Here is a 72089-nt window from a genome sequence, read left to right on the forward strand (position 1 = left end):
AAGTACCTAAAAACTGAAGATGACAAGTGCAGTCTTTAGAGACATTCCCCTTTTCTTACCATGAACTATTATTTACTTAATTTATACCCTGCCCTTCCTCCCGCAGGAGCCCAGGGAGACAATTAAGGGACTGGCTGCCTACTCCAACACATATGCTTCCCCTAAAAAGGAGTCTTCTTGCTTCAGAAAGTTTTTTACCCATATGCAAAATCTGATGGGGTGGTGAGTAGGGCTGTAAGCTCAGCAAGAGCACGTTTTAAATGCAGAAGGGCCCAGGTTCAGTTTCCAGTATCTCTCAATACAGCTAAGAACCTATTTGAAACACTGGAAAACTACCATCAACTACTTGTTGGGTCTGAAGCCTTGAGTCTGCAGATGTTGTTGGACTACAAGTCCCATCATCCATACCCATTAGCAAGTTGGCTGGGGATGATGAGAGTTGTAGTCCTACAACATCTGGCGGGCTCCTGCTAGGAGGAAGGGCGGGATATAAATCAAATAATAAATAAACAAACATCTGGGGACCCAAGGTTGAAGAACACTGCTGTAGACAAGAGTTAGATGGACAAATGGCAGCTTCCTAGGAACTATGATTAAATTAAGATTTCCAATATGTTTGCAGCCCTACCTATAAAGAAACTTGTACACTTTCAAAAGGCACTGGTAAAAAACAAATAAACCACCTTATTGGAGATCAGTGTTAAAATATTTTTGCCCATCTAAAACTATACCCCTTCACACAAACCCTTCCCAAGCCTCATTCAGGATACATACTATAGATTAATGACTCCACTGTTAGGTATGAGAGGTCAACTAAAATATTTTGAGGGGTAATTAAACACAACATGAGATTTCTGGTGTCTTTTCAATGTATGATTATGGCTGGGAGTGAAAATTCTAGTTTGTGTCAGACCATTTGGTTTTGGTAGGCGAATAACAGGTATAAAGGGCTTTTTATTTAACAGCAAATGCAGAATACAGAAAATAGTATATAAAGCTACCTTTATTTAGACTTTTACAGAACAGGCCAATGGATACACTTACAGGAAGTTTAAAAACAGCAAGTCACCTTTTTACACCAACTATATTGCCATCAACTTGCTTTAGATGTTACAGAAATGCCAAGTTTTGAGATCAGCTTCCCCATTCAACAGGATGGTACCAGTCTTAATCTGATAAGCAGGTGTTCTAGATGGCGGCAGAGGCAGTTGCTTGGTTGCTCGGCAGGGAGCTCCGCGTTTCAGCTTTTAAAATCTTAAATGCCATCATTCCACCTACTAATTGCCATCTATCTGCCTGTTTACCTGTCTGCATGTCATCACGGACTGGTTGTTGCTGCCTACCTGCATAACTGGGGACCTTGGCACCGCTGTTGTTATTGACACCGCTGCGGGACGTGCTGCCTGGGCCGGCTTCGTTTTTGCTGTTGATGCCGCTTGTGTGCGTTGTTGCTGCTGTTGGTCTGTGCCACTGCCTGCCCGTTGTCGCTGCCATGGCTTGCTGCCTGGGGGGCCTTGCTTCGCCGGCGTTGCGGTCGTGCCGCCCTCGGGACGCCGTCGTTGCGGCCAGATCCGCCACATTGCAGCTCGTCATCGCCGTTGCTACCCACCCGTGTGCGGGCATTGTGGTCGCCGCTTCTGTCGCTACGGATTGTGCTGCTGCCCGGGACGCCGTTGCTGGTGTTGTCGCCGCCGTCGTTGTTGGCTCGCCCGGTTGTGTTGCCACCCAGGACATCGTTGTTTATGTTTCGCTGCCGCTGCCGTTCCCACCGCTGCTTTTCCGTTGTGGCCTATCACACCCGGGCCTCTAGTGCCACTGCTTGCCACTGCGACCTCTCCCGCCGGGCTTGGTGTTGCCATCTGCCGGTCGTTCCTTGGTCCGGCTGGGCGCGGCTGGATGGCCTCCACCTTTGTGACTGTGATTGTTACTGCTGCTGCCCTGCCATTGTTGGGTCGCCTCGGGTCCGTTTTGTCGCTGCTGGACTACCATCGCAGCGGCTCTTGCTGTTGCTGCCCGCTATTATTGTGGAGCGGGGCTTGGCGCTGGTGTGGAAGGATATTGTGCTGGGTTGGCTGGAGTGTGTATGGATGCATGGATGTGTGGATGTGCGACTGAGATGTAATTTTTAATTACATTGATTTTAACTGTATTTTATTTTTGTTTTATTTCTGTTATTTATTTATTTATCACTTGGGGGTGGGTTTATGGTTTATTATTGTTTAGGCTGGGTGGCCTGTTGATTGGCGGGCAGGGATAGAGTATGTGCAAGTCAGGAGGGGATGTGACAGGGGAGGTGAGGGGCCAAGTCATTGAAAGACTGGGCGGCAGGCGCTGGAAAGGTGCTGTAGGCAGACCACGCCAGCATAGGGGAATAGGGGGTAGATGCATTATACCCATCCCCTGTTCCGGGTCTGCCCAAAACCAGATGATAACTGGGGGATGCAAGGTTCCTACCGACCTTCGTCTGCTGTTGTGCAATGCCAGGTCTGTGGCACAAAAAACTTCGCTCATCCATGATATGATCTTGGATGAGTGTGCAGACCTGGCATGTATTACGGAGACTTGGCTGGATGAAGCCTCTGCACCCATTCTCGAGGCCATGTGTCCGCCAGGTTTCCGTTGCGCACAGCAGCCGAGGGTGGGTAGGCGGGGAGGGGGTGTGGCAGTTATTTACCGGGAGTCCTTGGTTTTTGCCAGACCTCCTCTCCATAGGACCAAGTTTGTTGACTGCATGTACTGGAGGTTGGGCCCGAAGGGCAGTTTAGGGATTCTGCTGGTGTACCGCCCACCCCGCTGCACAGCAGACTCCCTGGCTGAGGTGCTGGAGGTGGTCTCGGCTGTACGGGTGTTGTCCCCAGAATTGTTAGTGCTGGGTGACTTCAACGTGCATGCCGGGACCACTCTCACTGGAGCCCCTCGGGATTTCTTGGAAACCATGGCTTCCTGGAAACTGCACCTCAGTAATACTGGGCCCACCCATGTAGCCGGTCATGCTCTTGACCTTGTGTTTGTCCTGGGAGAGGAGGAAAGTGCTCTGAAGTTGGGAGTGGTTCTTTCCACTCCTGTGTCATGGTCAGATCACCATCTGGTAAACATGGATCTCTCGATGCCACACCCTCTCCGCAGGGGTGATGGACCTATTAGAATGGTCCGCCCCAGGCGCCTGATGGATCCTGATGGATTCCTGACTGCGCTAGGGGAACTGGAACCTGCTGAAGGTTGCCCGGTTGAAACCCTGGTGATGGAGTGGAATGGAAAGATCACCGGGGCGTTAGACCGGGTGGCTCCGAAACGTCCTCTCCCCCTGAATAGAACTCAGTTAGCACCGTGGTATACGCCACGGTTGCATACTCTGAGACAGGAGGTGAGACGACTAGAATGCCGGTGGCGGAAATCCCGCTCCGAAGGTGTCCGGACACAAGTTAGAGCAGCAGTAACTGCCTACCAAGTGGCAATAAAGACAGAAAAGAAGGCTTTCTTTACTGCCTCTATTGCGTCTGCAGAGTGCTGTCCCAGGAGGTTATTTCAAGTGGTCCGAAGCCTGGTCGGTCCAGTTGCTCAGGAACCCTTGGAACAGTCAAAAGCCTCCTGTGACACTTTGGCTAAGCACTTTGCTGATAAAATCGAACACATACGGAGTTCGATCCCGTGCGCCGTGGATACAGTGAATGAACCAGAGTTGACCAGTTGCACGCCGGTATGCTGGGATCATTTTTGGCCTCTCTCTTCTGAGGATGTGGACAAGGTGCTCTCAACTGTAAGGCCTACCACCTGTCTAACTGACCGTTGCCCATCGTGGCTCATCATGAGATGCAGAGAGAAGTTGGGTGAGGGGATCAAGGCGGTGGTAAACACATCCTTGAAAGAGGGTGTGATGCCATCAGCCCTCAAGGAGGCAATTGTAAAGCCCATCCTGAAGAAGCCCTCCTTGGATCCCCAAGTTTTTAATAACTTTCGCCCAATTTTGAATTTACCATTCTTGGGCAAGGTCATTGAGCGAGTGGTGGCCAATCAGTTGTCGACACACTTGGATGAAACGGATTACTTAGATCCATACCAATCGGGCTTCAGGACTGGTCACGGAACTGAAACAGCCTTGGTCGCTCTGGTAGATGATATGAGGAGGGCATTAGATAGGGGAGAATTCACCTTCCTTGTCCTCCTCGATCTCTCAGCGGCTTTTGATACTGTCGACCACAGTATCCTCTTATATCGCCTAGAGGGATTGGGAATAGGAGGCACCGTATTACGGTGGTTCCGTTCCTTTCTCTCTGATAGGTACCAACAGGTGGCATTGGGGGAGGAGGTTTCAGACCCTTGGCCTCTCAATTGTGGTGTGCCACAGGGTTCTATCCTCTGTCCCATGCTATTTAACATCTATATGAAGCCGCTGGGGGCGATCATCAGGAGATTTGGGCTGCAGTGTCACCAATATGTGGATGACACTCAGCTCTATCTCTCATTTAAATCTTCACCACAGTTGGCTGTGGAGACCGTGTCCAAGTGCCTGGAGTCCGTGAGTGGATGGATGGGAAGAAATAGGCTGAAACTGAACCCTGACAAGACCGAGGTACTGCTCGTGGGGGACAAGAGAAGGTTGGGAACTGTTGACCTGAAGTTCAATGGGGTGAGTTTACCCCTAAAGGACCAGGTCTGCAGCCTCGGGGTTGTACTTGATTCCAAGCTGTCCATGGAGGCTCAGATTTCAGCTGTGAGCCGGGCAGCTTGGTATCAACTACACCTTGTACGTAGGCTGCAACCCTACCTTCCTGTTCATCAGCTCCCACTGGTAGTGTATGCCCAGGTCACCTCTCAATTAGATTACTGTAATGCGCTCTACGTGGGGTTACCCTTGAAAACGGTCCGGAAACTACAACTTATACAAAATGTGGCGGCTCGACTACTCACAAACAGTCATCGCCGGGACCACATCACGCCAGTGTTGTTCGATCTACACTGGCTTCCAGTTGTTTTCCGGGCCCAATTCAAGGTGTTGGTATTAACCTTTAAATACCTATATGGTCTCGGCCCAGTTTATCTAAAGGAGCACCTACAACGCCACCAATCATGCCGCCTAACAAGATCGGCCACACAAGGCCTTCTCTCAGTCCCGCCAACCAAAACAGCTAGATTGGCGGGTACTAGAGAGAGGGCCTTTTCAGTGGCGGCCCCCACCCTCTGGAACTCCCTCCCACAAGATCTTCGGCACATCTCTTCACTGAATATGTTCCGCAAGGCCTTAAAGACCTGGCTCTTTCAACAGGCTTTTGGGATTTCTGGGGAGGCTTAATATTTTTTGTTTACATGCCTCCTATTATGTATTGTTTGTTTTATAATTTATACTATTACACTGTATTTTTTGTATTGTATTTTGCTATATTTATTGTATGTACGTCGCCTAGAGTGGCCATTGGCCAGATAGGCGACACATAAATTAAATTTATTATTATTATTATTATTAACAGATATTCAACACAACATCTTAATCCCAGATTATTATATTATACTGCATTTTTATTGGCATTTGAAGTTTTAGTCTGTGGCCAACAATAATCTAGTTTAGAAGTTACCTATAGCCTTCCTCCTACACACTGCAAAGCACAGAAATGAATGGAAATGCAGGTTCCCCTGCTCCAAGAAGGACGGCCGGCGGCTTCACCCCTCCTGCTGTGGGCGCCGCTGGGCGGCAGTGGCCGTGATGGGCCCCCCCAGCCAGAGACTGCTGAGCCCCATCACGGCCGCTGCCGCCCAGAGGCGCCCACAGCAGGAGGGGTGAAGCCACCAGCCGTCCTTTCAGGAGCAGGAGAACCGGCTCCGGGGCTAAGAAGGAGCCGGCCCGGCCTGCCCTCCACGGCTCCTGCTGAGACTGACAGGCCACGTGGGCCCCGTCTCGGCAGCAGTTGCTAGGAGATGGGGCCTACGCAGCCTCAGCAGGAGCCGTGGAGGGCAGGCCGGGCCGGCTCCTTCTTAGCCCCGGGAGCCGGTTCCCCTGCTCCAAAAAGGACAGCCGGTGACATCCCGGAAGGATTGCTCCGCCTGTGGCTGCTTCTGAGATGAGCTCTGTCTCAGAGGAAGCTTTTTTCAGTTTAAAATCAGTCAAAAGGGAACTTTGACTGGTATAAATGTTCTCCCAGGCAAGGGTGAACCGAAGATTATCCACAGAAACTTCATTGGGCTGTTGGTGGCTGGAATTGATCAGGAATTCCCTGGGATAAGAAGGCATACCTAGCAGCCGAGGACGGAGTTAGGACTTCCAGCAAGCTGGGCTGAAAAAAAGCGAGACTTTTTTTCTTTTAAACGATCCACAACGGGCGAGCTTTATTCTGTCTAATCTTATCATTTGGCTTAAATTACTACAGTAAAAGAGATTTGTTTAAGAATCAGCAATCAAGATACCTGGGTGAGTTACATTTCTCTCTTTTATACAAGGAATTAAGGAGGAGGAAAGAAAATTTAAAAAGCTTATCTTATTTTTTATGGCAAAAAGCTGGCCTGAATTTGGAAACTATAAAGATTAAAACGGATGAGGGGCAACTTACCCGAAGAGAAAATCTGATTTAGATGATTATTTGATTGATATATGTCTGGGACTACTTTTTCTCGGACTACTTTCTTTAGACGAATCTGCTGTTCGTGTATGTTACTAATTGTTCGGCGCTGTGAACCAAATTTGTTTTGCATTCTTGGACGTGCGGGAGATAAGAACTGTGCTGGCCAGATGATGTCAACAGGCCTGGAATATTAACTCCCTTATTGCTGGAAAAAGAAGCAAATTACTCTTTGCTTGGGAATTGTGGCTATATTGGAAATTTGAAAGGTTTTTTCTTCGGCTTTAACAATGACAATCAAAGAAGTGGCAGAGACCCTGGATGTACCCCTGGAAGGGTTTTCCCCTCTGGATATGTTTCAGAAGATAATGGATGAGATTAAGATAATGAAACAAGAACTGGGACAGAGTAGACAAGAGATGGCAACTGAATTTGGTAAAGTGAAACAGGAGCTGAAAGAAATAAAGGATTATATGAGAAAAGAAGCAGATGGACAAGCAATAGAATACGAAAAAGAAATTAAAGGGAAGGAGCAAATTCTAGAAATTGGATCAGATATATCAAATGTGGAATTGGAAAAAGATTTGGACTTTATGGCAAAAATTAAAGGGAGGATGCAAGTCCTGGAGATTGGAACAGATATATCAAGTGTAGAACTGGAAAAATATTTGGAGTCTGTGGATCCTGGAGATAAAGATTACTGTTTGGAATTCGGCGTTGTCCCTGGAGAAATTGATGAAGATATCAGAGATAAAGCTATCAATGTTTCGATGGAATTTCTGGACTGGAATGATTTGATGGAACTTGAAATAGAGAAAATTTATAGAATTAATTCCAGATATGTGACAATGGAAAAACTCTCAAGAGATGTGCTAGTGCATTTCGTAAAAAAGAGGAACAGAGATATGACTTTACAACAATATTTCAGCAACACATTCAGAATTGATGGCAAGGAAATATTTGTGATGAAGGAAATTCCCATCAGACTCTTACTATATGACTATGATTATGACAGCAAGATTATTATGGGTGCAAGGATGGAAGTTGGAAGATGGAATTAACACTGATAATGGAAAAATGGCTATTGAAATTACTGGACCTAGCAGACTTGATGAGATGGATTAATTTGATATGTTTATTTGGAGAAAAATCAATGGATATATTTCTCAAGGAGTGGAAACCTCTCTTTGACTTTTTGCGGAAAGAATAAAGTGATGTTAATGAGATTTGATGATTAATTAAGATAACTACTGGAGGAAAGTGATTTTGTAATATATTAAGAGACAGGTTTGTTATATTGTTATATATCATAGACCTATAACTGATCTGCAACAAATCGGAAGTCAACATTTTATTTTATTGTTTAATTTGTTTCTTTTTTGTTTTGTTTTGTGTTTGAAAATTTGAATAAAATTAAGGAAAAAAAAAACTAAAAGGACGGCCGGCGGCTTCACCCCTCCTGCTGTGGGCGTTGCTGGGCGGCAGCAGCCACGATGGGCCCCCCCAGCCAGAGACTGCTGAGCCCCATTGTGGCCGCTGCCGCCCAGCAGCGCCCACGGCAGGAGGGGTGAAGCCGCCGGCCGTCATTTCCAGAGCAGAGGGGCTAAGAAGGAGCCGGCCCGGCCTGCCCTCCATTGCTCCTGCTGAGACTGACAGGCCACGTGGGCCCCATCTCGGCAGCAGTTGCTAGGAGATGGCATGCACCTGCCAGCCTCAGCAGGAGTGGAGGCCGGCCAGGGCCGGCTCCTTCTTAGGCCCGGAGCCGGTTCCCCTGCTCCAGAAAGGGTGGCCGGCGTCTTCACCCCTCCTGCTGTGGGTGCCACTGGGTGGCAGCAGCTGCAATGGGGCTCAGGCTGGGGGCCCATCGCAGCCGCTGCCAGCCAGCTGCGGCGCCCACAGCAGGAGGGTGAAGACGCCAGATGCCCTTTCTGGAGCAGGGGAACTAGCTCCGGGGCCAGGCGCCTAAGAAGGAGCCGGCCCAGCCTCGCTGCCACCGCCTCTTCACGGCTCAGGGGCTGCCAGGCCAGCCGGCTTGGATGCCATCTTCTAGCAACAGCTCCGTCCCAAGTTCTGACTCCCGTGGGGGCTGCTGCTGGGGGGGGTCCCAGGGGCGGCAGCTGGACGGAGCCCATGTCAGGACATGGCAGCAGACGTGGGCCAGGAGGCTGCCCTCGCAATGCTCAGCCAGGCGGCTGTGGGCGGGGGCTCCACGTCCAGCACCCTTCACCTGTAGTAGTTGTGTGTGGGCGCTGGCTGGTGGGCGATGTGGCTGCTGCTGCTCTGCAGCTGCCTGTGTACCGCTTGCTAGCGGGCAGGGGCTGCTGCTGGGGGGGTCCCTGGGGCGGCGGCTGCTCAAGTCGGAAGTCCTCCTTGTGCAGTCCCTGCGGCGGCGGCCTGCCTGAGCCTGCCTGACAAAGGGCAGGAATGCCGGGAAGGCGGCCCTCCACAGCCCAACATATGCATGCGTCAATCACGCATGCGTGGCTGAGAGGGCCAATGAAAAACCGGAGATCCACCTTTTTAAATAAAGTATTGCCGGAGGCCGGAGACGGCCCCCTTTTGCCGGAGACTCCAGCAGAAAGCCAGAGACCTGGCAACCCTACTCTCAAGAGCCAGAAAGAGAGAGCTTGATGCCCACATTTGGCCCCCAGGCCTGAGGTTTCCCACCCCTGCAGTAAAACCAAAGACTACGGCCGCATGAATTCTGGGGAGAAGAACCTGCTGAGCTGACCAGGATGCATTTAGAGCAAGGCCACCCTCAAGCATCCACAGAGGCCCATATACCAGCAGAGGGCCCATTGCCAGTACATAGAGTCTTCTGCCCCTATTGCCAAGCACAGGGAACATGTGGAGGAGGGGGTCAAAAGTGCAGGAAACCCCACTCCTCCTGTGCAGGTTAACATAGGCCAAGGTTGGCCAAGAAGTGAATAGATTTCATGGTGGGTGGCCCAGGAAGAAACTGGTGCAAGGACCAAGCCATCTTGGTCCTTTTTTAATTTAAGATTTGTGCTCATGATAGTATTGGGCTGTTATATGTGATCCTGCTTCCAATACTGTTTGTGTATGCAAATGTTTGGGGCAGATATACTGCTCTGTTTCCCATCAGGGCATGACCCATAACTCCCTTCTGAAATCCTGGAATATTTTACATCACAAGAATTCTAGTTTATTTGTTTATTTTTTGTCCTGCTTTTGTTGTACTATAGTGCAAGAGTGCCCCTCCAGACATCCGTAATATGATAACATTTGGGAAGCATCACAGAAGAACAAATAAAGTTAAATGATGTGTGGACAATACAGTAGAAATCTATCACAAATGCACTATTATTGCATCACTGACATGTTGTAGAATACAACCTCAACAAGAAAGAAAGAAAGAAAGAAAGAAAGAAAGAAAGAAAGAAAGAAAGAAAGAAAGAAAGAAAGAAAGAAAGAAAGCACCAGTCTGAAGAGGTCCAAGTATGGATTGCCATTCCAGAGAGCTGAAGGAAACACGAAAATCTCTTTCTGCCTGCAAAAGGGGAATCTTTATGTTGGAATCACATGTGAGAAGTTCCATGGAAGAATTATGTTTAAATTTGACATGTTTATCTTAGACTTCTCTTCAGTTATTAAAATGTACAGGATATTGAATCCTAGGAAGAATATTACAGTAATACCAAAGTTCTCCCAAAGTCAACAAAAGCAAGGAAATTCATAAAACCCACACTCTATGCTTTCCTAGGTTTTCCTGCGGATCTTCTGATACTTCATGCTCTGAATATCTTATAGTTCCCTGACCTAAATAAGTAAATTGAAAGTGTGTTGTCCCATATTTCATTTTTAGGATGATGCTGTTAGTAAAATGTTTGTGTGTCTATGTGTATGGAGGGGTGAGCTTTATTACAAGGAAATTACATAAAAACCATTTTCTTCCCCCCAAACTGTTTGGTGTTGTTTTATAACTGGAAGCTAAATTGTATTGTCTGAAAACATTATGATACTCCCCAGCTTCAGAGACTTGGAAAAGGTTAGAAGCAATCATCTTCAGTGTGGTAGGGGAACCTGTGGCCCTCCAGTTGCTGGTGGTCTCTAACTCCCATACATCTCAATCAGCCTGGGTAACAGCCAAGGATGATGGGAGTTGTAGTCCAACAATCTGTGGCCCTCCAGATGTTGTTGGACTACATCTCCCATCATCCCCAGCCAGCAGGGCCAATGGTCAGGGGTGGTGGGAGCTAAAGTCTAGCAACATCTAGAGGCTCATAGCTTCCCCTTCACTTCTCTGTATATTTTATAGTGTTGAACTAGACAGTCAGAAACAATGGCTACATACCATACTGTGAGCTTGTAGCTCACTGATATAGATTCCCTCTATCCCAAAAAATGGCTTGAGGAACACACTGAGACACTGGAAAAAAGTAAAATATGCCAGTTTTATGATTTATTGTTTGTTTTCCAGTATGCCATATCAGTCCTGTCATTTTCCAACAAATTTAAAAAATATGCTTCTGTATGAGAAAAAAGAATACTTTTCAAGGTGAAATTATATGGATATATTATAATATAAATATAATATACATTGTCCCATAACATAAAGAAAACCTACAGATTTACAATATTAAATATTACATGACATCCACAGTGGAAGAAAATAAAATGGTTTTTCCCTTTTAAAAATAAAATAATGACAAGCTAACAATGGCCACAGAAGTCACTAGTGTATTCCAAAAATTTCATGCTGTCATCATAAAAACCTGACTCTAACAGAATCTGTCTGGAGCTGGACATAGCCTGAGTGACCTTAAATGTACTTTCTGATCCCTGGTGATTGCAAGAAGAAAAATAATGTTTTTTTTTTAAAGCAGAAAAATATGTAATCTGCTTAAGTGACAGAAGCATACTCTCTGGAGGATGTCTTTCATTCAGACTTTCATAACTGTCAGAGGCAATAGTTCTCTGAACTTGACTTTTGTTTGTGTTTCAGAGGAAACAGTGAATGTAACCAGTCACCTTAACAATCAGATTAATGAAGAAACCAGACATTCTCTCTACCTCCTCCCAAATCAAAATATGTTCTTTCTGCAGTCTGTTTCCACCTCTTCATTAAGCAGCATAACTTACATGGTGGTACAGAAGGTGGAACATTTTGGAGCAGATTTTATGCCATGAAAATAAGCACATTTATTTGGGGAAATGCTCTGTCATTTTAAGTGTCACATCTCAGCCTGTGTGGTGCTTACATGTGGCAAAGAGCAAAGGCTGGCCTCAGTGGGTAGTGAGGCTTAGCACTGCTCCCGAAATGTGGCCCCTCTCACTCTTCATAGGACACGCATAAAAACCAGAGGAATTGTATGAGAAGCAGAGGTGGCCCTACCCAGTGATGGCTGGTGCCCATTGGGACTGGTGGGGCCGATGTCAGGATGCCCAAAGTAGGTGGAGTCCAAGCCAATGACAGGCGGAACCAACTGATTCTGGCTTTGTCCCCATCCTCCTCCCTGCTGAGTTCTACCAAGAAAACACTGAGATTAAGGAGCAGGAGGAAATTGGTAAGCAGTGCCACCCCTTAGGCAGGCCAGGCAGAAGACTGGCAGGTGGGGGCTGGCTGAGGGCAGACTGAGCTTGCTAGGGCAGTGCCCCACTTCCCTTAATGGTCCAGCTTCCACTGGCCCTACCACTAGGCAGAGTGGGATGACTACTTCAGAGAGCAGATGCTGGGAGGGAGCAGCAGCAGCCCCCTGGCTGTTCCCCCTTAGCTCTGGCCATTACTCTTTGTTGGAGAATAGAGATGAGTGAGCTGGTGTGGCCTCTCCTGTACCCCTAAACTAGCCTGCTGCCCTCAGGTATGCTGGACTCAGTACTTCAGTTGCCAGTACTGAAGGCCTTTGCTTTAGGCAGCTACACATGTTCCAGATGAAGGTGGGGGGACAGTGTGGTTGCCTTGTCTGAAGGTTTCCAATTCCTAGAACTAACACTGCCTGGCTTATTGCTCTTGTATCAGTGAAGCTCTATATTCTCACTGTATGGTGGCCTCACCTTCTATAGTAATACAATGGACCTGAGGTTGGGCAGTTAACATGGTTAGAAATACTAGGCTGTGACCACATGGCTATAAATAGGGATGGGTGAGAAATTTGATACAGCTCGTATTTCAAGCTAAATCTATTGAATAGGCACTTTCTGAAACAATATGAGAACCGAACACAGCCATCCATCAACATTTGCACTTACTTGAATTTTGCAATGCAGTATGCCAATTGATGTTCACAAGAATGCATAAGTGTGCATAAAAATGAATATCTGAGTGAAAATAACCTGGACAATGCATTATATTATGAGAAATTGCTTGCACAAATGTGTACATTAGTCAAACTGTCTACAAAAATGTTTATTAAGAGAAATCCTCACTAAAATGCCTGAGAATTTTCATGAGGATTAAAAAAAAATCTCAAATTGCTGCGGAAATGTGGAGAACTGAATTTAAGACTGGAAAAACGAGAAACTGGGAGAACCAAAACTGACAGTTCCATCCATCCCTAGCTATAAAGATTTTGATAAGAGGGTAAGAGAGTTAAAATTGCCTGCAGGATGGAGTAATGCCAGTGTCCCAAAGCTATTGTAGTGAGAGAGGGTTTAAAAACTTTGTTTAAAAGGGGGGAAAGTTTAGGAAACAATTGTCTAGACCCATCCTAGTCTGTGAGGTAGTATTATAAAGACAGGTTGTAAATCTGTAGTCTCTCTTCCTTCAGTGGAACATCCATTTCTTGTGACTGCTCTGCTTGTATTTATTAGTGCAAGCTTTCTTTAAAACACAAACAAAACAGTATTTCATTGCATTTTATTTCTTCCAAAATGATGTTCTTAAAGTACATCTTGCAGATAGATTATCTGTCCCTCACAGCAAAGCGTCACAATGGGAGTCTAATAATTGCTGTTTTTCTAATTTCACTAAATGAGTTATAATTATTTTATGTCTGTTTTATGATTACTGAATAGTATTAACCTAAGCTCTAATTATAATATAGCTTTCAGAGAAATGTATGGACACTGAATTGATGGACTGCCAGCTTATGTAGGAACATCACATAAAGCAGATATACAGCTAATAGTTTAAGGCGTAGCCTGTTAAAATTCAGGGGAACAACTCATTCATGAATAAGTAACAGGGTGTAAATTCATTGACTAGCTTTTTATAGCATCCCTGATAGACAGGAACATGTGCTCATGATTACTACATGTAAAAACCAATGTACAGTTAAAGACAGAAATGGCATCTGCTGATTTGATTGGAATTATTGATTAGAATTTGATAGCAACATTAGTCAGTATCAAAGTGATAATGACTAATATTATGTCTGCAAAGCTATTACAGGATGTGTCATCCATGACCGCAGGAATATTATGAATATTACCTCCAGCAAGTCTCTCAAATGTTTATTGGATATAAAGTTAACAGTTGCATGATAGGCAGAAATCAATGGGTAAAGCTTTTCTCATCTCTATGCTGGGAAAACTTCACCTGTTAATTTCTGCCTGCCATACAGCTTTTATTTATTTGTTTGCTGATTATTCATGTATACATTTTTTTATCTCACCTTTCCACCAAAAATATCCTCACAGTATCTTACAGGTTCTGCTATATCAATATCATAACCAGTCAACAGGGGCAGGAGGAAATAAATTAATCATTATAAAAAAAAAGTAAAAACACAAATAAAAACAGTCATTAGAAGCTTGGGCAAGAGGATGGACTTACCTTGGCATCTGAAAGGTAGTATCAAATCAAATCAAATCAAATTTTATTATGCGGTCATTGACCCGATATACAATTGAGTAGTCAAAAAAAAGTTAAGATAACTAAGACAAGACAAGACGGGATCAGCAATTATAAAACATTGTCCTAATATAGTCGGTCTAAGATAAAATTACCTTTTTACATAAACTCTGGGCTATGATTAAAAACTGAGCAGCTGATTCAGTGATATGTTTATCAATGTCAGACATGAGATGAATCAGGAGACACTTTGTGGATCTACCAGGAAAAGCTTCTATACTTGGAGAAATAAATCTGGCACGAGCGTCTTTATATAAATCACAGGAGAGGAGAACATGTGCAATTGTTTTGACCACCCCCTTTTTGCAGATACAAAATCGCTTTTCATATACAATTCCTTGAAAGCGGCCCTCTAATAATGCCGAGGGGAGACAATTAAATCTGGCCCTGGCAAACAGATGTCGGAAACCCAGAATGGTCAGATTTTCAAGGTAGGCTGCACGGTTAGGAAAAGGAGAGCTGAGACCAAAGTGGAGAGGGGAGCAAGTTTTGCGAGCACTGGCGATTGAATGTTGGAGGGCCATATCTTTGATGCACTGGCCAATAGTAAAGTTACCTGATTCAAGATCCATAGAGGAAAGTAGGTCCAGTGATAAGCCAAGTAGCATTACTTTCTCACTGAAATTTTTGGACAATAAGGTGGAGTAGGAGTCTTTCCAAATTACAATAGATGTAAATAGCCTAGAGACGGGCTAGCATAGGCTACTTTGGTCCAGAATCTAAAAGCTTGCAGCCAAGCAGAACATTCGATAGAATTTAGTCTGGTTTCAAGTTGGAGGCCAGCTGCCGAGGCACAGCGAGGCATTCCAAATATGGAGCACAAGAAACTCGATAGTATCGATTCTACTTTTGTGTTGAAACTAGGAGCTCATAACGGAACTCCATATATAGAAGCTGTGGGAGGATTTTGACTTTAAAGATTTGAAGGGCAGCCTGGATGTACTGGCCACCTTGGGAAAAGAAGAATCGAAGAGTGGCCTTGGAGGTGTGATAAGCAGTTTGTACTGCAGCCCGTATATGTGCAGACTATGAGAGTGACGAGCAGAACAGGACCCCTAGGTACCTGTACTGTCTGACCTGTTCAATCTTATGGTCATTTATTGTCCAAGGGGGTATTACAGAGCGCTGGGAAAAGACCATGATTTTTGACGTGGCAAAGTTAATGGTGAGAGAGTTTTTAATACAATAAGACATAAAGGCTCGCAACAGGCATTTAAGGCTGATTTTCAAGAAGGACATTAATACCGCATCGTCTGCATAAAGCAGTAGAGGGCACTCGATATCAGCCAGTTTAGGAGGATGGGAATTTTCCGCAAGACAATAACTGCTCAGATCATTGAGGTAAAGATTGAATAAAGCAGGAGCCAGGACACAACCCTGTCGTACCCCTTTTGTGGCGGAGATGGGGTTAGTCAGACAGCTATCCACATCACACCGCACACGAAGTGTTGTGTTCTGGTATAGACGGCTGATCAGGAAGAGAAGTCGCTTGTCAATCGATGACTGATGTAGTTTAGCCCACAGTAGTTCTCTCGGGATGGAGTCAAAAGCAGTCCTTGGATCCATAAAGGCAGCGTATAATCCATTCCCAATAGGACTCCTATATTTCTCCGCTAAATGACTTAGTACTAGACAATGATCAATGGTAGATCGCCCCCTTCTGCCAGCCTGCTCTCGACCCAGTATGTTATCCTCCTCTATCCAGTCACTGAGACTCACATTTAAAAGGTTGGCATAAATCTTACCCACCACTGACAAAAGGCTGATGGGTCTGTAGTTATAGGGATCCTATTTATCTCATCTGAAAGGTAGTAATGAATGTGCCTAGTCAATGTGCCTGGTGAGGGTGTTCCAGCAGAATGTCACCCCTGCCCCATCAGTCCTGTGAAGTCAAGAACATACCTAAGAAGAAGATCTCAGTTAACCAGTAGGCTCAGAAGTTGATGTTGCAAATATTATGGCCCCAGACTACTTAGAGCACTATAGACTAAACCAGAAAAGCAAACTGGAAATCAGGGAAGATCTTCCTTTATTCATGAAATATGCCCTGTCTGCCATATTCTCCATCTGCTGAAATTTTAATAGGCAGTGCCCTGTATAACATGCTATGGTAATCAAGGTTGGATTTACCAGAGCCTAGATCAGCAGTGATGAATCTGTGGCCCTCCAGATATTGTTGGACTTCCATCAGCTCAAGCCAGCATGTTCAATGGTGAAGGATTATGGGAGTTGTAATCCAGCAACATCTGGAGGGCCACAGATTCTCTGTCATTGGCATAGATAATCATGTGGCAGTTAAAGACAGAGAGGGTGCTTCCAGGTGACCTATTAACTGAGCATTCATCCTGATTTGTTTGCAAGGAGAGTAAACAAAATTGCTATTTAATTAATATTCATTCAGATTTGTTCGTGGGGAGGTTAGATAATATTGTGTCAAAGCAAGTGTTATCCCACACTTTCCAGTGAATTTTCAAGTTGCTTTCCTTATTGCAAAAAGTCCAATATTTTGGGGAAGCAAGTTTATTGCAAAAGACCTCCCAAAACAACTATAACTGCACAACCTGAAGTTGTGACTGGATCCCAGGCAAAAATTGTGACAGCCTGGAAGTGACCAGAGCTCTGTTCATACAAAAGTGACAGCTCCACAGTAATAAGAAAAGTGGATGGTGGGTCTGAAGAATGCGTATGGCAATTCCTACATTTCAAATGTGAATCTCTACACTTATTTGTACACATGGTTTAAAAATACAAGCAGGGAAGGAAGCAGCTAATGTCCAAAAAATCAAGGACCATATCAAAATACTGTAACATCTGCTCAGTACTTAAAGCACACCAGGGAGATGTAACATACAGCAAGAATTCCTCAGAAGGATTTGCAAACTGTATGCAAACAAACCCAACATAAATAGATAGCGGAGGTCCCCTTCCATGATAAACTATGCAGCTAAATGGGGGCATATTCAATTGAAGCATTTTATTGTAAAAGACAGCCTCAGTTTTAGAGTTAAAAGTGCTGTTTGAATTAGCTGCAGACTAAACAAATTAAATGTGCAAAGCACACCTGGCCCTTATCTGGTCAACTACTAAACCTTGGAGCATGAGAAACTAAATAAAACCTATCAGCCATTTCCTGGGCAATGTCGTGAACTCTTCTGTGAGTTTATTTTTCAAGACTCAGTATCTGAGCCCTAATTACTTAAAGTACTATGCGTTCATTCTAACCTAAAGGATGAAAATATAAATTGTTTACAAGCTTTAACAAGGAACAAGATGATGCAGTTTTCTTATTTTCAGGATTTGTCTTGCCCATTTTCTGTGACTGTGCCTGGACAGAGATGTCAAGCAACAATTCCTTGAAAATATATGGGGAAGCGCATTGCAAGGTAAGTTAATCATAGCAGATGCCAGAATATCTGACTGCTGTTTACTCTAAGCTGTCTGCATTCTTTTGTCTTTAGAAATTAGCAGCTACATCATGACCATTTTTCAGTTCAGTTTCGCAATAGATCCTGGTTCCTTCCTACAGGTGTCTGCTGTTATTGGACTACACAGAAAATATTTGCTTTACTAAAGGGAAGCTTAACCTTTGTTTAAATCTGAGGTGAGCTAAAGGTCATTGTAATTATTCTTGCATTATTTGTGTCACATTTGAGTTACTAGTAAGGCTATTGCACATGCATTTGCCCTTTATTAGGCTTAAAAAACAAAAGGAAAACAAACAACAATTGTCTCAGATTTTGCATACAGCAAATATTTGGTGGAAGCAATCACTCTTACAAAACAGTTTTCAAGATTCTCTAGGACCGTGATTGACTGAAAGTGAGGTAGGTCAAGGTTCCACCCTCCCAGTGGAAAGGAGGGAAATAGCCCATTCAACATGGCAGCTCCTCTCTGTCAGTACTTCATTCCACACTAGCTTTTGCTTTTAATGTCTGCAAGCCAAGATATAGAAAAAGAAAGGGTATGGAAAGAACCACAAGCATCCACAGCAACAAAATAAGAGGGAGAAATGGGCTCCAAAAAGAATATTTTAGCTTGGAGGAACCATGCAGGATGAAAATTCGGATACATGTGAATTTCAAATGATGGCTGTGTTCCAGTTCTCACATTGTTTCAGAGAGTGTGAATTTGATAGATTTGGCTTTAAATGTGAACTGAATAGAATTTATGCCTTATCCCAAGTGGTGAGTGAGGTCAGAGGCAAAAGTTGGTGGGGCAACGAATGTAAATTTTACTTTTACCTTTGTACATTAGTTTGTACACATACTCGCATACCCCTCTCTGTCCTCCATTGTGACAAGCAAAAGGCATTAGCAGAGTCCAAGAACACATTCTAGCTAGTCAAAAGACACTTTGGGTGTAAAACAGGGCTAGTGAGGGCTGCAGCCTAGCTTAGGGAGAGTTCTGAGGGCCAGATAGATACAGTAGGGCCCCGCTTCCCGGCACTTCGCTTCCTGGCGTTCCGCTAATGCGGTGGCTTTCATTCCCCGTTTTAAAGCCGATTTTGCCACTTTTGCTGCATTTTCACGTAACGCACCCCATTATATTCAATTGGGTTCCGCTTTATGGCGATTTCCACTTTACGGCGGGGGTCTGGAAGGGAACCTGCCGTATAAGCGGGGCCCTCCCGTAGAGAGGCCTGCCGGCCTGCCACTGGCCCATGGGCCTGGTGTTCTCTGGAGTAGAGAATGCTAATTTCTTTAAGACCACAAGGGGGAGGTTCATGACTGATGTGAGACTTTTAAAACATGACTTCCCTGGTTCGTCTACCAGCACCTACAAATATAAACAAGCTCTAAATGGTTAGCCTCAACTTCTGTAACTGTGGTTTATAGGTTGTAGGTAAATGCATCATTTTGAAATGTATGTTTAGTGGAGGGGAAAATAAATGGTGGGTCACTGCATTGAGTTAGAGCTCTTGTTTGTTATTCACTGCCTTACAATGAACTCTGCATGCTTACATTTATGGTGTTCCTCAAGGAATACTCAACTTGGTCCTCAGCCTCAAAGATGGTGGTAACTTCTATGGAAACCTACAGAGAAATAGTATTTGGAAAGAAGAGGAGAGAGGAAATTTGAAATCTTGCTAATATAAGTTGTAGTGATTGTAGTACTGTAGAGACATTTCCTTACAAGAAACACTGGGATGGGAGTTTAGATATAACCCCTGAAAAATGGAGTGAGGGGGTGGAGCCTGGCTGACTGGAGGAGCTTGAGGAGAAAACACAATGTTGTTGTAACTACTTTGAAATAAAACCACCTTGTTAACTGTTGGCTCTATATGTTGAACCCAAACATATTGCATGGTGTCAGAAGTGGAGGCTATAAGGCTTCTGAAGCAATGTGTACCTTTCTTCTGCCTTGGGGTAGCTGAGTGCTGTAGGAAAGAAGGACCCCACCTAGAGGCCTGCCTGGTCTAATTTTAACAGCAGAAGAACCACTAGCTTCCTCAGCACAAAGGTCATTATGGAACTTTTACAACCTCCATCAATCCTGAATATGTCTGGGAATATTGCAGAAAACAGGAGAAAATTCAAGCAAAGTTTTGAACTCTATCTGGCAGCCACAGGGGCTGAAGGGAAACTTGATATAGTAAAATCATCAATACTGTTACATGTGGTAGGTGAGGAAGCATTGAAGATTTATAACTAGAGGGAGAAAACATGAAGTTCAGTGCAGTAATAGCAAAATCTGAGTATTGTATACCCTGAAGAAATGAAACCTTTGAAAGGCATAGATTCCTTATGTGCATGCAGAAAATGGATAGAAGTATGGTAAGGCTCAACTCATATGGTGGGTTATGTTCCAGACCCCCGCCAAAAAGCAAAACTCTGCCAATAAAATGGTGCCCGATGCCCAAAAATTCTGTAAAAGCGGAAAAAGCGCTGTAAGAGTGGGGCCTTACTCTAACTGAAAGCCCCCATATTAGTGGACCACTGAAAAGTGGGCCCCTACTGTATAGAGAAATATGCTACAGAGCTGAAAATCCTTAGCAAGTCCTGTGCTTTTGGGACCCTAACAGACTGTCTGATCAGAGACAGGATTATTTGTAGCATTAGGGAGAATGCAATAAGGGAAAGGCTGTTGCATGAAGACGACCTCACACTAGAAAAAAACTCTCAAAATAGCAGCAGAGGTAGTGGGAGCCCAAGCAAAAGAACTGAGGCCAGCTGAGGGGACTGTCCATGCATTAAGCAAGCGGCAACAGGGACAGCAGAAGCCAGATCAGAGAGTGAAACAGCTACCTAACAAAGCTCCTGAGAAAGGAAACAGGGACTTCAGCCAAGCTTGCAGAAACTGTGGCAGGCAGCATGGTCAGAAACAGTGTGCTGCATTTGGGAAGGTCTGTTACAACTGTGGCAAACGCAACCACTTCGCAAAATATTGCAGGTCACAAGTACTGAAATCCCAAGTGCATGTTGTTGAGCAGTTTCAGGAGGAGCAGTTTTTTGTGGCTGTAGTGGAATCAGAGGTTGGAAGTAACTCGTTACAAATAATGAGTTATTTCTAATTTATTACTTTTTTGAGTAATGAGTGGGTAACTTCATTACATTTTGCTGGTAATAGAATGAGTAGTAACTTTATTACTTTTAAACTGTAACTGTAATGTTTCCAGAGTTACTTTTGGGTGTTACTTGGGGGAGAGCAGGGGAAGTCTTCTGGTCCTCTGGTTTGTGGATAAAAATCACATGCTTCCAATTGGGCTTCTGTGCAGCATCACTCTTCCCTCGTGCTCTGTGGGTGCTTAGGAGGAGATGAGGGAGGAAATGGAGAGTGAGACGGGGTGGAGAAAATAATTGTTTAAAAATGGACAGGAGTGGAGGGAGAAAAGAGCCAGAGGGCAAGGAGGCGGCAGAAAAATGGACATGAAGAACTGGCTGCGGGGGTGAGAGATGACAATGGGGTGTGTGTGTGTGGTGCACAAAGCTCGAGGTGGCTTCTGCCTTCCTCTCCTCTCTTACCAGCAGAAGAGACATGAACCAAAAGCCATGGCTTCAGGGTGAGCAAAGGGCAGGCAGAAGTTGCAGCAGCAAGCAGCCTGGGTCCTAAAAAGCTGCTGCTTCCAGTTTTCTTTCCTTCCCTTCCTTTTTTGTGAGGAAGATATTCCCTGGAAGCTCTTTTGTGCAATCCTCCTCCCCATGGCAAATGCAAAGAATTTCAAACAGGCACTTGTCCAGGCACTTGTTAAAAACAATTGTATAGCTGACTTACAGTACAATTAGAGTTGCCAGGTTCAGGGCCTGAGACTGATCCTGTATCTTTAGGAGAAGAGAAAGTCAGCCAAGTGCAGGTGTTCTTCCAACACTGTAATGAGAAAAACCACAAGGTGGAATTCTTGGAGGCCGGGCCTGGCAACCAAGAGGTCTTCTGTATCTTTAAAAGTTGTGCAGGGGGAAGGGAGAATTCCACTTTGTGGGTTTTCTCATTACAGTGTTGCAAAAACACCTGCACTTGGCTGACTTTCTCTTCTCCTAAAGATACAGGATCAGTCTCAGGCCAGGAACCTGGCAACTCTACCACAGAAGGAAGCATGGACCATTTTGAAAAAGGAACTTAGCAGAGCCTAAAGACTGTATATACTGTATAATTTAGGTGGAACTCAAATCACACATTTTCACCTTCTTACTTTTAATAACAGATGAGTCCTATAGGTGAATTAAATACAGCGTATATTTTTAAAGGTAGCTTAAGCCTGTGGTATGTTAATATCATTGGCTGCCTTCTAGTTTAGCAATCACATGTGAAAGAATAAGCAGTTATCCCTTATTAACCTTTTCCTCTCTCTCCCTCTCTCCCATATCAGTTGTTTTGATTTAACAACAGTCTTTGATTTATTCATATGTCACAGGGTAAATGAAAAGTTGAAGAAAATTGAAACCTGAAAGTTCAAAGTCCAATACCCTTGCAATATTAAGATTCTTGGCCTTTCTTTCTGGAATAAGAAATAATGGAAACAATAGCAGGGTTATTGTTCATATATTACAATCTCAATTCTCTTAATGTCACTGTCAAAACAGCACAATTAACAGATTCCACACACAAGGGGGGAGTATTAGCAGGCCAGGAGAGACCCAAATTGTTCAGAAGGACATTTTAAAGTTATTATTAATTTGTTTCACACAGCTGGTATAGCACAGTGGGGAGGAGAGCCTGGCTGGGAGTCCAGAGTCTGTGAGTTCAATCCCCGCTCGTGTCTCCTGGGTGTCAAGGGCTAGCTATGTTTCTGTGTGTTTGTGCTACTAAATTTGTTTAAAGCAGCACAACAGCAGCAGAGAGGAACAGAGGATGTTGAAATGCGAGTGTGCCAGCGTGTGCGTGCGTTTGCCTATGAAAGCAGGCTTTTATCCTGCATCAGGATCACTGAGACTTGAGACTTAGTAAAATAAGAAAAGCTACTTTATTTATAGAAATACATTGTAGATAGAAAGGCATACCTAGTTCTAACTAAGTTGGAGGTGCAACGCCCAGCTGTGGCAGTTGACCTCATGGCTGGGAGAGAGAGCAGAGACAAAGGGTGTCTCCTCTCTCCTGGACAGTCGGAGAAGAAAGGAGTGGAAAGGTCAGAAGGAGGAGGGGCAGGTAAGCTTCCCTAAAGACATAACAGCCTAGTAGCTGGAAGGAAGTCAGTCAGAGCATCACAGGTAAAGGTAAACAAGCCTATCCATCTGAAGGACCCTAACTCTATCTCCCTTCTGGAACATAGACAAAAGAACAAAACAGGAGTTGCTCTTGCCCCACTTCCAACAAGCTAAAAATCACCCTCACAGTGAGTGGCCCAGGGGTTACGTGCCCTGCCACCTGTGCAGCTGTGGCAAGCTGCATAGTCCAAAGGAGCCCAGTTGCCCCCCAGCTGGCAGTTGTGGACAAGGAAGGGGCTGGCTTGTGCAGCTGTGGCAAGCTGAGCAGGCCCTAGACAGCTGGGAAGGACTAGCTTCAGAGGGAGGCAAAGGTAACCCCCCTCTGAAACCCCTATTCATAGGGTAGCCATAAGTCAGGATCGACTTGAAGGCAGTCCATTCCATTTCCCATTAATTTGTTTAGAAGTAATCTGAAGGGGGGAGAATGATGACCATAGAACAATGAAGAGTGAGCATGTTCAGTGGACATGGAATGCTGACTGGCTATTGGGGAAAAATGGGAACCGGATGACATGGAGAATAGAATGGAATATCCTGGCAACTGCGCTTCACACTGCAACTTTTTGTTGCAGGTTCTACTTACTATGTCTGTTGAGGGATCTGTGCTTTTTAAGTTATTCATAAATTATCTAGAGTTAGGGGTGAGCAGTGAGGTGGCCAAGTTTGCTGATGATACTAAGTTGTTCATGGTTAAAACAAAAAGGGATTATAAAGAACTCCAAAAGGATTTCTCTAAACTGAGTGAATGGGTGGTAAAATGGCAAATGCAATTCAATTTAAACAAGTGTAAAGTTATGCATGTTGGAGCAAAAAAATCTTAATCTTGCATATATGCTTATGGGGTCTGAACTAGTGGTGATTGACCAGGAAAGAGACCTTGGGGTTGTACTAGACAGCTTAATGAAGATGTAGACCCAGTATACAGCAGCTGTGAAAAAGACAAATTCCATGCTAGGGATCATAAGGAAAGGTACTGAAAATAAAACTGATGATGATATAATGCTGTTATACAAATCTATGGCACAATCACATTTGGAATACTGTGTACAGTTCAGGTTTTTATACCTCAAAAAGGATATTGTAGAGCTGGAAAAGGTTCAGAAAAGGGCAACCAAAATGATCAAGGGGATGGAGTAACTCCCCCATGAGGAAAGATTGCAGCCTTTGGGGCTTTTTTAGTTTAGATGATGGAAGTGTATAAAATTATGCATGGCATGGAGAAAGTGGATATAGAAAATATTCCTTCCTCTCTCATACTATTAGAACTCATGCACATCCAATGAAGCTGAATGTTGGAAGGTTCAGGGCAGACAAAAGAAAGTATTACTTTGCACAGCACATATTAAAACTATGGAATTTGCTCCCAGAAGAGGCAATGATGGCCACCAACTTGGATGGCTTTAAATGAGGATTAGGCAAATTCATGGAGGATAAGGCTATCAGTGGCTACCAGCCATGATGGCTGTGCTCTGCCTCCCTGGTCGGAGGCAGTATGCTTCTGAATACCATTTGCTGGAAACCACGGGGGGGGGGGGAAGAGTGCTCTTTGCAGTCAGGTCCTGCTTGCTGGCTTCCCTTGGGCATCTAGTTGGCCACTGTGTGCTATACTAGATGGGCCACTAGTGTGATCCAGCAGGCTCTTCTTATGGTCTTATGAGAGGTGGGCTGGCTGAGAGGTCATAATTCTATGGAGAAACACTGTAAATGGTGTGGAATATTCAACAGGGGGTGTTGATGCATTATACTCAGGAATTCCATCTGTATACGTGTAGGGATTGTCATCTGAAGATAATAGTCTCTGAATCATGATTGTACAAACAAGTAACTATTAGCCTGTTTCTGTAGGACCAATATGGAGTCTATTAATGTGTGAGTTGGATTTAAAAGTCCCATGCCTTCAATTTCAAGTACGGCACACTTGATATGTTACATATATCTTGTTATGGTTTTGGTTGCCACTGCCTCCTAACAAGTCTGGGTATGTGTAACAACTTCTGCTCACATGGTTCATCTTTTTGGCATATTAGAGTGTGTAAAGAATGCTGCCATTTATACCTTCCAAGAACAGTGCACATTAAATGAAGTCCAGCCCTTTTGGAAATAACATTGCTTGAGTATTATAGAAATGTATCAGGAAGCCAAATGACATGGGTATGGGACCAGCATGGGACTGACCACATAAGAATATATGACCACTGTTGCACTGTGTGTAGTTGTGTTGCTTAATTTCATTTAAAAGCAGCACCACAGCAGCAGAGAAATGTGAGTGTGCCAGCGTGTACATGTGTTTGCCTAAGAAAGCAGGCTTTTACCCTGCAACAGCATCACTGAGACTGGAGACTTTATTTAGAGAAATACATAGTAGATAGAAAAGGCATATGTAGTTCTAACTAACTAGCTAAGTTGGAGGCATAACTCCCAGGTGTAGGAGTCAGCCCCATGCTCGGAGAGAGAGCAGAGACAAAGGGATGCTCCTCTCTCCTGGTCAGCCGGAGGACAATGGAATGGAAAGGGCGGAAGGAGGAGGGGCAGGTAAGCTTCCCTAAAGGCCTCACAGTCTAGCGACAGAAGGAAGTCAGTCAGAACATCACAGGTAAAAGGTAAACAAAGCCTATCCATCTGGAGGACCCTAGCCCTATCTTCCCTCTGGAGCTTAAACAAAATAACAAAACAGGAGTTGCTCTTGCCCCGCTTCCAACAACCACATCAGAAGATAAGAAGAACATAACCTGGATCAGGCCAATGGCTCGTCTAGTCCAGCACCCTGTTCTCACAGTGGCCAACCAGATGCCTAGGGGAAGACTTGAGTACAAGAGCACTCTCACCTCCTACAGTTTCCAGGAACTGGTATTTGGAAGCATACTGCCTCCAACTACACACGGAGCAGCACAAACTCTGTCAGTATAGCAGGGATGGGGAACCTCATGCCTGGGGGACAAATATGGCCCTCCAAGCCCCTCTGTCTGGCCCTTGGATGTCTCTCTGTGCTTCTCACTGGCTTCACATCGTCCTTGAGTGTTTTCTCCTGGCTGGAATGTGTCCTTAAATTTGGTCTTTTACCTCTTCCTTGCCTGGATGGAGGATAGAAAGGGATGTATGAGTGTGCGCAGAAACCAGTCTACTGTAGAAAGATAAAATTTGCATCCGTTACTCTGCCCATTTTTGCTTCTGAGCCCGCCCACCATGGGCAAGTGATCCTTGGAAGGTTGCCCAGAAAGGAATGTGGGCCTTGTGCAGTAAAGGTACATATAAAGGGAGTCTAACAAATGGACTGAACACTCTTCTGCACTATCCAAGATAGTCTGGCAATGAATCTTGGGTTAGCAAGCCAAGACGAGCACTGTGAGCAGGTGAGAGCAGAACATGGTATTAATCACCAGTTGAGAAGTCAGCCCTTCTGTCACAGGTAGTATGGATGGCTGCATTTAGTACATTCTCAGCTGGAGATAGCTGTAATTCCCACAATAGAAAGCCTGCCTGCTGACAAGATCACCCTTTATTTTCATCTGTATTGATTTGTAGTACTGTTTTTGGTCTAATGCTTACAGTTTGAAAAACGTTAGATTGTGTAAATAAAACTGCCACCTCTACCTTCAGATAATAGTAAGGGACTGAGTTAATGATAAGGAGGAGGAGGAAATAAAGGAGACCATGCCAGCATTAAATTCTAGTATTTATATGTCTGACAGATGCCATGTGAGCTCCCCACCTTGTAATATCCATGTGCCACTATAACCACTAATAGTACAAATTAAGGTATCATGCTGTTTAGTTCTAGGGCTCTGGGTGAAAGTATCGCTTCTGTGCCATTTGTGTAGTACTGTGACTGTAGCTGTGACCTCATGGATAATGAACTGCTAATCTTATCTGGGACAGAGCACTAGTAATTTGGCATGGATGTTGCTATTTTATTAGAACCGAGCAAACGTTTAACTACCTAGGATTCACCTAAAGTAGATTCATTTAGGTCATGCTGGGAGGAAAAAGGCCTAATTTAGTTGCAATGGATGCTGGCCTGTGGAAGGCTTGCAGGGGGAAAAACAAATATGCTGAAAGGCTGTCAGGAGATGGAATCCAATTTTGGACTTATACAGGACCAGCATGGGATGTGCAAAAGGTACAAACTCCAGCTTACTGTGTGATACAAAGATGTGGCTGTTTAGATATATTCCTGCTGATAAAAATTGTGTTCGTGTGTGTGTGTGTGTGTTAATCTGGAATAACAGACCTAAGTGGCAAGGTAGTAGTTTTAATTCCGCTGTTGTTTATTCTTCATTGATACACACTGAAATCTGAGGTTAGAAGAGGATCATGTTGAGAACTGTCATTTCAGACTGCTGATGCTTAGTCATCCACACCTCACAACTTGAGTTGGGTCCACTGAGAGTGTGACACTGCTGATGGGAATTCTGATGTCTTCTGACCCTCAAAGAAAAGTTGAAGGACTTACCATATTGATATTGTCATCTCTATAAACAGATAGATTGATAGTCATATAGATAGGACAGGACACAACAGTGGCTGGCAGGGTTTCATAATTCCCTCTGCTTCTCAATTGCTAGGGAAGATTAGCAGATTGAGATAATCAAAGAAGAGATACATATTTGCCAGCATTGCCGCCTCCTCTCTCATCAAGACTTCAAGGCTAGCCCATCTTGTCTTCTTCTGCTATCACGTGCCAAGAAGGAGCCTTCAGAATTCATTACTGTAAGTATATTAATTTTTTAAAATGATCCTAACAGTATAGCTTCTGGCCCAGTTTTGTAAGAGCAGAGAGGTAAATTGCCCTGGTACATAATCTGCACAGGAGACAGACAGGAAGAATGCAATCCTGTTGATTCTCTTGGACCTCTCAGCAGCTTTCAACACCATTGACAGTAGTATCCTTATGGATTACCTAGCTGGAATACAGCTGGGATGCACCACTCTTTGGTGGTTCCAGTCTTTTCTCGAGGGTAGGTCCCTGAACATGGTGCTAGGGAATTACTGCTCTATCCTATAACCTTTGGCCAATGGGGTTTTGCAGTGTTCCATCTTGAATCCCATGCTGTTCAACATCTATATGAAACTGTTAGGTGAGATGATTTGGAGACTTGGCTTGGAGCCATCAGTTTGCGACCCAGGGGTGAAATACGACACAGACACAATATGATGGGTTAAATAACGGGCCACTTTATTAAACCAAATTCATATTATGACAATGAACCTGCAAAGGGGAACATAAGTGCGGGATTCAACTGGTGAGTCAGGCAAAGCCTGCTTGCAGCTATTCGGGCGACCCAAACCCCTGTCGGGCAAAGGGGTGCAATCTGTCAACCCCTTGCCCTGACCACACTCCAATTGTGCGTAGGGAGGCCAAACTGCGTCACCGCCCCCTGGTGCCGTGAAACTCCGGGTGGATGAGACCTGTTGGCCCCAAAGGCGACCTGTATCCTGCCCTCAGGCCGTAAAACCCAGAGCTGCAGGCCTCCAGAACCGCCTATCACCTCCAAAGGTGCCTAAAGGTGTCACCTAGCTGCCCTTCACCTTCAACCTTTCCCGCACTTCCTCAATAAAGCGACCAATAAGTATTAAATTCAAACAGCCAAATCAACCTAATAACCACAGAAAAAACACCCGTACTAACCCTGAATGCCCTTCCTGCTAACCACAGTATGGAGTAGGCAAAAGAAACCTGCCGGCTAAAACGCAGGCAAGCCAAAAATTCCTACTCGGCCCCGGAGGCGACCAAATGAATCACACTGCAGCAGAGGGACGGTAGGGCGGGTGCCACAATTATGAAGAGGGAGAGGGGGCGGATGGCGCGAGCCTAAATAAGCTCATATGCCCCGCCCCCTCTAGAAGTGCGCCGTTACTGTGTCACCCCAGCCAGCGCGCTTGTCCTCTCCAGGCATGGAGGCTCAGGCTTCACCCGGGCCGCAAACACGCCCCGCAACCGGTAAGTCCCGGGTGCGAAGCGGGGTTGCGACCCAGGGGTGAAATAAGACGCAGACACAATATGATGGGTTAAATAATGGGCCACTTTATTAAACCAAATTCATATTATGACAATGAACCTGCAAAGGGGAACATAAGTGCGGGATTCAACTGGTGAGTCAGGCAAAGCCTGCTTGCAGCTATTCGGGCGACCCAAACCCCTGTCGGGCAAAGGGGTGCAATCTGTCAACCCCTTGCCCTGACCACACTCCAATTGTGCGTAGGGAGGCCAACCTGCGTCACTTCCCCCGGTGCCGTGAAACTCTGGGTGGATGAGACCTGTTGGCCCCAAAGGCGACCCGTATCCTGCCCTCAGGCCGTAAAACCCAGAGCTGCAGGCCTCCGGAACCGCCTATCACCTCCAAAGGTGTCTAAAGGTGTCACCTAGCTGCCGTTCACCTTCAACCTTTCCCGCACTTCCTCGCCACAGAAAGGGGACAAACCTCTGTTTAGTCACCCCTTACCCCACATTCAGACAAGATGTCCTTCAAGCCCCTCTGCAGGTCTTCTAAAAGGATATCATTACCTACATCGGTCATATGAATGCCATCTGACCGATATAGCTCAACCTTACTGTGCCTTATCTCTGGATGGTGAATGACAAAACCACCAGAGTCCAATAGAGCAAGACGGAGCTGCCTATTTACTTTTTTGCGGGTCCTATTTATCCCACTAGGGTCACCCATATAATTCCAGTGCCTACGGGGTAAAATATCAGACCAAATCAAGTGTACCCCCGGCCAATGCTGCATAATGGCCCAGAAGTCAGCAGTCGCCTGTTCAATAAGGGCTCTGCCCTTCAACATGCCAAGGTCATTCCCTCCCAGGTGAATGACCAAAAACTGTGGCGCATTCCGAACTACTGCCGTCAGCAGTCGCCTGTTCAATAAGGGCTCTGCCCTTCAACATGCCAAGGTCATTCCCTCCCAGGTGAATGACCAAAAACTGTGGCGCATTCCGAACTACTGCCGTCTGGAAGAGCGCTGGAAGGAGAACGTCCCAGCGCATCCCACAGCGGCCCAGCCATTGCACGTTAGCCCACCAGCTAAGCCCAAGCTGCTTGCCCACACGCGACTTCGCCGCCCTGCGGCCTGCCCAAAAGACCATACCATGGCCTCAGAGGAGGATGTGCACTCTTTCGTCTCTCTTCCAGCGGCCTGTCAAAACAAACAATGGAAACTCATAACAGTGACAGAAACAAGTCACAAACTGGTTTTTGGAACCCCTTGAAAAGGCCGAATATAGGACCTATAGGCTGTGGAACGCCATCTGCCCAGGGACTGTAACTGGCCTTGGGAATAACCCAAGCAGGCAGCCGTAGACACTGCGCCAATACGGAAAGAATGTGTCCCAAACGTGTTGGGATCGAGTCCCATATGCCCAAGAGCTAACCTAGTAACCGCCCAAAACTGAAATCTAGAAAGAGGGAGGCCATCCTTATGAACAAATAAGTATCCTGGCTGTTGTCCACGGACTGTTAAGAACTTAGCCAATGCTATTACATGGCAAATTCCGTGCCTCCGTGAGGGGGAAAGAACCACCATATGTCCCCTCTTGCGCTGATCAGTCTTTGACCAGCACAGCTGGAGGGTAGCCTGTCCCTCCCTCCAACTAAAGTCAGACAGCAAAAGGGGGACGGGAGGATAGGTCAGTCCTGGACCCCGCCAGCACCTCACTGATCCTAAAAGCTCCGAAGAACAGTGTAAGTGCGGCCGCATGAAAAAGCAGGGCCTCAAAAGACGATGAACATATACGTTCAAATTGGGACAAGAGCCCTAGCAAAAGTTCTGGGTGAATAGGGGAGCGAGGATCAGAAGTGGCGGGGTGTTCCCTTGCCCAGCCTTCCAATATCTTAGAAGTCAGAAGTCATAAGAAAAGTCCCGCAAACCTCGGGACTTGGCCAGAAAGGATAGGCCAGAGAGCTTACCTCGAATAGTCTTAACGGCAAGGCCCTTCCTCCTGCCTTCCACGCAAAACTCTATGAGGTCTTCCACTGGGATGGGCCACTGCTGTACGTAACCCCTTTCTACCCTGAAAGCCAATAGCTCCCTACCTGCTCTCTGGTAGCTGGCCATAGTACTGGGCGCAATGGACAGGCTTATCGCTAACTCCGACTCAAGTTGCCAATCTCCCACAGATCTGGCGGGACCACGTCCGGCCAAGCCTTGGCCCACGGCTTCAGGTGGCGAAATCTCTCCATCTGGTTCCGTGACAGAGCACTGGCAAAGAGCCAATCTTGATACCCAGAAAGGTGAACAATGGGACAGGATCCTCCATATTCCCAGTTTTCAAGGGAACCCCCTAGTTACATATCCATACTATAAGCTGTGACCTCAGGTGCTAACATGCACCCCAAAATCTGCCCTACCAATGAACAGCCCATCATACAGATAGTGCCCCACTGTTTCTGAGTCCACTTGTCTCCTGACTGCCCCCTACCAGAAGGATCTGAAGCACTCCATGTGAGAAATATAGCAGTCCATAGGCAATGCTCTGACAACTCTGCACACCATGTTAAATGAAACATAGAACACCGTTCCTAGACTATCAGGTATGAACCCGTTACTGCCTGACCCCTTAAATAAGACTGGTTGTGAATCAGGCGTAATTTGCCCACTGCCTTTTAAGGCCCGACCCGACTGGGGTGGCCAGGAAGGGGCCAAGAACTCTGCCCAACTGTACATCTTTACACTCTGTCCCTGGCAATTACCGTCATAACTAAAACAGACTGAAGATTGTAGGCCATGAAGGCCAGCTGGGAGTTGGAGGCCATGACTGCCCCTCCCAGAAGGAGCTGAAGCACTCCATGTGAGAAATATAGCAGTCCATAGATAATGCTCTGCCACATAAAAATGCATAAGGCATCTCTATCATAGGCGTGCACCATGTTGAATGAAGTGCAGCGCACTATCCCAGACTACCCAGTATAAACCCATCACTGCCTGACCCCTTAAACAGGACTGGTGGTGAATCAGGTGTAATATGGCCTCTGCATCCTAGGGCCATAACTACGACAGATTTAAGACTGTATGCCCTGAAGGCCAGCCGGTAGTTGGAATCTGGGATCAGGAAACCAAAAGAAAAACACCATAACACAGACAAACCTCCCTTTAAACCGGGTAGCCAGTAAGCGAAGTTCGTAGTACCTCAAGTCTAACTGGGGAGGGACACATGTCCCTGAGCAGCTTAAGCTGCGGGCTTCCTCTTACCCCCTTGAAGGCCTCCGGCCTAATATCTCACTGCTGTGCATATCCTTCTGCAAAGAAAGGAAGTAAATCATTTATGAGTAAGTACACTTTACCAACTACTATTCCTTGGCAGCTAATCCAGGTCCCCTAAAGCACAGAGACTGAGGATATGCTGCTGTCACCAATATTTGGACCCACTGCAGCTTTCTCCTAGTGGGTTTCCAAACAACCATAATAATAAATGTTCAAATGCAAAATGTGTATGCTACATTGATTTTAAGTAACTGATATCAAAATAGAAGTGCCAATATAAAAGTTGCATGCTATATATGACTGCAGGTAAATGATATCAGAAATCCTAACAAAGAAGGTTGTTTTTTGTTGTTGTTGTTGTTGTTACAAAATCATCAGGAAAGGGTAAAGAGTCTGCCTGGAACTTAAAAGGCAGCCTCTATGTCAACAGGAATCTAAAATCCTGTCAAGGCAGCCCCTGCTTTAGTAAAGTCTAAGATCCTGGAATTAGGATAAGAGCCTTATAAGCAGTCTGGCTTTCCTTGTTATTCCTATCCTCCCATCAAGCCACATTATAATCTGCTAGACCTTCAATTCCATGCAGAAGTTTGCATGTCCTTCTTTAATACAACAAATGCCATATGCTTTGTTTTTGATACGAGACTAAATTCAAATAAATGCAACTTCTGTCTCAGAGGTAACAATTAGCGTGGCACTGACACTTGAAAAAGGATCACTGTCAACTAAGTTATGGAGATTTAGCCATTTTCTAGCAAAACCTTGTCATCTGTGCACACCACTAGTATCTAAACAGGACAGGCACAAAGTCCTAGAAGGCTCACCCGGCCCCACCAAGGCCACCATATAATGTAATGATAATAGAATTAATTACCTCAACCTAATACATTCTTGGGCCTAGCAAGAAGTCGGAAGCTTAGCCAAGAGCTCTGTATCCCCCAACAGCCACCATGTAATAAATTAATAGAATAAAGTACCTGCAACCTAATATAGGCCCGGGTCTAGGAAAAAACTGTAAACCTAATCAAAGAGCCCTGCACAATTGCCAATAGAGGCTGCCAGGGCCTCACCCACATCCCTCACTGTGTGGCGCCCCCTACCTAGGCTGAACTCACACCCAGCCTTGGCAATCAAAGGGGGAAATAGGGCCTGTGTTGGCAGGCTCGAAAAGCCTGTGCAGCTGTCTTACTGGCTTGTTGTAAAAAGTGGAAAGTGTAAAGAATCTTGTTATAACACAGCCTCCTCCCATAATTTGCTCTGAGTCTGCAGTAACTGGCCCAAGGTCACCCAATGCGCCTCACAGCAGTTGGGGAGACTTGAACCCTGGTCTCCTGGGTCGCAGTCCAACACCCCAACCACTATACTAAACCACCTTTTCTCCCGCAATCTGCCCTGGGCTAAGGGTTTGTGTGTGGTTTTAAATGCCCAAAGGCCTAGGGAGCAAGGGGTTGCCAAATACATATACAGCATGTTTGTTAGCTTGATATGTTTATTGTATTTTACTTTATTTATAAATGTGTTTCTTCCTTTTACCATTATCAGCCCAGATGCTTCCTGCCTGCTAGGCCCTTTTAATGAGGCCTGCTGGCTAGGCACATGCCCCTTTTGGCCCAACTCTCTCCTTCTTAGGAGGCATTGGGTTCATATCTATTTATCATTAATTATTTAATATTTAATATGAATGTTCAATATATCTAAGTGGTACTCTTATATTACCTTCACCCCCTTCCCCTTTTATGCGGGGGGGAGAAATCAGCAACCCACAGGGATGCGTCTCTCTCTCTCTCTCTCTCTCTCCCTTTAACTGCCTAAATGTATGTGGTTGTAATCCTTGTTTAACATCCACTCCTTCCTCCCTGTATAGGGGGGAGGATGTTTGTGTAATCTTGCTTAACTTGGCCAGACCTCACCACCAGGTCACCTGCAGCCACACAGAAGCATTAACAGTCGTTGCCCTCATGGCTGCAACCTTAAATGGGCTGATCAGGCCCAAGCATCGACCATGCGGCCAGAAAATGGCTGCCACTCTCTGTCCCTCGCTGTTCAGTAGCTCCGTCTGTCCCACGCCATCATTCTTCCTCTCTTCACATTGCAATCAGTTGAGCTGGTGGCACATCCTGTCAGAGGGAGAGGGGGCGGATGGCGCGAGCCTAAATAAGCTCATATGCCCTGCCCCCTCTAGAAGTGCGCCGTTACTGCGTCACCCCAGCCGGCGCGCTTGCCCTCTCCAGGGATGGAGGCTCAGGCTTCACCCGGGCCGCAAACATGCCCCGCAACCGGTAAGTCCCGGGTGCGAAGCGGGGATGTGAGTAGCACCAGCTCCGTCTCTCATTTGCAACCTGTGATTCTCAGGAGGCAGTAGCAGTTCTAAACCAGTGTTTGGGGCAGCATTAGGCAGAACTGGAAGTAGATGGACAAACTTAAGCTTAATGCAGATATGGTAGTTATGATTGGTTGGGTGATCTTAACAATCTTGGGGTGCACAGTTAGCTCTGGATCTGATTGTGGTCTTCCTGCAGATAGGTAACTTGGAGATACTCCTGAAACTGGTGCTTCTTGTAGATGGTCAGATGGGGCCATTGGCCAGGAGCGCATTTTACCAGCACTATTTTGTAAGATAACTGGGTTCTTACCTGGAGAAATCTCACTCAGCCTCAGTCCTCATCTCTATATATGGTGCCTCTCTTAAGATGCTTCAAACTTCTGCCATTTTGTTAATTTGTTGTTTTTATTGTTTTTGCTATGTTTGTGACTTCTTGATTTTTTAACTTATTAACTGTGAAATGTCTTCAGTATATTCAGGGTAGAAAGGCAATACAGTGACTATTTCAGAAGTGTAGGGTCCCTTCATTATAGTCACAGCAATGCCCCATCCTTGTTTTTTTGTTTTGTTTTGCTTGCTAATTCCTTCTTCCACAACAACAGACATCCCTAGGAGCTAATCAGCATGAAAGAAGAGAATGTTAGCTACTGCACAGAGTCTTCTCAGTGGCTAATACACTTATACACCCTTTCATGGTGATTGGTGCAAAGGATGCTGGAGACATTGGGACCCTGCTCCCAAAAAAGTAAAGGATCTAAGACACACACACACGAGTCCCTGGACATCATTCATCATTGGTGATCACTTGTGGCCGAGTAAGATTGTCTTCCAAGATAAGGTCTTTAACAGTGGGTCCGTAAGTGACTATGCAGGCCAATTCTGGATCCACACAGCCTCCCACAGTGAGGACATATGTTTCCAGATGGAAGATGGTCGCAATGAGGATTTGCTTGATGTGCCTTCCACTTAGCTCGTTTGATCCATTCGCCCTGTATTCGTGCTTCTTCGAAGTCCATAGCACCTTTGATACTAGCTGACCTCCATTTGGGACGTTCATGGGCCAAGACTTCCCAGTTCTCGATGCTCATGTTACATTTTTGTAGATTTGCTTTAAAAAATCTTTAAACCTCTTTTGCTGTCCACCAATATTCCGTTTTCCATCCTTAAGTTGGGAGTAAAGTAGCTGCTTTGGAAGACGGTGATCAGGCATTCGAACAACATGGCCAGTCCAGCAAAGTTGATGTTGACGGATCATTGTTTCAACACTGGTAGTCTTTGCTTCTTCCAAAACGCTAACGTTAGTCTGTCTGTCTTCCCAAGTAATTTGCAGAATTTTCCAGAGGCAGCTTTGGTGGAATGTTTCAAGAAGCTGGGAGTGGCGTTTATAAATGGTCCATGTTTCACAGGCGTACAGTAAGGTTGGTAGTACAATGGCTTTGTAAATAAGCATTTTGGTCTCCCTGTGAATATCCCAATCCTCGAACACTCTACACTTCATTCGGGAGAATGTGGCACTCACAGAGCTCAGACGATGTTGAATTTCAGCATCAATGTCAGCTTTTACAGAGAGATGGCTGCCAAAATAGAGGAAGTGATCAACGTTCTCCAGCGTCACACCTGGAGAACGTCACAACTACACCCCTGATTATAAATAATTGTAATAATAAATATACCACAAAATAACCCTTGCAATAAATAGCCAAGCTTGTGTTTGTTGTGGTAGAGATTACTGTGGAACTTCAAAAAGGTGCTGATGTTCAAGTTTTGTTGAAACTTAATAGACAGAGCATTTTAAGCCCCTCTGATGTTCAAACCCTGGCACATATATTATGTGCATTGGTCTTTCTTCTCTTGTGCACCCCTGCTTATGCACACCTGTTATGCAAAATGAGCAGTTTTACTTTAAACACACCTGAACACATAGAAGAGTGAAAATTCATGATCACAAGTGGGATTTACAATCATGAGTTTTCTTGATATAGTGAAGAACATAAGATATTTAGATTTATTAGAATGCCTATGACTAGCATGAACTCCCATAATTGTACTGTTAATTGTTCTTGCCTTTGCCTTAACATTTTCGTTTAAACAACATCCATGTGAAAGTCATCAAAGATAAGATAAAAAGCTACTATAGCTTCTATCAAGGCTTGTGCTACCCAGACGCCCATAGATCAGGGGAGAGAATTACTCTTTGAAGACACTGATGTGAGGAAAGGAAAACTAGAGAGATATTTCTAAATGACCTCACTGTACTCACAGCCAGAGATGATGACATACCACTGTTGGTTTCTACTGTCATTGATCCTTTGTGTGGAACTGCACAGTAACTGTTTCATGTGTGCAGATAACATGGGATAGAGAAACCTTTTTTAAAAAATCCAGCATACTTTTTTAAACAATATTTTGTGACCCTCCATGGAGCAGAATCATGGAGTCACTGTGTTTCAGTTTCCATTCCACAGAGCTGGTCCAGCAAGTTACCATGATTAATAGTATTAAAAGTAACTGACAGAATAAGGAGATTCAACAGGGTCATATTCTATCTGTCTCTCTCCATTCAGAGGACTTTCGGCAGGGTAACCAAGACTGCATTTGTTCCAAACCAGGACCTGAACCAAACTGGATAATTTGCTTCATCCAAAAGCATTTGGAATTGGGCTGCCACCACCTTCTTGAGCAGCTTGCCTCCAAAAGGGTCATTAGTGACTGGGTGATAATTATTATAATATCCTGGGTCTAAATAGGGCTTCTTAAGGAGTGGCCACTTGCTTCCTTCAAGGTGACTGGAACCTCTACCTCTTTCAAAGAAAATCCCCTCCAGCTTGCGATTAACAGATCAATCATACAGGTAGATGGCTAAACATCTCTGAACACTTCATCAGGCTACCTTGATGATCTCAAATATTTAGAGTAGACTAGACAATGATGGTCATCTCCAAAGGAACTGTATGAGTATTAGGGTTCACCATTGTCCAGATTTCAAACCTGAAGTCTCCTGAGATGAGGATCAAAGGAAACAAGACCCTGCAGAAGGTCTCCATACTGCTAATGATCTTGAGGAGCCATAAGAGCTGGACATCCTTGCCAGACCCCCTCTCATCTTCCCCAAGGCCACAAGAACAGAGAAGATGGTGAGCCACGCAGAAACTTCAGAGCCACCACACATGAGGCTGCTCTGGAGAAATGCATGGGAGTACCTGCTTTGATCAGGTCCTGACTGAGGGTCAGAAGGGACAACTTCCAGCTCCTATGTCAGCTCCCAGTTTGAGTTGCTGAAGCAATAGTTCTCATCCAAGCTCCACCTTATATGGGGAAATAATGTAAAGTTTAGTGCAAATATTATTTACTTTGGCCTCAAAGTACCTAACAAACCTGTCAGAGCAGGCCTCTGAGGGTTCTACCACCTCCGTACCTGGGTCTGATTTTACCACCCATTTACCAGTCCTAAAAACATTGCTTGGTGCCTATCAATGAATGCAATGATACTGGAGAAACAGGATGGCTTCACTGCCATCACTTCCACAGAGAAGGCATGACAATGTGCTCATATTTGTGCTTGGACATAGTTGCTATGAGGTTTGTTCTACCTATATCCTAGCTATCTTCCTGCCTCTTTCATCGCCCTGAAATCTCCAGTAGAGCAAGGAGCCTGTCCAACTCTACAGTGCATGACTGAGTGATCAGAAATGATTGTGTCAATGGCCTTTTCAATCTTACCCTACTATATAGCACAGGAGAAGAGAACTTACAGCACTCCAGGTATGGTTGGACTTGAATCCCCATCAGCCTTAGCAAGCATGGCCAATGATCACAGATTATGAGAGTGTAGTACAGCAACATCTGGAGGGCCACAGATTTCCCATCTGTGGTATTGCAGGAACACGAGACATGGCAGCAAGAAACTGACCTAAAGTACTTAGAGGTTGGTCAGATTCCATAAATCTTCCAATCATAGTGAGTCCTCTACACCAGAGCTTGGAAAAGTTACTTTTTTTAAACTACAACTCCCATCAGCCCTAGCCAGCATGGCCACTGGATTGGGCTGATGGGAGTTGTAGTTCAAAAAAGTAACTTTTCCAAGCTCTGCTCTACACCTGCAGAGGGGAGCAGCCACTATCAATCTAAACTTCACCAAGAAATGGTTTTCACCATGATAATGGGGTTACAGAAGCCCCCTATTTCCTGACCAGTAACCTCCTAACTTGTTGAAAATATGAGTATGTGACCTGCTGAATGTGGGGCCAATTATGACATGCTCTATGGTTGTCATGGCATAAAGTCCATACCAGAGCTTGGAAAAGTTACTTTTTTGAACTACAACTCCCATTAGCCCCAGCCAGCATGGCCACTGGATTGGGCTGATGGGAGTTGTAGTTCAAAAAAGTAACTTTTCCAAGCTCTGGTCCATACCCCCTCCACAGCAATCCTTACTTGGATACTGAAATATCCCAGGACAACCCTCTGGGACATCTTCAACACTATGCCTGAGATTACCTCAGCCAGGGAGACTAATGGGCAGCAGGGTGGCCAGTGCTCCAGAAAAATCTCTAATCGATTCCTCTGGCCCAACACCAAGTGGTGAAAGAGATGGATTCCTTCTAGATGACAGTGACTCCCCCTCCATGGCCCTTCAACCTATGTTGGCACTAAACTATATACTCAGGCAGACAAAGCTAGGTCAGATCTGCCCCACCCAGCCCATCTACCCAGGTCAGAAGTATGTAATCTGTGTCCCCCAGGCTGCTTCTGATTCACAGCCTAATCTCATATGGTCCACAACACATCCTCCCCATTGATCAGCCAAGCAGCAGAAGAAGGGGGGTATAAACATTTTCTGTAGTCCAGCCCCCCTTTCACCATTCTCACCTGTTCCCCAGTCAGCTGGACATGACCAGGAGGAATCGCAGGAACAGGAAAGTTTTAACCCTTCCCTCCCACTCTCATGATTCTGATGGAAATTCCCCACCACCACCAGTTGCTATCAAGCTTAGGAAAAAATATCATAGCAGCATGGAGTCAATCATGATCAGAATTGCAGAGAATGGGAGTTTTGACCAGTTGAGGAAGCTTTTTGTTGCCCTTGGTGAGTCCTCCTTTACATTTGTTTTTCTCAGTGTGTCCTCTGATCTATGCCTTGGAAGTCCCGTTCTTTCTTGCCTCTTCCCCTTATCCTTCATCCCCCTGTGAAGCTGGGCGGCTGCTAAAAGAGCTAAAAGATCTTACCCACCTTTCTCTTCTCTGTGTTCAGTTTACTCCAACTACTTTTCCCTGGTTGCTTTCAGACATGAGACTTAGGGTGAAATCCTACTCACATTTATGCTGGGCTGAGGGGAGTTGGATGCAGCGGATCTCCAGCTGAGCCAGCTGGGTCCTGGCTCAGCCAGGCTATACCAGCATAAGTTCCTCAGACCAGCTCAGCTGGAGCTTAGTCAGCTCAACCAAGACCAGCATAAGTGAAGCTGGCATAAGCTGTCATAAATCCAGAAAAAGGGGCATTCTGGGGGCATGTCAGGGGATGAGCTGAGGTGAGAGAACTTAGGCCACTTCCAACTCATGTTCAGAGTGCTCCTTCAGATCACAATTCAGTCAAAAATAACACCAGGAAAAAGGTCGGTCTAACAAAATAAATACAATAGAAGTCAATGGAGAAGTCTTACTCCCTGGTAGGGGTATTTAGGAGAGTAGGCTTTTACTTTCTGGTCCCTGTGCACAGCTCCCAACTGAGCCAGTGTTCAGCCAACCCAGAGGCTCCTGAACAGCAATTGGATGTGGCAGAACTTTATGCTGGCTTCTGTTGCACCGGCATCACTTTTTTGTCACCTCCCTCTGAGTTGGATTGCTCTGTTATTGTGTGTTAGGCTGCAATCCAATACATGTCTACTCAGAAGTAAGCTCCATTGGGTTCAATGGGACTTACTCCCAAGTAAGTGTGTACTTTGCTTTTCAAGTCTTTTCCTTTTCCATTGTCTTTTAAGCCCTCCTTTTCTCCTCAGTCCTTTTTACTTCAGTCTCAGCTGTGGCTGAGTCTTCTGTCTTCTAGGGTATTACCTATCCCTCCCAATTTTCTATCATCTGCAGATTTAATAAGCATTCTCTGCACCTCCTCATCCAAGTCCTGCACTGATTCTTTCAATCTTTTGCAATCCTCCCCCTGCTTTTCCTTTGTCCCCCCCTCCAAATGTTGGAGGTGCAAAGGAACACCAACTCCATCTACCTCCAGCCTCTCACCAAAGCCCCACTGCCCCCAGGCTTCACCAAACCCACTTCTTCTAGATCTGACCAAGATTCCAAGGTTAGCGTTGGGTTTGGGTGAGCCCAAGAGATCCCTGAGAGGACCTCTCTCATGTACTCAGACCAAGCAGGATCACATCAGCCAGTGGGGTGGGGCAGAGCAATCTTGCTTAATAGCGGGTCCGGGTATGCAAGGCAGATCTCTGCAGGAACCCCTCATGTGCATCCAGTCCAAGCAGCATTGCCATCTGTTCACATCAGCCAATATGGGGTGGGAGGGCAATCCTACTTAGCACTGAATTTGGATACATGAGAGAGATCCCTGCAGCCATTTCTCTTGTGCACCCGAACCCAGTGCTTAACTAATCTTCTCCTGCAGAGGAGGAGATGGTGGCGGGTGAGCCATAAGGGAACACTCAGGACAGGCTGGGGCAGCTCCTCAGGAACCGTCCTGCTCTCCCACCACCTGTCGCTTCCCTCCTCTTTGTCCCCAATGCTGAGCCTGAAATGATATTGTTGGTAAGTGGAGACAGGTCATGGAGGTGCAGCACAGCAGAATGGCTGCCGAGGAGCTGCTCTCGCCTGTCAAGACTTTTCCTCCGCGGCTTGCCTGGGCCACCCACTGTCACCTCCCTCCTCTGTTGCCATCCTCGACTACTGTGATGGCCCAGCAGCTCAAAAAAGGTTGTCATCGCACTGTAGTTCATAGCACCATCTGTTGGCAGATGGAAGTACAGCATGACAACAGCATTAGAAAAATATGTAATAGGAAGCATATATTGTCTTTGTACTGGGCATAGTTTTATTTTGATGATAAGCTGCCTTTAATATTTGTTAGAAAAGCAGGACATGAATGCTGAAAATAAATATGTATTCATGTCTGCCAACTGAGTTTATTTGCCAAAAGAAGTGAGAGTAAATTCCTTTGAAACATGACACCCATAAATTGAAATGAATTAAAGGTAAAATTTTAAATTTTGGCTTTCTCTCCTTCATTGTTGCTTTCCTGCAAATCATAGGCTGGTTATATTAACATTATACAGCTTGGCTGTCCTTCAGTGCATCATTTCTTAAAAAACATTTTTAATAATGATGATGATGATGAGTGGCATTCTTAAATCCCAGTAGGACATATTATCAGGAGAGGAGATGGATACAATCCTTAGGTGCAGCTATGATGCAGGCCCCGCTCATTTAAATATGACTTGAATGGGAGATCAGGATTGTGAATTGTGCCAAAATTTTGCCAGCTGAATACTTTTTCAAATTCAGTCCCAATTATATATGTAAACAAGATTTCATGTTCTTATAGTGGAAAGTGCTGCTGCAGCTGACTCTGGAGAACCATTTGTGCTCACTACAAGCTTGATTTTTCAGACACAGGTTTGGACTCACCAATTCCCATCCCCATCTCACCCCTCACTCACACACCTCTACTGGCCCAGGGGAATACTGGGATGGCCATCATGCTGTTTGAGGCTGTAAATAATAGCTGGATGTATCCCTCGTCTTGTAATATTAATTACTTTCTACATAGACCATTCTGTTGGGAGTGTTGCTCTAGCAGTGCTGAAGCAAAAATGAAATGAAATAGAGCAACTGTAATGAAGTGGCCCAGGCTGCCTTCCCCAGTTTGTATGATAAGCATGCCCATTCTACCTCTGGACCAAGGTAAACTCAAATAACCAACAATAGCAGAGGCTAATTTACTGAAAAGCCACACGAGAAGCTTCCCAAGCACAGCAAGGATAACCAAAATATTATCAACTCTGTTTACAGTGGGCAAAGTCAATTTATTAGTCAGAGTGCTTCATTATGCGGAAGAGATGCCTGCCAATGATAAGTCTCCCAGTCAAAATAAACAGGCATAAAGTGTTCCACATATACAATTTGTGGTGAACAGTTACTTTGCTATTTATTTAATAATTGACCATAAATGGAGTCAAAGTGCAAAAGGAAGGGGGGAGGGGAAACCTTGAAAAAACCAGCACACTAAGGGCTTTTTGAAAGATTGATAAATAATGTGGAATCTCAATTAGGCTTTAGAAGGAATGCAGATATTAAAAATTTGGTCAAGAATCTAATTAGCTGGAGGTAATTAAACAGTCTCACACGGGGTCATTAATCTTTTCCACAGACCTTTGATGTTTTGCACACTGTCTTCTAGTCATTAATAAAATTCATAATACTCCTCTTTGTGGTGTTTTATCATCGTGTTTTTCTCTGTAAGAGCATAGAGCAAGTGTCATTGTATCATGAGGGCCTTACTTTAGTTAATTTCTTTTTTTCCTCCTGCTTCTTTGACTTAACCCTTTATTAAACAAAAAGAATATCAATTTAGCCCACACATTCAAAAGAGATCCCTCTGATCTATATATTGAGGCCCATTGTGTGCCTCTCATTTTCATGATGCAGAATAAAGAAATCCCCAAGAATTTGTTCAGTTTGCGCTTTAAGTCTATCATTTAGTTTTATTTCACTCATTTAACAAAACATTCAAGGTAGGAAAAAACACCCCAAAACAATTTCTTCGCCATTAGGCTGTAACGAGAATCTTGTTTGGGTGAAACCATAAACTGATCTTCAGCCTTCACTTGATTTTAGTATTAAAATACAGAAGAGATAAAAGTATAATTACATCTGAAAAGCCAAGCTCACCCAGAGCAAACCAAAATGAATGAATAAATAAATTCTGATTTTGACTAATTCTGTACGCTGTCTCTTTTACAAGATGCAGTTATGTTCTGTAGAAGAACCATACAGTATTTCAATGTATTTTAAATACAAATAGCGTCTTTAGATCCCAGTATTATGCAAAGCCATTGCAAATGGTGCCTTTACAGTGTATATTTCTGAGCATAATCCTCAAGACAAATCTGGCACTCTCTATTAAATCTACCTAGGATATTGTTACACACTTCCCACTTCCCTGAATTGTGAAAAGATAATTCTGGAACAGCATTTCCAGGGTTACAGTGCAATTCTATGCCTGTGTACTTCAAGCTAAAGATGCATAGGATTCCAGGTGTAGTTTCCTTTGGGTGAGTGAATACTGGAGACTTATGGTGTGTTTGCTTTAGTTACAAATATAGAAGTAATGGGAAGTCAAGAAGCTCTATAAGACAGCAGGTTTGCTGCCTAGCATCATCAGATCCACAGAGAGACAGAGAGAGAGAGACAGACGCCCTTTATCAAAAGGTGCTCCACCTTCAATTAATTCATAGTGGTCTCTGTCTCTATCTTTGGGCATTTCCAGACTGTCACTATTTTCAGGTGGGATTCAATCACACATACCAGCAAAAAGTATTTCACGTTGCAATATCGTACAACCTCCACACAAACATACCAGAAAGAATGCTCGATAAATAGCCAACTTTCTTTCTTTCTTTCTTTCTTTCTTTCTTTCTTTCTTTCTTTCTTTCTTTCTTTCTTTCTCTATCTGTCTATCTATTTATTTATCTATTTATTTATTATTTGATTTATATCCCACCCTTCCTTCCAGCAGGACCCCAGAGCGGCAAACAAAAGCACTAAAAACATTTAAAACATCATAAGACTTTAAAATACATTAAAACATCTTTAAAAACATTTTTTAAAGCTTTCAAGATATCTTTTTTAAAAAAGGGTTATTTATTTATTTATTGCATTTATATACCACCCCATAGCCAAAGTTCTCTGGGTGGTTTACAACAAACAAGGTTAAAAACATTGTGTTTTTTTTAAAAAAAAGGTTTCAAAACCTATTAAAAAGCAATTCCAACACAGACACAGACTGGGATAAAGTGTCAACTTAAAAGGCATGTTGAAAGAGGAAGGTCTCCAATAGGCGCCGAAAAGATAACAGAGATGGTGCCTGTCTAATATTTAAGGGGAGGGAATTCCACAGGGTAGGTGCCACCACACTAAAGGTCTGTTTCCTATGTTGTGCAGAATAGACCTCCTGATAAGATGGTATCTGCAAGAGGCCTTCACTGGCAGAGCGCAGTGATCGACTGGGTATATAAGGGATAAGATGGTCTTTTAGGTATCCTGATCCTAAGCTGTATAGGGATTTGTACACCAAGACTAGAACCTTGAACTTGGCCTGGTAGCAAATGGGCAGCCAGTGCAATTCTTTCAGCAGCGGGGTGACATGTTGGCGATACCCTGCCCCAGTGAACAGTCTCGCCACCACATTTTGCACCGGCTGCAACTTCCGAACCAACCTCAAGGGCAGCCCCACATAGAGTGCATTGCAGTAATCCAGCCTGGAGGTTACCAGTTCATGGACAACAATGGTCAGGCTATCCTGGTCCAGAAACGGCCGTAACTGTCTTACCAGCCAAAGCTGGTAAAAGGCACTCCTAGCCACTGAGGTCACTTGGGCCTTTAGCAACAAAGATGGATCCAGGAGCACCCCAGACTAAGAACCTGCTCTTTCAGAAGGAGTATTGACCAAATATCTGAACTTGAGAACCCACAGCACCTCCATCTTGCTAGGATTCAGAGTCAGTTTATTGGCCGTCATCCAGCCCACCACTGAGTCTAGACAGCAGTTCAAGGCTTGCACAGCCTCTCCCGATTCAGATGTTATGGAGAAATAGAGCTGGGTATCATCAGCATACTGCTGACACCTCACCCCAAATCTCCTGATGACTGCTTCCAAGGGCTTCATATACATGTTAAACAGCATGGGAGACAAGATGGTACCCTGTGGCACCCCACAGGACAAAAGCCAGGGGGCCAAAAGACCCAATGCTATTCTCTGAAAACGACTTTGGAGATAGGATTGGAACCACTGTAAAACAGTACCTCCAATACCCATCTCATCAAGTCGGCCCAGATGGATACCATGGTTAATGGTATCAAAAGCCTCTGAGAGATCAAGTAAGAGTAACTGGGTTGCACTCTCCCTGTCCTTCTCTTGATAAAGGTCATCCATCAGGGTGAGTAATGCCAATTCAGTCCCATAACCAGGCCTGAACCCAGACTGGGATGGGTCAAGATAATCTGTTTCATCCAAGACTACTTGCAATTCCTGCGCCACAACTCTCTCAATTATCTTCCCTAAGAAGGGGGTATTTGCGACCGGTTGGTAATTGTCACAGACCAATGGCTTTTTCAGGAGAGGTCGGATCACCGCCTCTTGCAGAGCATCTGGAACCATTCCCTCTTGCAATGATGCATTGACCACACCCTGGATCCACTCGGCCAAACCCCTTCAGCAAGCTTTAATAAGCCAAGAAGGGCAAGGGTCGAGAGGACATGTTGCTGGCCACATCATCTAACCTTTCCACAAACATCACACAAACAAATCAAGATGAATGCCCAGTAAACAGGTAATCTGGAAGTGACCTCTGAGTCCAAAATGAAAAAAATCCTGCCATTTACGGTTTCTCTCACACAATCTAGAAAGCACTCTTCTCAAAAAGCCCACCCTTGCAAGTGAATTGCACATTCAGAGGATAATCTAATCCTAGACTCTAATCAGGCATCACTCCAAGGTAAAACCATGGCGACTGACAATTTTCATACTATATCTACTATATCTACAAATTCAATTAGGAAGAAGGAGCAGAAAAAGTATTTTTATATGAGGGAGAAAAATTGCAAATGTTCTTGGTCTGTTAGACTTTAGGTAAGTACATTTCTTCTCCTTTGTTTTGTTTACAGTTCCTTTAGTTTCACAGAGCAAATTATAGGACTAGGTTTTTTTTTTTTTTTAAACCTTTCCTTTTTTAGTTATTTGTTGCATGCAAACTGAATAAAAAATAAATTATACTTGTTTTATAGTGTCCAAAGGTGGTAACAAATTTAAGCATAGCTGTGACTGGTACTATAAATGTATCACATTGAACCTCAGTTCCTGACGAACCTGAATGCTCCATTTTTATTAAAGAAGTAGAAATGGGACCTGCAACCTAATGTTGCAGCATATTCTCACTTGCTCATAGGAGTGTTCCTGTTCAAAGTTCCAGCCAGTCAACCAGCTAGCTAAACTTGCCCTTTTCCAAATGCTTCTTTTTATTACACACACATACGGTTTCTGTGTTTCTTTTTTAACTGACATTTATCATTCAATTCTGCAGCTACTAAGCAAGTTCAATCATCAGTAGAACTTTTTTTAAGGAAATGGCCCCTATTATTATTATTATTATTATTATTATTATTATTATTATTTTGTTGCTTGTTGTTGTTAATGTAATGGTCCCCCAAGCAGGCTGAAATCTCCCTCTTGTTTCTCAGTGGCCTTATATTGGCTGCAGTCCTGTAGGCCGTCCTGTTCTTGGACTACAACTCTCATCTTCCCTTAAAGATTGGCAATCCTGGCTGGGGCTGATGGGAGTTGGATTCCAAAAATGTCTGGAGTGCACCATGGTTGCTAACCCTGTAGACCTTTCAGAGCTTGGAAAAGTTACTTTTTTGAACTACAACTCCCATCAGCCCAATCCAGTGGCCGTGCTAGCTGGGACTGATGGGAGTTGTAGTTTAAAAAAGTAACTTTTCCAAGCTCTGGACCTTCTACTCAACAGGTGAGTTTGCTTTTGGAAGCAGAGTAGTAACATATGGGATCTCTGTGTTGCGTTATTTTAATGACCTAGCAAATTTGTAACAATGGTGATCTGTAATTTTGGAAATATTGTAGGTATGTTCCTGTGTAGTTAGGAGATCTGGCTTTGGAAAATGAGCATGTTGCAACAAAGTTAATGAAAGTAATTTCTGGATCTGCATTCCATGGATGCATTCCGTGAATAAAAGAGGGTATATATATTAAAAAAACAAGAACTAAACCATAGTTGGTACATTACAGAATCTTGGTATGCAGTAAATTGAGAAGCAGTGTGGAAGCCAATATGGTGTAGCAGTTAGATTGTTGAACTTGGACAGATGACCTGGTGTCAGATTCCATGAACAGCACTGGGTGATGTTGGCACTCAGCTTGGCTTACTCCAAAGTGTTGTTGCAATGATAAAATAGAGGGAGGGCGGACTATGTATGCAACCTTGAGCTCCTTTGAGAAAAGGTGGGATATAAATGCAGGACATACATGAATGAATGAATGTAAGTATGTATGACCACATTCACACCATACATTTATTCTGCTATTATTCCACTTCAAATGGTTATGGCTTCCCCCAAAGATTCATGGGAAGTATAGTTTGTGGAAGGTGCTGAGAGTTGTTAGGAGACCCTTCTTTGCACCACAGAGCTACAATTTATCAGAGTGGTTTAACAGTCATTTCCTTTTCCCAGAGAACTGTGACAATTGTAGCTCTGTGAGGAGAATGGATCTCCTCACAACTCTCAGCACTCTTCACAAACTACAATTCCCAGGATTCTTTGGGGAAAGCCATGACTGTTTAAAGTGGAATAATAGTGGAATAAATGTCTGGTGTGAATGTGGCCCATGTATTAATGACATTTACTTTATTGGTAATTACCAGAACACTTACTTTAAAAAGTATATTTATTTATCACTTTTATAGCAATTGTCCGTGTAGGCTGTTTTTCACACAAACCTATATTATACAGTATGTCAGTTTGGTTATTTAGGATGCCTTGGGACCTTGCAATCCATAAAAGTCTATAAGGAAGATGTCAACAGAGAGTATTTTACCCAAACAAACCTGGCACAAGAGGCACCAAAATTAAGGGAAAAGATATAAAAATGAAATCAATACATTTCATAAGAATCAACCAAAATGTGAAGCTTAACAAAAATTCTGAAAGCTAAAGTGGTACCCTCCAGGTGTCATCCAACTCCAGCTCCCACAGTCCCAGCCATCAGGGACAATGGTCAGGGATGATGGGAGTTGTAGTCCAGCAACATCCAGAGGATACTAGTTGGCTACCCTGCTTTACAGAGTTTGCACTCCCCATCAATAATAGGTTCCTTGTTACTCTGAAAAAACTAAACAGTTGCCACTTACCTAGTTACGCATGGTGAGCTTTCCAGTACATAGGCTTTCCATTTTGTCCTTCACATCCTTATTACCTTGCTTCAGCCTGGAATAGGCTACAGAAAAGTGATTAGGAATACACCTTACTGGTTTTGCACTTACCCACCATAATACTGGTTACAATTCAAAAACTTTTGAGCAGTCCTTCCCCAAATCAGCTCAGTACATTGTACAATGTTGCTTTACTACTGATATTCTAAAGAAGTGGAAATATTAAGCCCTAAGAAAGAAGAGCAGGTTGTTTTCACAATGTAGCAATAACTTCAAATTGTTTAACTTTATTTCTTATTATGTGATACAAGTAGCTCATTAATTAAGGTTGGTTACTCCTGATGCAAAGAGTAATGCCACTTCATGTATATTGTGTAGTTGTTTTCATCTTCAAAGCACTTTCCAGTTATTAATTAAAGGTCTGAGTGTGGCTTTTAAGCCATGGCTCACACGGGGGGGGGGGGCAGGCTGCAACAGAAACACCAAAAGGAAAATAGTAACTGACTTATCCAGAATCCTTCTGCAAGGAGCAATTCAGCCTGTGTGAAGGCAGCTTTGCTGCCAGTTGAAGGGAAAGAATGAAGACAGGGTCTCTCAAACTTGCAACAGAATAGATCAAAAGTAAAATTGTCCAGCTCTCCTCCTTAGCTAAGATTTAAAAAGACATGATAGGCATGCTTAATTGTGGCTATTGCGAGTGAAGACAGACATAATATAAAAAGAGGACATATAGCACTTTCTTCTGCCATACCAACCTCGACCCTGGGTTTGTCATCTGAGGTCCTCCTTGATGTGGCCCCTCCAAAGGAGGTATGGAGGATGGAAACATGAGAGCAGACCTTTCCAGTGGTGGCTCCCCACTTGTGGAATGCTGTCCCCAGAGATATGCCTGGCAGCATTATTATCTATTTTTAGGTGCCAGGCAAAAACGTTTCCCTCACCATACACACTTTTAGGCCTTAATTTGGAAGGTACTAGGTATATTTTCAGCCTCTTTCTTGCTTATCTTTTAGTGGGGTGGGTTGAGTTAGATCTATCTTTTTATATACATTATATGAATGTGTTTTTAAGGGTAGAATTGAACTAAACAGTTTCATTATAGCAAGGAGTTTTAGCTGTGCAATGGAACTTTCCTGCCCTCTTATCTCTTCAAATGCCCCTGCACACTCCTTAAATCTGTTCTGGGTTTACCCCAATCCTCCAGAGCAGATTTATGGGGCATATTTGGGGTGCCCACGGAGAGAAGAGGGCAGGAAAGTTCCATTGCACAGCTAAAACTCCTCTCAGTTGCAGAATGTTTCATTGGATAGTGCCCTAGGTTTTCATTTTATTTTGGTTTTTATACTTGTCTTTAATATTTGTATCATTCTGTAAATTGCTTTGGTACTACTACCACTGCTGCTGCTGCTGCTGCTGCTTCTGCTGCTACTACTACTACTACTACTACTAATAATAATGCAACCACACTTTTGCAATGGAATTGATAGGATGATACATCAACTATGCTGGTTTGATGCGTACTGAATTTAACATGTTGGTTTGAACTAACCAGTCAATTGGCTGTGCATTTTTACTTTACTTAAGGTGAGCCATTTTAATTGGAAACACTCAGTGGTTTGCACAATAGGGTAATCCAAACTATGGTTTACTATGATGGTGTGCACATGCAAGCTCATGGAGAGGTTATTGCAGCCACTTTGCTCTTCCCCAGACTTTTTCATTCTTGTGCTGCACTGATTTCTGCCAAGGTTTGGCTTGGTGTGTCATCCGAACCAGGGCTTGTGGTTAAGCTCTCTCCTCACTAACCACAAGTTGTAGCTAAGGTTTGTTCTTGACTTAGCTCAGTGCGGTATAGGAGAGAAAATGACCAGAACAGCTATAAGCTCATCTCCAGAAGCCCACAGGTTAGTATGGTCCGGGTAAGCCATAGTTTGACTTACTATGTCATGTGAACCAGGGTACTGTGATGAACTCAAAGTGCCTGAAGAAAAGTTGATATGTCAGTTGTATAAACCTGCATTAGAATGTACAGAATATTATCTGTTAATTTTAACCTCCACACATGCAGCTTTAGGATGTTTGACCTCTTCTTACATTGAAGTTTATTTCCAAAAGATGAGAAGTTAATTTTTTTTCAGCTTCAACAGTCATCTCAAAATGTCCTAGTTCACTGTAAAGGCATCCAACAAACAGCAGGGCAGAGGGGAAATATACAGTTCTGCAACCATTATATCATATCATGTACTGTTTCCTGTCAACTGTTCCTGTCAGAAAGAGCTAATAATAATGGGCATTCTCTCTCTCCTGCCTCCACCATTGAACAAAAGTAGAAATCAGACTGAAAGTTATGTTTGCATTTGATTTCTTTTGTAAATGTAGTTATAAAAAGTGAACTAAAGAGGGCAGGAGATACTCTTTGGAAGAAAGTGCAAGTGGCTGAATGGTCAGACTCTATGAGGAAACAATAATATACATTGCAATATATGATAAAGTGATTTATTTTCAATAAAAATCTGTAAAACTGTTTTAGTTACTTTGACATCTTGATTAACTGAGTTTCAGAGATATCTCTGTGTGTTGAACCTTCTTCATGCTGATTGTTTCTAATACTTTATTGCATCTGGCATTGAATATGTATGCATTTAAAAAAAACAGCATCTGCCCTACAGTAGTTTTACTGGATTTGTCAGGGACAAAATACATTAATTTTAGGCCTCAACCAGGCAACATTTCTGTGACAGTAAATGAAATCCAGGGTCCTTCACTCTTCATTTCCCACCTCACTATCTTATTCCTTAGGCATTATTAGATGGTGATATGGTCAGGAAGAAAATTCAATATCATTGAATTCCTAAAATAATAATAATACCCTACCAACAGCTCCACCCTAGAAAGTTATCTGTGGGATAAATATTCTGTTGCTTTGTGGATGAGTGAGGGAAAGACAGAGAGAAAAAGGCAGTGATGTTTACACTGAATTAGTATAGAATCTGCTCCCTTTCATATTCTGCCCTAAGAAGTGTAAAAAATGATGTAGGTTTGCATTTGTATCCTGGGGAGCTCTGTAATAACATTAATGTGATTTCTAACAGTGCTATCCATCAGTACAAATAAAATGGGTTTCTTTTTCCATCATCTTTTTGTTATACTAGTGCTTCACTTAAGCCTTTCACACAGTACTAGTTAATAAATAAACAAGGCCATCTCGAAAATCTCCTATCTCAGCACCAACTATGTATCTGTAAAATGGTTCTGATCAGCTCAGTACAGCTTTCACCTCACCCATCCTTCCTCCAAGAAATTCAGGGCCACTTCAGTGAGCTTATCCTTTTTATGAGAAATCTTGCAATAATGATGCCCAATCCACAGAGTTCTGCTCCTGCAGAGATTAGGTCAAAAATAAATGGGGCTTCAGTTGGAATAGTGCTTGGTGGGTCCCCTCTTTTTCATGCTTCTGTTCTCCACCATTACACATGTCTTGGTCACTACTGCAATGCAATGTGCTCTACGTGGGGCTGCCTTTGAAGACTGTTCGGAAACTACTATTGGTGTTGCATGCAGCTGCCAAGATTTAAAATGGAGCCGGCTGTGTACAGAGCATGTGGTATTACAAATCTTCCAGGGATCGGTGGTGGGCAGGACCAGAAACAAAAGAGGGCAAAGCAACAAATGTAAATTTTACCTTTGTATAGTAAGCTAATTTCTGCATATCCACACTTTCTCTATCTTCCATCCAGGCAACCAAGAGGCATTATTTGAGTTCAAGGACACTTTCCACTCAAGGAGGATATGAAGGCAAGGGTTGTGGCCTATGGAGAGAAGGTGTGGCTGAGAAAGGTATAGGGTTTTGGGAAAATTGCAAGAGTCAAAGAGAGAGGACTGGAGGCCACATTTGGCCCCCACCCCTGTGCCTATTAAAGTACAGGTGTTCCCGCACTTCTAGTGCAAGTCGTTTCCAACTCTTAGGGTGACGTCTTGCGACATTTACTAGGCAGACCGTATATATGGGGTGGGATTGCCAGTTCCTTCCCTGTCTTTTCTTTACCCCCCAGCATATGCCGGGTACTCATTTTACCAACCACGGATGGATGGAAGGCTGAGTGGACCTTGACCCCTTATACTGGAGATTTGACTTCCTCCTTCCGTTGGAATTGAACTACGGCTGTGAGCAGAGCTTCAGCTGCGTTACTGCCACTTACCACTCTGCGCCACGGAGGATCTTCCTGTGCCTATTAGAGCTGCTATATTTAGGGTTGTATCTTTAATTAGAGCTGTTAATAAGATATCTTAAGGAGATAAATGCTTAAGGAGATAGTGTTCAGGTGTGACATACAGGTTCATTTCACAGGTTGGGAAAAATGGACAAGATAGAGTACAGGACAACAAGTATCAAATTAGCCAAGTGATGTTTTGACAACAAGGATGAGACCATGTTAGAAACTGAGTGAGAAGCATATGGAAACATGCAGTGAGGATGTGAAAGTGCCACAATTCCCTGAGTGGTTTTACAATCAGTTCCTCTTCCCAGGGAACTCTGGGAATTGTTTCTCTCTGAGAGGAATAGGGATCTCCTAACAACTCTCAGCAACAAACTACAGTTCCCAAATTGCTTTGGGCTGGCCCTGGCCAAAACATTCATAACAGAGTGTTCTAAGCAGATTCCTTCCATGATGTAGGGATGTGCAGAACATCTGAGTTCTGCTCTTTTCCAGTTTATTTAGGAAAATCAGATACAGGAACTGCCTTAATTGCACGTGCTATGAGGCCTCCAATGTGGTCATCAGCCTTACACGATGCTAGATTTCATATCTCTGAAAGCCTCTAGGCATTGTGGCATGGCCTGAATTCCTTTTTGGGTTGGAAATTGTTGATGACTTGAAATCAATGACAGTGCTATAATTACAGCATTGCAATTAAAGCATAAGGATCACATCCAGGAGAACACTTCATGTCAGCCAGTACACCTTGAAACAATTATGGATGTGAAAGGCACCCAAATATCTGACACTATGGTACATTATGGTGTCAGATTACACACAAAATTATTCTGGTAAAGGATTACAAGTGGACAAAATTTCAAAACAGCTGCAGAAGATCAGGGCCAAGTGTCCTGCTGAGTCAGATGATAGCCATGGGGAAGAGCTAAGGGTGGTGAAACCACAAACCCTGACTAAGGGAAGCCCTGCTCTGCTCATATGCTTCCTTTTCTATGACCACATAAAGGCTGAAGATATATTGCTTAAATAAAAGAAGGAAATCATATTCCCAGGATGCCAGTTTCTTTGCCAGATTCCAGGTTCTGCTCCAGTGCAGCAACCCTGAAGATCCATTTGCCTTTCACTAATCTACTAGCTAGTTCCTAATAAGTGAAATTGTTTGTAAATGGTGCTGTTTACTATGACCTTTATAGTTAATCACTGTCCTAGGAGTTTCGATTTGATTTTCCACTTTTTTTGCATTAATCAAGAATATACACTAGCAGCTAAAGTTTCTGGTTTCCTATCAGTGGGAAGCACTTGGAGCATAAGTGGTGTTTAGAAAACATATAGATATGTGATATTTAATTTAATGCATGTTTACCAAGGAGATTGAATTAAGCCAATATGTTGCCATTTATACAAGTCCAGTAACAAGCTTCTGGATATCTTTTTGGCTATGGCAGATGGAGCTCTATAACTGCATGAGATGTTTTTCTTGGCATTTCAGGTAACCGGAGATCTTCTTTGAATACACTGGCGACTCCTCTAGGTGACCTATATATTTAGCATTCATCTTGATTTGCTGCCATGTAGCTTACACAGAGGGCAGTCCATGTCCAGTCTTAAATAAGGAACCTAGGACAGCAAACACCAAAGTGATAAAACAAAATATTAACAAAATAAAATGACAAACACCTTTAAAGATTTAAAAACAGCTACAAACCTCTAAAAGCATGTAAAAGCATTAAGAATGTCTAAAAGCACATAAAATAGTAAAACACATTGAACATTTGTTTTGTTTTGGTTTGGTTGAGGTTATACAACACTTATTCATGCTGATTTCCTTATGTGGTATTTATATGTCTTCCCATAAATCGATTGTCCATGATCCACCACACAATTTTCACAGCTTTTTGCCATCACTTTGAGAAAATTCTGTATTTTTTTTAAGGTGAGTTTGTTGTGTGAGGATAACAGAGTGCTTTAAGCCTCTTTAAGTGGACAAACCTAAAATTCTCCTATAAGCTTGAATCCCTCCTGCAAACTACTAGCAGTATGGACATAACCTGGGTTGTACCAGCCAGTGGGTTATCCGTATTAGCAATGGAAGTCCAATTGTTATTGTTTAGTAATCATAAGAACAGAAGAATTTAAGAAGAGCCTGCTGAATCAGGCCAGTGGCTCATCTGATCCAGCATCCTGTTCTCACAGTGGCCAACCAGATGCCGAAGGGAAGCACTCACGCAGGACCTCAGTGCAAGTGTGCTCTCCCCTCCTGCAGTGTCCAGCAACTAGTATTCAGAAACATAATGCCCCCAACTGTGGAGGCAGAGCATAGCCATCATGGCTAGTAGCCACTGATAGCCCTGTTGTGTCACTTTTCTATTCATGGAAATAATAAATTAAAACACAAGCCAATGAAAACTTACAGTAGTAATTCAGTTAAAACACATTAAAATATAATTCACTAATAGGCAAAAAACTTGCAGTTTAAGAACTTACCTATAGCCAACAAATATTCCTGTCAAACTTTAAAAAGCAGGGAAATTGGCAGCTATAGTGAATGCACCAGGGGAGCAGGACACCTGACCTCCTCTCTGAGATATTCTACTGCCCTACAAATTTGTAACAACGCAAACACAATTTGGGTTGGTCTTTCACAGTCCAATCCACTTCCTGTGTAGCTTGGAAGAATTTGGTAATATGTGCCTCTGAGCATATGGTGAGTGGTGACAACACCTGCAATCAGGACTACATCTCCAAAGATGATGACATGTTTTGTATATTTGTTGGTGTTCTTCTTGTCAGCTCTACACTGCATCAGCAGTGCCGGGGGGGGGCTGGAAATTCATGGGTCTTTGGCAGGGAAGGAAAGTCCTTAGCCAGTAGTCGGGTTGTAAATCGGCCAGGCCTATCCGAAGCATACTTGCCAAGTCAGAAGTCCAGAAGCGAGGTCAGTGGAGGTCCGGGATCAATTGCCAAGGAGGTCAGTCAAAGAGATGCTGCAGGGAAACTAGGTCTACACAAAGCCACGCCTGACATTACAGTCAGCAACAAGCTACAGCCAAGGTGTGCCTTATAAAGAGCAGGATGGACAGCAGGTGTGAGCCCTCAGCTTTTGGGCCTTAAGGAGACAGGCCTGCCTCTCTTCTGCCTGACCTTCTGCTGTCTACGTTCTGCAGGTGAGGGGGGAGTATCCTGTACACTGTCTGTGTCTGGCTGCAGGGCCTCTGCTGTCCCTGGGGTGCTCTGCAGCTGAGGGGCAGAAGGAGCTGGATTCTCAGGAGGCTCCTCCGTGTCTCCTGCTGCTCCTGGGTCTGCTGCTGTTACTCCCGAGTCGTCCTCATCTGAGGAGTCCTCTGACGGGGCCATGACACTTCTTGCTTTGCTTTTTTCCTGTGTTACTGCTGTTTCTACATAGCATCTAACCTAGAAAATTATATTTCTTTCATTATTTATCCTAGAAATCTGTGTCAAATTTTTGTTAGTGAATTTCTCTGCTTTTTAATCTGAGAGGTAAGAAATGGGATCCTGTGCAAGTTTGCTGAGAATGGCCTGCCCTCCCGTTCTTCTTCCTTCTATCCCCTCTGTCTTGCCATGGGGGGAAGAGAAGAGGGGATGGGAGAGGAGAGGGAAGGAGGAAGGGAGGGAAGGGGGAAGAATTGGAAGGGCAGGAGGGGCAAAGGAAGGGAGAGTGAAGGGGCAAGATGGAGGGAATAGGAGAAAGGAGAAGGGGAGGTCAGGTTTGATCATTTGCATGCTTTTTTAATTAAGTGGGATTTATTCCTGTACAATCATGCTTAGGATAGGTGAAACTGACCTGGGAGAGGAGCAGGGAGGGGGCAGGAGGGGGAAGGGGGGGAAGGGAAGGGGAGGAACGAAGAAGAAAAGAGAGGGAGGTGGGAGGGGAAGAGATTGGATGGGTGGGCACTGGGCAGAGGGAAAGCCCCTTTCCTTTCCAAAAGGAAAACATTGTGAACAATATCATTGTTTTTCAGGGCTTCCCCCACCTTTTTGTTTTACAGCAGGCACATGTAGTCTCCCACCCAAATTTAAACCAAAGCTGTTCCTGGCCACATCCACACCAGACCTTTATTTCACTTTAGACAGGCATGGCTTCCCCCAAAGAATCCTGGGAAGTGTAGTTTGTGAAGGATGGTGAGAGTTGTAAGGAGATGCCCTGTTCCTCTCACAGAGCTACAATCCCCAGAAGAGGGGCTGACTCTTAAACCACTGTGGCCTCTAGAGCTCTGTCAGGGGAACAGGAGTCTCCGAACAACTCTCAGAACCCTTCACAAACTACACTTCCCAGTATTCCCTCTCCTCTTCCTCACAGGGCTGCAGCTGCCCTTACCTTCGCTGGTGAGCCGAAGTGGCCATCCCCCTTCCTTCCTTCTATAAAGGAGGGGGAGAGTGAGTGAGGGCACTGGTAAGGAAATGCTTGGCTTCCCTTCCTGCATTATATAGGCAGCGTAAGCGTGGAGTCCCTCTAGCAGTGGATTTGCTGCTAGAGAGAATGCTTGCATGCATAATGCCCGAAAGCCAGCACAAGGGACTGACAGGTAGGTGGGACAACCCACCTGTCAGTCATGTGATACCATAATGATATTGCATGATTGAGAGGTGGGTCTCCCAGCCCAGCCATCAAATTTGGCTTGCAACTGTGATCCTGATAGGATCTGGCCTATGCAGCCAAAAAGGATCCCTACCCCTGGCCTAGGATACTGCATGTGGTAAGCCTCCTCTGCTTTCACCCCAGTGACCCACATATGATGGGGCGGGGGCTCATGGAAAGTATCTTCCTTAGTCTCCTCTGAAACCTGAGCTGGATGACCATGACCAGTACCAGGTGTGGAGGCTAGAATGAGAGTCAGTTATGAAGTCAATTCTGTTAACCCAGCTAAGGTCCATAGGAGACTGAGGGACTATGTAGCTACTGCCCCTACCTGGTTTTCTGCTGAGTATTCTCCCTTCTCCTGAGTAGATCCCTCATTCCATGTAGACCCCTGCCAATTAAGCTATCTAGCAGCAAAAAATACACTCCTCCTGTGACTTTGAACATCCTGCTTTTAGATCTGAGGCCTGGGAGGCAATGGGGCAGAATCAGGGCAGGGCTTGGTATGGAGTCATTGGGGGACACAGGGGACACATCCCTGAGTTAGGTTTCTTCAGGCAGCCTTTGGACTGATGCAGATTTCTCCTTGTCTTCAGTGGGAGTAGGGTGCTGTGTGAGATCCCAACCATCTTGGGGAGCCAGTGTGGTGTAATTGGGGGACACAGGGGACGCATCCCTGAGTTAGGTTTCTTCAGGCAGCCTTTGGACTGATGCAGATTTCTCCTTGTCTTCAGTGGGAGTAAGGTGCTGTGTGAGATCCCAACCATCTTGGGGAGCCAATGTGGTGTAATGGTTGATGGTTGGAGTGTCAGACTTGGACCCGGGAGACCAGGGTTCAAATCCTCCTTGACCAGGAAGGTCACTGGGTGACTTTGGGCCAATCACTGTCTCTGTGCCCAACCTACCTCACAGGGTTGTGAGGATAAATTTGGGAATGGGAGAACTATGTTTGTATGCCACCTTGAGCACCTTGGAGGAAAGGTGGGATATAAATGTAGTATATAAATAAATAAATAAAATCTTCCTCAGTTGGAATCCAGACACAGGAATAGGGAGTGGTTCAGGAAAATGAAGGGAAGAGGAGAAGAGCCATCCAGGAGAGTTTGAGAGGGGAAGGGAGAAGAATGGACAGTGAGAAGAAGCATACATAGCCTGGAACTTTATAGGTGAAGAAGGCCAAAGTTTACACATTATTTTGAAGCAACCATTAATGAAGGTCTGCTGGAATCCAGCCCATCACAGGCTTTACTGATGGTGAAGCCACTTCCTGTGCAGTTTCAGCCTCAAAGATGATCATACTGGGACATGAGTGGGAGGGTGGCAGCCACAGAAGAAGATAATGTGGAATGTTCCAACCTAGACTCTCAGGCCAGGTGAGAGAAGCTACAGTTGCAGCTTGTCCTGTGGATGGACAGTTAAGGAAGAAAGGAGATGGAATAAAAGAGGAAGGGAGATAGAAGCTAGGGAGAAACGCATTGGAGGGTGGGCAACCAGGCAATGGGAGGAGGTCTTCAACACCAGGAAAGATGGATAGGGTGCGGAGTTCATTCCAGGAGAATGTTAAAGAAAGCTCTTGAAGTAGGGGTTGCCTAGGCTGACATTATTAAGAAGACTGCTTCCCAGGTAGTCCTGTAGAGCCCCCCAAGAACTGTGCGTTGCCTCCACTAGGATATATATTTTTTGGAAAATCATCTTTTTTAATTTGTGACATGATAAACAATGACAGCCTCCATTTAAAGAATGAATGCTTGTTTCAAGAACAGGAGCAATTTAAGAATAGGATCCTCTGGAAAATTCGGTGAATTCAGGCAGAGAGTGTGCACAACAAAAGCCTTATCTGGAAGAGCCCCCAAAACTCTGCTCACTCAAGACTTTCCCTGGCTATGCTTTTGAGACGGGCTCCTGCCTCAAAAGAAGCTTATTCAGATATATCAGTCAGATTTTTTTTTTTTGACTGATTAAACTTCTCCCGGGTAGGGAGAAACGAAGAGATTAACCTCAAAGCCTATTTTTGTTGGGACGACCAGATCTCATTAATTTATGGGACGAGGTCCAGCCGACGAAGGTGGGACGGATTTTCAACAACAAGCTCTATCTGATAAAGCGAACGTTCATCTTATCTTCTAAGAGAGAACGCACTAACAGGCAAGCACCCTTCTTTCTATATTTTTCTTTTACTTGACTTAAATTGTTGCTGTTTAAAAGAGATTTGCCAGATTGATCGGTTTTTGACATCTCACTGGGGAGCCATAACTTCTCTCTGCTACTCACTAATTAATAGCTTATCTCTGTTTTTGTTGCAAAAAGCTGTCCTGGATTTGCATTCTAAAGATATACACAGAAGAGGGATTTCTATTCCAGATTTTTATTTTGAAGAATATTATATTGTCTGAGACTACTCTCTTTTTGGTCTATTTTATTTTGACGAATCTGTTTCCTGACGACCGCCATTAATTGTTTCGATCCTGGGAACTGCATTTTGTTTACTTAAGCATGGAGAGATAAGGCTGTCTGCTCTGTTTATACTGTGATGTCACCAAGTTTGGAGTATTAACCCAATTGTTGCTGAAATAAGAAGTGGTTTTCCTATATTTTTCTTTTAAAATGGCAATTAAGAAAGTGGCTGAGAAGCTGGAAATAACTATGTTTCAGAAAATAATGGATGAGATTGAGATAACGAAACAAAACCTGCGACAGGGTTGTAAGGAGCTGAAAATTGAATTGAGTAAAATGAAGCAGGAGATTAAAGATATAGGGGTCCCTGTGAGAGAGGTGACCCTGGAAGGGGTCCCTGTGAGAGAGGAGACCCCGGAGATTGGAACAAACGTGGAACAGGAAAAAGATTTGGAGTCTATGGACTTTAGAAACAAAATCTATTGTTTGGAGACACAGGAGATTAAAGACATAGGGGTCCTTGTGAGAGAGGAGACCCTGGAGACTGGAACAGGGGTCCCTGTGAGAGAGGAGACCCTGGAGACTGGAACAGGGGTCCCTGTGAGAGAGGAGATCCCGGAGATTGGAACAAACGTGGAACAGGAACAAGATTTGGAGTCTATGGACTTTAGAAATAAAATCTATTGTTTGGAACTCAATGTTATCTCTGAAGAAATTAATGAAGATTCTAGAGATAAAGTTATCAATGGCATGGATAATCTTCTGGACTGGAATGATGTGATGGAGCCCAATATAGAGAAAATCTATGGAATTAACTGCAGCCATGTGACAATGGAAAAACTTTCAAGAGATGACCCAGTGTATTTTGAAAAAAAGAACAGAGATATGATTTTACAGCAGTATTTCAGCAACCTATTCAGAATGGATGGCAAGAAAATATTTGGGATAGAGGTAATTCCCATCAGACTCTTACTATATGACTATGGCTTTGACAGCAAGATTATTATGGAATACTGATAATGGAAGATTGGATACTGAAATTACTGGACTTAACAAGACTACTGAAGATGGAAGATGGAAAATGGAACTAATAGGGATAATAGAACAATGGCTACTGAAATTACTGAACCTAACAGATTCTGATGTGATGGATTAATTGAAATGTTTATTTTGACTATGGTTATGACAATAAGATTATCATAATTAGTAATGAGATGGATTAATCGATATGCTTATCTGGAAAAAAAAATTGATAGATATATTTCTTAAAGAATTGAAACCTCTCTTTGACTTTTTGTGGAAAGAATAAAGTAATGTTTATGAGATTTGATGATTAAGTAAGATAACTACTGGAGGAAAGTGATTTTATAATATGACTTAAGAGACAGGATTGTTATATATTATAGACTTATAACTGATTTGATCTTTGACAAATGGGAAGTCAATATTTTACTCTTTATTTTTTATTTTTGTTTTTTTTTTTTCTTTTTTTCTTTTTGTTTAACTATTTTTGATTTTGTTTTTTGTCTTTGAATGTTTTATGATTTTGTCTTGTATGTTTTATGAAAATCTGAATAAAAATTATTGAAAAAAAAAAAAAAGACTTTCCCTGGCTGAAGGTATATTTTTCATGATCACAATCACCCTTTAAACACTTAAGTGATCTTGAAAATACAGCCTGTATAGCAGGGGTTCTTAACCCTGTGGTTAAGGCTTCATGGGGGCCTGTGAACTAGGAACCAAAAAATCATTTTCCAATGCAATAAAATTAATTGTATTTATTTATTTATGGGGGTCCATACCTTTCATTAATTCTCAAGGGGTTTGTGACCCCTCCGAAAGTTAAGAAATATTAGATTTGTATTATGGGCTAGAGTTAGATGCCACACTTTAGACTTTTCTTTATTCTGCTTTTCTGTTTCTATTTCAGTTGTGTTCTCTACACAGTCAACAATTAAGGAGCATGTTGTTTGCCTACAGTAGGAAGTAAGTTTGTTTATTCTGCAGTTATTATTATGAGCACAGCAGGATTGAGTGCTTATAACTAAAGGGTGAAATAAAGAGATAACTTAAAGCGATCTGAAAAAATGTCTACTCTAAGTTATCCTTTAATTTTTTTAAGCACTCACTATACTCACAATCACAATGGCTATTTTTTCTTCTTTTTCTTGAGTACATCATGGCAAAGGATGAAAAAAGCCCTAGAAGAATAGAACACGATTGTGCACACTACAGTTAGCTGTCTGTCTGCCTGGGCTGTAACTCAGGCCTAATTTCTGACTTCCTAATGTGTGCAGCTCAGAATGAGGCCTTTTCAGGACAGAAAAATCAACTCAACAACCAATTTAAAAATTCCAATTGCTTTCCACCATTAGTTTCCATTTGTTTAATTAGTCTTTTATATAGCAAACAGTTAAAAAGTTTTCCTTTGATTGTCCAACAGGAAGGAAATCTAAAAGATCAGGAAAAAGACTAGAAGTGATCCTAAGAAGGAGGAGTTAACAAACACAAACAAAAGTTTGTTTTTTGGGTGGAATCTAAAAACTGAGATACCAAGTGCAGCATCAATGTCAGGTTCAGGAGCTCACTGTTTATAGTTCAGTTCATGAAGAATCAGAACACAGGGACAGGCCACAGGTGAAAGAGGACTGTAGTTATAGGCAAAGTCAAGTTTATGAGTCTGGTATCCCTGGAGATCTCTACCCAATGGATGTGCTATTGAAAGGAAGAGGTCCATCCGAGACATTTGTGAGAAGGAAGAAAAAACAGGCAGTCAGGTTGGAAATTACCCTCACCAGCCAGTTCACAAATGATCTGGCTTACCTGATCCTGTTGTCAGGGACCCTAGCAAGGAAAGGGCAGAATTAGAATCAGCGGAAACATCCCTCCATCCAGGTAGAATCATTTCCTCCTGAAAAAAAGGAACTATATTGTCCTGTGAAGGGTTGTGGAAGCCTGAGGGGTATCCTGTCACAAGAGACTTGCACAGTCTATTTTGTGATGTAACAAAAGGGATGATAACTTTATTTTGTTTATTCATTATTGTATCATTTGGCATTATTTGTTAGATTAAGCTATATAGAAGTATGGAATCAGAATCCTTTCTTGCGCCCCTCTCTATAGACCCAATGACACTGGCCAAATCTAGTTGGCTTCTGGTATATGATCGATTGCTTTTCAATAACGGTCCCATACAGAGTACAAGTGTATACTGTGCTGTTGGAAATGGTGAAACTATTCACATGAATGAGTTCCACACAAATTTCCCCTGTGAAGTGGCTGGCCAAAATCCTCCCTCTATAGTGCAGGGATAGGGAACCTGAGGCCCTCAAGATGTTGTTGAACCGTGATTCCTATCATCCCTAACCATTCACCATACTGGCTGGGGCTCATAACACTTGGAGTACAACTGTACAATCATGCAATATATATATATATTTAATTAATGACAAATTATAAAAATGCTTTAAAGCAGGGGTAGGGAAGCTTTTTCAGCCTGAGGGACACATTCCTTTCTGGACAACCTTCTGGAGGCCATATGCCAGTGGTGGGTGGGTCCAGAGGTAAAAACTGGTAGGGTCAGAGGCAAAAGTGGACAGACCAATGAACGTGAATTTCACCTTTGTACAGTAAGCTAGTTTATACCCACATTTACCTCTACCGGAGTTCAAGGATATATTCCAGCCAGCAAAAGCGCTAAAAGAAGCTATGAAGCAGAGCTAGTGAAGGTTGAAACGGTGTGGCCTCAAAATAGTCCTGAGGGCCAGAAAAAGGGGCCTGAGGTTCGCCACTCCTGTTTTAAATAAATAAAATAAAATATATTGCCATTGCTTAATATTTCAACCTGAAAACTAGCCATAAATCAGAACGAAGCTAGATTGGTCCTTTTGATGTTCGATGTATCATGCCAACTTTCCATCGCCTCAGCATAACTCCAAGGACACCGATATGTGTACCCGGCTTTCAGGTGGTGAGTAAAAGAGCATTGAGAAAACACAAGATTAGGAGAACAAGCTGCTATCAGCTGCCCACCAGGTTTGCAAGCTCTCCACATCAGGACTCGTTTTCTCATATTGACAACAGAAAGCAGATACCTTTAGTAAAAGCAAGATAAACCCAGGAGCTAATGAATAAGTAATGAGAGTTAATGAATAATTTAATCTCAGTACTAGAATGCCTCTTTTTAAAAAATAAATATAAAAAATATCTCTGTGGAACTGCAAAATACTGGAGTGTGGTTTGGTGACATGGAGTGGTATTGTAGGATAAAAGTTACATTTTTTGATCTCAAAAGGACCATCCCCTTCTGATCTCTTATATAATGTAAACGTCCAATTTGGTACACTAAAACTCTCTCTCTCTCTCTCTCTCTCTGTGTGTGTGTGTGTGTGAGTGAGTGAGAGAGAGAGAGAGAGAGAGAGGTGACTAAGTGACTGAGGTGGTTTAACTCAGAAAGAAGAGAACTTGGCCCTTCCCCAAGGCTTTGTGCTTTTTGTCTGCTGCCAAGCACAGAATGAAATCCTGTCAGGTATATCCAGTTAAGACACTTTAGCCCTGCACAGCTCTCTTGGGAGATTTTGAAATTATCCTTGTGCACAGGCAATAAGAATGCTACTACTGTATAAAACAGGGTTTTGGTATACTGCTGTCATCTCCTTAGTATTTTCTGTATGGAGGAAAGTCCTTTAGAATTTGTATCTGATGTCACATGGCAGTGAAGAGCCCTTGTACCCCATAAGTATACCATTAAGCACATATTGCTGGACTACAGCTCCCATCATCTCTGACCATTGGTTATTATGATTGGGTCTGATGTGAGTTGGAGTCCAACAACTTCTGGAGGGCCTCAGCTTCCTCATACCTACTGTAGACAGTGAATGTGATTTCCAGGTTATACTCTTTGGCATGTTTAAATGAACTACAGTGTGTCCGTTTGGGACATAACGATAAACCACAGAGACATATACTTTCATAACATCCTTATTGTCATGTTGTAAGAGAAAAGAAGGGAAGCATGTGAGCCTGATCTTATTCATGTAGCAGAGTAACAGGGAACCCCTTTAGCCCAAGGGCCACATTAACTTCTGGGCAACCATCAATGTTATTGATACTGTTGTAGTTTTTTATTATTATTTTGTTCTGAATTGTTTATATTATATTATTTTGCTCTTGAAATGGAAGCCGCTTTGAGGTCAGGTGGTGATGAAAAGCGGCATACAAATATACTAAATAAATAAACCATCCGAGGGACGTATGACAGAGGTGGGCAGGGTCAGAGGTAAAAGAGAGTGGAATAATAAATATAGACTCCCACTCTATCCTCCATCTAGACAAGTAAGAGATATTATCAGAGTGAGGGGTGTGGCCAGGAAAGAGTTCCAAGGACCAGTTAGGTTGCATTCAGATGGCAGTTTATTCTGTTTTCCCAACATTTCTTCACCTGATAATTCCTGCATTTTATTTCATCTTTCACATTATGTAAAATCTAGCGGAATATAGTGGAAGTCTAGAGCTCATTCCCATGTTAATTAATTCCAGAAAAAAATCAACTTCCAACCCCATTAACCCAGATATTCACGGGAGTAAAGTGATGACATTTGGAGCAGTATACTGGCACACAGTTCTTTCCTGCTGTTTTCATGGGGGAACCATGGGGGACAGGAGTGTGCATGTGCGGAAAAGGTGGGGAAGTAGCAACATGCCCAATGATGTTCATTGTTGTGTCATACCTCACCCAATTGTGTGAATGAAATTTAGCGTGACATGGCAGTACAATACATCAGTCAAAAAGCCACAGTTCCACAATGAAACAGATATTGCCTTGTAAAAGGAAAGTCAGAAATCAAAATAGAAGTGTTGCTATTACAATCAGTAAAACTAACACAATAAACTCCATCTCTGAATGCAGTCTCGGGGGTGGTAATAGGGCTTATTCTACAGCTTTGTAACTCCGTTCAATTTAGAGGTAGAGGAGGAAGAAGAAAGAGAACAGGTAAGTTGAAGAATTCAGGACTGGGATTTTTGAAAGTGGAGTCCCTCAAGGATCGGTATTGGGACCTGTACTTTTCAACTTGTTCATTAATGACCTAGAATTAGGAGTGAGCAGTCAAGTGGCTAAGTTTGCTGATGACACTAAATTGTTCAGGGTTGTTAAAACAAAAAGGGATTGCGAAGAGCTCCAAAAAGACCTCTCCAAACTGAGTGAATGGGCGGAAAAATGGCAAATGCAATTCAATATAAACAAGTGTAAAATTATGCATATTGGAGCAAAAAATCTGAATTTCACATATACGCTCATGGGGTCTGAACTGGCGGTGACCGACCAGGAGAGAGACCTCGGGGTTGTAGTGGACAGCACGATGAAAATGTCGACCCAGTGTGCGGCAGCTGTGAAAAAGGCAAATTCCATGCTAGCCATAATTAGGAAAGGTATTGAAAATAAAACAGCCGATATCATCATGCCGTTGTATAAATCTATGGTGCGGCCGCATTTGGAATACTGTGTACAGTTCTGGTTGCCTCATCTCAAAAAGGATATTATAGAGTTGGAAAAGGTTCAGAAGAGGGCAACCAGAATGATCAAGGGGATGGAGCGACTCCCTTACGAGGAAAGGTTGCAGCATTTGGGGCTTTTTAGTTTAGAGAAAAGGCGGGTCAGAGGAGACATGATAGAAGTGTATAAAATTATGCATGGCATTGAGAAAGTGGATAGAGAAAAGTTCTTCTCCCTCTCTCATAATACTAGAACTCGTGGACATTCAAAGAAGCTGAATGTTGGAAGATTCAGGACAGACAAAAGGAAGTACTTCTTTACTCAGCGCATAGTTAAACTATGGAATTTGCTCCCACAAGATGCAGTAATGGCCACCAGCTTGGACGGCTTTAAAAGAAGATTAGACAAATTCATGGAGGACAGGGCTATCAATGGCTACTAGCCATGATGGCTGTGCTCTGCCACCCTAGTCAGAGGCAGCATGCTTCTGAAAACCAGTTGCCGGAAGCCTCAGGAGGGGAGAGTGTTCTTGCACTCGGGTCCTGCTTGCGGGCTTCCCCCAGGCACCTGGTTGGCCACTGTGAGAACAGGATGCTGGACTAGATGGGCCACTGGCCTGATCCAGCAGGCTCTTCTTATGTTCTTATGTTCTTATGAGTTGATACAGTAATGCCCGGCTCACAGCCGAGACCTGAGCGTCCATGAACAGTTGGGAGTCAAGAATGATGCTGAGGCTGCGGACCTGGTCTTTCAGGGGCAATTGTACTCCGTTGAGCACCAGGTTCAAATCCCCTAACCTTCCCTTGTCTCCCACAAACAGTACCTCGGTTTTGTCAGGGTTCAGCTTCAGCTTGTTCCTTCCCATCCAGCCACTCACTGATTCCAGGCACTTGGGCAGGGTTTCTACAGCCAACCTCGGTGAAGATTTAAATGAGAGACAGAGCCGCATGTCATCCCCATATTGGTGACACTGTAGCCCAAATCTCCTAATGATAGCCCTCAGTGGCTTTATATAGATGTTAAATAGCATCGGGGAGAGGATGGAGCCCTGCGGCACCCCACAAGTGAGAGGCCAAGGATCTGAAACCTCATCCCCCAATGCTACTCTTTGGTGCCTATCAGAGAGGAAGGAATGGAACCACTGCAGTACAGTGCCCCCTATGCCTAATCCCTCCATGGGGTCCAAAAGGATACCGTGTTCAACGGTATCAAAAGCCGCTGAGAGATCCAGGAGGATGAGGAAGGTGCATTCACCCCTATCCAACACTCTCCTCATATCATCCACCAAGGTGACCAAGGCTGTTTCAGTCCCATGTCCAGGCCTGAAGCCTGACTGAAATGGATCCAGATAATCCGCTTCCTCCAAGTGCGCTTGCAACTGCTTCGCCACCACCTGCTCAACTGTCTTGCCCAAGAATGGTAAGTTTGAGATTGGGCGAAAGTTGTTCAGATCTTGGGGATCTAAGGAGGGCTTCTTTAAAATTGGTTTTATTACTGCCTCCTTGAGAGCTGATGGCATCACGCCCTCTTCCAAGGACGCATTTATCATCATATGATCATAAGATCATTGCCTTGATCCCCTCACCAAGTCTGTTCTTGCAGCTCATAATGAGCCACGATGGGCAAGGATCGAGTAAGCAGGTGGTTGGCCTTAAGGTTGAAAGCACCTTGTCCACTTCATCAGAAGGAAGAAGCTGGAACCGATCCCACATCACTGGAGAAACACTGGCCGACACTGGCTCACTCACTGTATCCATAGCATGCAGAATCGTACTCTTTAGACAATCGATTTTATCTGCAAAGTGCTTCGCAAACTCATCACAGGAGGTCTTAGAGTGTCCCATCGGTTCTGAAGCAACTGGACCGACCAGGCTTAGGACCACTTGGAACAGCCTCCTGGGACAGCACTCTGTGGACGCAATAGAGGCAGCATAATGGCAAGAGCACCTATTTATGTACTTTTATTGTGCCTGTTCAGTGCAGCTCACAGATCCATTGTAAAAACAAATAAACAATAAAAATTGCATAAAAATAAAAACACACTGCAAAGCAATCATAAGGCAGCATGTTGCAGTGCCAAAAAAATAAAAATAAAAATTACATCTTATCTCCCAAAGGCTTGCCCAAACTGAGCCTCCAACTTCTTTCTAAGAGCCAGGAGAGCTGTACTTGTAGCTATTGTTGGAGAGGCCATGTCTCTCTCTGCTGCATTCATGCAACGAAATTAAAGATGCTGAACAGTCTAAAATTACTGTATTTCTTGGGTAGGTTCCCATTTAGACTGGACTTTCAGCCATTATATTTCTAGCATTAATACTCTTAAGTTACTAAATAGTATCTGAGTAATGGGTGAACCTCCATTCCAGGCGGAATTGGGCTCTGCGAATTGAGCATTTTTTCTTCCTTCCCTCCCAATTAAAATCTGTTCTTCTAAGCCAGATAAGAAGCTCAGCTGAACCCTGTCATGTTCCAATGATATTAATGAGAGGGGTTTAATCACTACATACAAACCCCAGTGGCTGGGGCAGTGGTAGCAGGGAGGTCTTGCTGAAGGCTGTGTGGCATTTCTCCACCTGGTTGTGGTGGAAGCAGGGAGATCTTGTTAAAGGCCTTTGTGTCCTGCCTAGTGCCCGCAGAAATAACAGCAGTGTCCCAGGCATTCTGGGAACTGTCATTTTCCAAGGTTTCCCAAGTTAATTTTATTGTTGCATGGTTCCCTGGAAATGACCTCTCCCAAAGCTCCTGATGTTCTGGCACTCTGTTGTAGCAGTGTGGAAGGCACCAAGGAGAAAGGGGAGCCTCCCTTTTTCCACCACCTCACCCCTTCAGGCCAAGTCAAGCCAATGGAAAGGCTAGAAGGAGGCAGGTAACAAAGAGTTCTCCAACTTAGATTATTGCAACAAATGTCTGTCACTTTGCTACACCTGTATATTTTACTTCTGTACATATAGGCCTATGATAGCTACTGTTGTAACCACAAAATGTTGTTTTTTGCATTCTGTTAGCCAGGTTTAGTACATGATGCCAACAAAGGGAGACAATACTAGTTTCATATTCAGCAAGAATATTCTGCATGTATGCAAAATATGATTTCTTTGAGTAAACATAGACAATAAAAGATCCCCTAGCTTGATTTGTTACCTCTTTTTTTGCAAATTACACAGGATAATTATTTTGTTACAACAAAGCCCCCTATATTCTCCTTTATACATTTTAAATATTAAAACCATGCACAGAGGTAAATCCTCCTTACAATATATGGCAAATTCAGCAAGCAATGTCGCAAAACAATAATGGTTTGTTTGGTTTGTAATTCCCTTCACATACTGAGCTAAAAATGAATGCTATAAATTATATGTAACTTTTCCCTAAGTATTTGTAATGATTTCTAATACTTTGCATTTATTTACATTTGGATTTCAATACATTTTGAATTTTCAGAATAGCTTCTATGCGTGTCTGTTGGGCAAATATGTGTTTGCGCTTCTGTATGACTTTTTCACAAAATGGCTGTATGGCCAAGTTTGGAATGATGAAAAAAAACCAACAACCTAAAAATCAAAGGAAAAAGAATCTGGGACAGAGCCAGGATATTCAAGCCAAAAAGAACGGTAATAGCATCTTAAAGACTCACATTTTGATTGTGGCATAAGCTTTTTGGGGCTATAGTCTGCTTCATCAGATGCATTATCTTTGGCAATCCATGAAATCTTATGGAATAATACATTTGGTAGCCTTTCAAGTGCTACTGGGCTATTGCTTCATTTCTGCTGTAAAACATGGTTAGCTGGCTACCCTTTTGATTGATTTGAAAGTATACCGGAATAATGTATCCAACACCACATAATAAGCCAGTACAAAGAGGAGGAATTTTAAGTTAGGTATCCAGAACCTCCAGATCTCTTTTTCAAAAAGGTATAAAAACAAGGAGGTTCTTACTATTTGGCTTACTGAGAAGGAAAAGGTGTAGGCAATATTCTACCCAGTCAAAGCATGATGTGGCCTAAGGAGTTAGCACCATCAGCTCCTCCTCCTAAACCACAGCCTCCTCTCACAGACTTGAGCAGGGGAAACATGATTAGGAACTACGCACCTCAGAAATAAATGGCATGAGCTTGCACAAAGTGCACCTACCTCACCAATGAGGAACCTCTGTTTTTAATAAGGCAATTCCACCACATGTATCCTTCATATAAACAGTGCATCCTACAGTCACCATAGTAGAAGAGGCTTCTAGATCAGGCCAAAGGCCCACCTAGTCCAGCATCCTGTTCTCACAGTAGCCAACTAAGCACACACACACACACAGAATTTTTTAAAACCTAAAGAAAAACAGTTACATAAAACCTCCATACTGCTAGGAAAACTAAAGACACACAAATATGTATGGCTGTTGTTGTTGTTACGTGCCTTCAACTTGATTTTGACTTATGGCGACCCTATGAATCAGAGGCCTCCAATAGCAACTGTTATAAACCACCCTGTTCCGATCTTGTGAGTTCAGGTCTGTGGCTTCCTTTATGGACTTAATCCATCTCTGGCTGGCCTTCCTCTTTTTCTACACTTCTGTTTTTCCAAGCATTATTGTCTTTTCTAGTGAATCATATTGTCCAAAGTATGATAACCTCAGTTTCATCATTTTAGCTTTTAGTATATGAACGTAAAGTACATAAAGAAAAAAAATCCTTGGGATTTCATTTGGTAGGACCATGCCCTGATTGCCCTAATGAGCCAGCCTCCATTGCTTGTAACTGTAGAACTTTTAAATATGATATAACAAAGAAAGATGCTCCCTTTAGCTTCACTCACCTCTTCACAGTGCATCTCAGATTGAGCCTCTCTTCTGTGCACACCCAATCACAGATCTTACCATAGTTCTTCTTTACACTGTGTGGAATAAAATGTTATGGATTTAGTTTAGAACTGCTTGAGGTGGCAAAATTGCCCAAGTGCAAAATTATGCAGGGTTTCAGATAGGATCATTATAGTTGCACCTGCTTTTCCTTTAGTGTCGCTTTTAATGCTTCAGTTCCAAACTGACCCATGTGTGACATAATTCAATCCATGGCCAACTTTTACCCTTTAGTTTTATAACAAACCTACAGTTAAGCATGCATAGGCTAGTGTGATGCTGTCTCCTTTGATCTTCAGCTTGCTCAATCTGCTTCCTACTATGCTGGCTCACAATTTCATTTTAATAGTTAAGTACTTTGGACATCATTAAAAGAACTGTGTCTGGAGGCAGTGATGTGGTGCTGATCAGTTTATAAAGTAATTCCTTGGAAAAGTTCACAGTTCTAGCCTGATATGATATGGGGGTAGAGTCTCATTAAAAACAACTTTTATAAAATTCTCTCCTCCTCTATGAATGAAGAATGAGAATAATTTCTAGAGATGCGGTCCTTCTCTATTAATTAATCATTTCCCTTGTAATACCATTTCACATCAGTATTATTTTTTTCTGCTTTGTTCAGGACTTCCAAATTTGTACTTTAAGCAGCGTCTCAGATATTGGTGTAGGATGCAAGCTCATTCATCAGGATTAGATGGAAACACTTCATTGTAGTTTCTCAGGCCATCGATTTGTCCACGGTAGTTCAATGCAGCCAAAAGTCTTACATCTTTTCTGGTCTCTCTTGGTAAGGTATTATAAAATGAATTCATGGTTGTGGGGAAGGGCTTTAGCTCAGTGGTAGAGCATCTGCT

At 43.6% G+C, this 72089-nt stretch overlaps 1 long non-coding RNA gene across 3 annotated transcripts; it reads left to right on the plus strand.

The window, feature by feature from the left end:
• The first annotated feature begins 26262 nt into the window (after positions 1 to 26262).
• On the plus strand, positions 26263 to 54683 carry LOC133376530 (uncharacterized). Of its 3 annotated transcripts, XR_009760507.1 has the most exons (5): positions 26694 to 27117; positions 27563 to 27707; positions 35838 to 35935; positions 52420 to 52519; positions 52735 to 54683. It is a non-coding gene; the product is annotated as an uncharacterized LOC133376530 (long non-coding RNA). The 3 variants fall into 3 exon arrangements; XR_009760508.1 differs by lacking the exons at positions 26694 to 27117; positions 35838 to 35935 and adding an exon at positions 26263 to 26350; XR_009760506.1 differs by lacking the exon at positions 35838 to 35935 and having other exon boundaries at positions 26712 to 27117.
• Positions 54684 to 72089: the final 17406 nt, after the last annotated feature.

Source organism: Rhineura floridana, chromosome 2 (genome assembly GCF_030035675.1).
Source record: "Rhineura floridana isolate rRhiFlo1 chromosome 2, rRhiFlo1.hap2, whole genome shotgun sequence".
Lineage (NCBI taxonomy): Eukaryota > Metazoa > Chordata > Lepidosauria > Squamata > Rhineuridae > Rhineura > Rhineura floridana.